The sequence below is a fragment of the Malaclemys terrapin genome, chromosome 11 (assembly GCF_027887155.1).
Source record: "Malaclemys terrapin pileata isolate rMalTer1 chromosome 11, rMalTer1.hap1, whole genome shotgun sequence".
NCBI lineage: Eukaryota > Metazoa > Chordata > Testudines > Emydidae > Malaclemys > Malaclemys terrapin.
This window is the reverse complement of record NC_071515.1, coordinates 78,167,119-78,236,471: the sequence shown is the minus strand read 5'-3', so window position 1 is coordinate 78,236,471 and position 69,353 is coordinate 78,167,119. Positions and strand designations below refer to the sequence as shown.

The 69,353-nt window shown below is 60.0% G+C and overlaps 1 protein-coding gene and 1 long non-coding RNA gene across 2 annotated transcripts; one reads left to right on the top strand and one right to left on the bottom strand.

The window, feature by feature from the left end:
* The first annotated feature begins 11,682 nt into the window (after positions 1-11,682).
* On the top strand, positions 11,683-16,013 carry LOC128845095 (uncharacterized). Its single transcript, XR_008446618.1, has 3 exons — positions 11,683-11,972; positions 12,706-12,872; positions 15,889-16,013. It is a non-coding gene; the product is annotated as an uncharacterized LOC128845095 (long non-coding RNA).
* A 7,908-nt stretch (positions 16,014-23,921) lies between these two features.
* On the bottom strand, positions 23,922-49,333 carry WNT6 (Wnt family member 6). The gene is made up of 4 exons (XM_054044218.1): positions 49,116-49,333; positions 30,899-31,119; positions 25,687-25,988; positions 23,922-24,715 (listed from the first exon to the last, which is right to left on the bottom strand). Exons 1-4 carry the CDS (start codon positions 49,331-49,333, stop codon positions 24,254-24,256), a joined length of 1,203 nt encoding a protein of 400 aa, XP_053900193.1. The 3' UTR covers positions 23,922-24,253.
* Positions 49,334-69,353: the final 20,020 nt, after the last annotated feature.

The following is a 69,353-nucleotide window of genomic DNA, read 5'->3' as shown; positions in this document are numbered from 1 at the left end:
CCGTCAAGGACCCGCTCTCTCTGTGGGGATGGTGATGGGTAAGGCTGGATGCATCCCCCATGTGGGCAAGCTCTGGGAGAGGGGGCACGGCTTTCTTGACAGCAGCTCCGCTGTCACGGCACTCCCTGGACATGTATCACTACCTGCTGCCGGGCATAATGCAAAGCTAATGGGAGTGGGGCATTGTTATCCTCATTAAACAGATGGGGGAATTAGGCACCAGGAGGGGAAGGGACTTGACTAAGGCCACACAGGGAATCAGTAGCAGAGGCAAAGATAGAACCCCAGTACCCTGACTCCCCAAACCCCCCCCCCCGCTCTAAACACTAGACCCCACTCCCTTCTCAAAGCTGGTGTTGACCTGAATTTATGGGCTCATTTATTTTGGCTCGCCACTGATCTGATCAGAAGATATTTTAGGTTCTTGTCCCAATTCAGGCTACAGGGATAGAGAACACAGAGTTTAGTATCATGGGAGGACTCTCAGGGTGTGTCGCAAGGACACTTATACTGAGGACAATACCAACTCGTTAAGATCTTTATTAAAATAAAAGAAAGAAGCATGAACACTATAAAACACAGTCACAACGAAGTGATACAGTTCTATGACCCCTGGTGGTAACATCTCTATTCTAAAAGACTACTTAAGATAGCACACGCACACCCTTCCCTGGAGAGCTGGTAGTGAGAGACCGAGGACCAGCCTCATCTCTGGCCTGTCTGAGGAACTGACGGTCCAGGCTGCCCGGTTGGTAGGGATTCGGTGCAAGCGTTGAGAAGCTAGGCTGTATAGAAAAACTGAGCTGGTAGCTTGATAGAAGATAGGAAAATGCAACCATCTTGCATGTTTTTTTGCCCTCTTACAGGGTCCCGGTACTGCCCACTGCTAGAATCTAGGACCAACCTACCATGCCTGTGACGAAGTGTGTGTGTGTGGGGTTCTTGTGGGTTTTTTCCAATGGTTTGCATGCAGAGGGGGTGGCACTCAGTTTCCCTGGGTGTTACTGGTTTAACGAGGTGATGGGTGAGGGAGGCTGTTGTTACAGAGGACCTGTGACCCCCCCCCCCAGCCAATGGCCTGGAGGATGGAGACCCCAGCGACTGGTGACCTGGTTACCTGGAGACCCAGCTTGGGAGTCACAGCCGGTTCTGGCCAGTGGGAGGACAATGGGCTGGGGAGAAAGGACCCCAGTTACCTAACCAGCCAGTTCCAGCCAGAGGGGGATAGAGGATGGCTGAGAGGAGAGGTGGCCCAGGCGACCCTGTTTACCTGGAGAGAAGACAGTTGACAGAGGTGGGACTTTAAACCCTCCTGTTTTACACTGGCTGAGAGTCGCTCCAGTCTAGAGAACAGGGTTGCGTTATTCCCTCTGGGGGTGGAGGCCCCGGGGGTCCAGAGCGAGTGGATTCCCTGAGGAGGCCCACGGCAGAGACAGGCGTGCTAAGGCTCCGAGAGGTGGCGAGCCTGACCCTGGGGGAGAGTGGACACCCAAGAAGGGCTGTTTCACTGAAGGGGGTTCCCCCCAGGGACTGTACGTGCCAAGAGTGGACACAACCTGTGAGTCTGTGACAATGCTCAGTTCTTATTTCCTCACCCATATAAATCTTTGGGTGCACTTACTCTATAGGTTAACATATTCTGACATATACTCATACGTACTAGTATTGATTATCTCATTCCCCAAACTGTTACCCTTGGCCTAACTCATGACTTCCATGTTCTGCGGTGTGCCCTGCGGTTACCTGTCTGCTCCAGACTCAAGGTAAACCGATTCAGTTCTTTGTTCGGTTCCCCGTTCAGTTCCGCAAAGTTAAGGGGGTCGATCAGGAGGCCGTTTCTCTATGCCAAAGGTTACACACGCTCATACTAACGTGCTCTAGCTAATCATACAGGATACAGCCTGTGGGTTACTTGCATTACAGCCAACGATTATGAATAACCATGAATAACTCTTACGAATACCATAAACTGGAATTGCACATCAACAAAACCCAGAAAATATTATGATTCATTAATATGATAGGATAACAAAATAATATGAATCAAACCAAAAGAAAACATATTATGCAATATAGCAAGCTGACCTTATGGGCTACAAATTCCCCCCCCCCCCTTTGATGCAGTGATTGCATAGAAGAGGGGGTGGATAGTGGATGCGTGGAAACAGGTTCCATATTACTTCCCACCTCGCGGGGTGGAAGCAGGATCTCCTAATGATCTACCGCCTGATAGAGCTCTGCCATAGGCATCATGGATACGTGTTCACCATTTATATCTATCGGCTGTATGGGCAAGTGCTCTTTTTCCTTTAACTCGTGTGACGGTGCTGCCCGTGGGAGCCCGCTGAGGTCACTCAATCAGGGTGAACTGCAAACAGAACAGGGCAGACAAACCCCAACCGCTGGTGGTTATTCCAATACTTAGATTTACCAACCAGCACAAAACAGCTCCTGTATCACCTCACTGGTTACTCAGACGTCCAAACAACGCAGTTCCCTTAGCGTGCCCAGCCTCAGGCCTCCGTCCAGACACACGTCAGATATGATGGTGATTACTGAAAATTGTATCTCATCATATAAAAGAAAAGGTTCTCCCAGTCCCAAAGGGTCAGCCACACACCCAGGTCCAATTATAACTTATCTTACCCAAAATACACACTATAGCCAATTCTTATTAACTAAGCTAAAATTTATTAGAAAAGAAAAGAGAGAGAGTGTTGGTTAAAAGATCAATTTAGAGACAGACTTGAATTCAATTCTTGAGGTTCAGGTACATAGCAGAGGTGAGCCTGTAGTTGCCAAAAGTCCTTTTAGAAATAATCCAGAGGTTATAGTCCAATGTCCATATTCAGGGCGGCTCCAGTCAGTGACTGGGGATCTCAATCCTTATGGTTTAAGGTTTCCCCCTCTTGAAACCCAAAGCAGATCTGAGATGAAGCAGGATCGTGTCCCAGGGTTTTTATACATTTCCAGCAGCCTTTTGGCCTGAGAAAGCAATAGGCTTAATTCTCCTTCCAAACATCCTGGCAATTAGCACAGGGTAATTTATCCATTAAACGGTTCAGATACAGGTTACCACAACCTTCAAAGAGACACTAATACTATTTCCCTCAAGTATCATCACAAATGTTAATATTCCTTTTTTGATCTTTGAATTTAAAGCTATAGCAATAGACAAGACTTGTTTGCTGACATTACAAGCCCCTGAGCACACAGCTCCCCTTCTACCTGTAACAGCGCAGACTTGCATTTCAAAGCTCTGTTCATTTACAGATCTTCCTAACCAGTCCTTAAGGTTCACCCATGGCTCAGGTCAGTCTGAGAATTAATCAACTCTTTCTGGCCCTGTCACCTTCCAAATGAAATATTATATTATACTCATAATGTCACAACTCGTTGATCTTACACTGCATGTATCCTAAAGTGATGAAAAGAATCCCTGCTGCAAAGCCTTGGACAATAATCCATCCCTTTAACCCAATTTCTTCCCAGGGAACATCTATTGCCTGATCTCCCCCATCTAATAATTGGACAATAGCTTGTTTAGCCTTATCCGTGTCATTCGTAATTTGAATGAGGTGGGTTTCCTTTCAAATTAACAATTGTTTTACTTGTAGTCCCAGAGGGGGAATATAAACCGAAAACGCTGGAGTGTTTTGGATAGTCAAGTCCCGATAAAAGGGATCGGATAAAATCAGGTAGTGTTTTCAAAGGCAGGAATAGGGGAAATCACTTGGTTTCCAATTGTAGGAAACTGCTTTGGAGTAAAACAGAAATTCAGATCGGTGACCTGACACTCCAAGGAACCATATAGGAACCTTTCCTGGTTAGTCACTATTTCTCCAATCCCCATACGGGATTCCGTGTTTGAGGAATTGGTTGGCAAGGAGATATACGTTTTACATCCTCCTCCCTTTGAATCTTCATCCAAGGGCTTAATCCTCTTCCAGCCACTTGATGGCAGTGATATCACCCCTGCCAACTGGTATTTAAAGGTGACCTCTTCCCCTCTAATTCCCTTAACATATTGGATTGGATGGTGGATGAACTCAAGATTAGGACCTAAATTCACAATTTCTAAGAAATCATCTGTGTTTGAAGGTCGAACAATTAACCTAATATGTTTCCAGCAGACACGATTATCAGGGAATTGACGGGAGGCAGTACAGACCCCTGCTCTATACCTGCCAGTCATATGTGGGGGTACATCATGTATTCTCAATGCTGTTTCATTAGTCTAGGCAGATGGTTTGGTCTGCTGTTTTAATGTTACCAATTTTCCCTGTCTCGGTCTATATTGCCAACTCATAATTACCTCATACCCCTCTGACCTTGGATCAAGTGAAGGTGAAGGTTCGGCTTTTGCCTCTCCTTTGCACCCCCAAACAATATTCACCATCACAGTAACTCCTACAGTATTTGCAAGATACGGAAATGAGTCAACAGAGCCATTTGCCAATGAATTGGCATATAGTTCTAAAGTAAGTTCATGGCCTAGATTGATGGCGATGGTTCGCTCGGCTCCTTTGGGAGGTGCGTTGCGTTTTAAATGTTCAAACACCCGCGTGTTTAAGCGCAGCCGAGCATCATGGTCCTGTGCAACTTGGTGTATCCTCTGCAAAATTCGAGTCCCAAATTCTTGATTTTTGGCTCAGTCCTACCCTCAGGGCAAAAACGAGGGACTAGATCAGCAATCTCAATGGCCATTTCATGGTTGTGATTTGCCGGACTCCACCGGTGGCGATTCCCCGGAGGGCGGTTCCCCTAGTGCCTGGGAAGCAAGCGACTCCTGGGGCCTGGGTGATCAGGGCTGGCTCTGGCTTTTTTGCCGCCCCAGGCAAAAAAGCCTCCCCCCCCACGGCAGGGTAGGGTGCCGAGCCTGGCCGCAGGCCGCTCTCCCCAACCGGCCAGAGCACCGGGGGGAGGGCGGCGAGCCCGCCGTGGCTCCACTGGCGGCTGGAGCCCTGGGAGGAGGGCGGAGCCGGAGCACCGCGCCACGCCGCCGGAGCACCGCGCCACACCGCCCCCCTCCAGGTGCAGCCCCAAGCACAAGCTTGGTGGTCTGGTGCCTGGAGCCGGCCCTGTGGGTGATCGCTACAGCTTTAACTGACCAGCGGGGCAGATTTTCTCTCTCTTACACTTCCCTCCTGTTTCTCTAAGCTTGTACACTGCCAAACTGAGTTTATCGAGGATTTGGAAGGGTCCGATCCATCGATTACATAACCCAGGCTCTGGCACTTTGTAAGATAACAACGGCACTTGATCGCCAACCTGCCAATTATTCTCTCTTTGGGTTTTGTCAAAGTAGGCCTTAGTGTAAGCGGGGGAATGGTCCCGCTATTGTGGGGAACTTTCCTGGCTTCTGCACTACCCCGGTGAAGTGGGCTAGCGAAAGGATCCGAGTCCTCGCTCCCATTTCCTTTACCCAGAGGCCTCTCTGCCCTTGAGGGCTCCCCTTCCACTCTCCTGTCTGGCAGAGTCCTCATAAACCCCGACAAGGCTGGGCCCAGGATTCCTGGGGGGCTCGACCCCCAACCCTGCTGTGGTCACCTAGGACAGGGGCTAGGGTGTCCCCACTCCGGGGTACTCTCTCTGCACTGGGCACCTCCCTGACCCACTGATCATTTCATACAATTTAAAGCAAATACAAGTTGTTTAATTAACAATTAATTTTAAAAAAGAATAAGGAAAAATGGGAAAGGTTAAAGGAAAACACATCACCCTGCTCTGTGGCAGGGAACATCACAACCAGTGTCTCTGGTACGTCAGGGCAGTTCAGTCTGTTCCTTGTAGGTCCCAGGCTCCTTCTCAGGCCCTGGCCGTGCTGCAGGGACGCTGTGGGTTGGACACTTGCTCTGGTGGTGGCCACACGCTCTCAGGCTCTAGGGGGCAGGACCCTTCTTCCCAGCGTCGGCCCCGCCCGGTCGGGGTTACGATCCCCCTCCAAGTCTGGCCTGCAGAGCCTCTTGGCTGAGGCGTCTCCCTGTGCTGGGCCCACTGCCCAGGGTCCCCCTCACTCTCCCCAGCTGCTCCCCGCACTCGGACTGCACACGGCTCCGGACTGCTCCAGCCTCGGCTCCAGCTCCACTCGGCCTCAGCCCGGCTGCTGCTGCTGCTCTGCCTCCAGCTCCCTGGGCTGCTTGTCTGGCCTCTCTGGCTCTGGTTGCTGCAGCTCTGCTCTCTCTGGCTGTGCTCTGGCTTTGGGGCTGCAGCTCTGCCCCCAGCTCAGCTCGGGCCCCTGCTCTCTCCTTAGCTCGGCCCCACTCTGTCTGACCCAGGCCATTCCAGTTCACACAGAGGACGGGACCCCCCTGGCCTCCTGACTCCCTGATTAGCTGCCCGCCCTGTCAATCAGGCTGATCTGGAGCATTGGCCTCTCCCCATTGCCCCTGGGGACAGTCAGTCTCAGGCTCCTGATTTGCCATCGACCCCGCCCCTTTCAGTGCTGGGAGCTAGCAACCAAAACACCCCACTGAGTGTTAGTAAGGGGGCAACAGTCCCCTTACATTAGCCTTACGCCGGGATTCCCCCAATTTAGCAGCTACCTGCAGATGGACCTGATTTAAATGTTCTTGCAGGTTTTGTCCATTTTGATTCCCTCCAATTGCATGCCACTGGTGTGCCAGGTCGTGCTTCTGCCTGTCATAACCTCAAAGGGTGTTTTATCACTGGACACAGCAGGAGTTGCCCTTAATGCCAGAAAGATCAGAGGCATGAGGGAATCCCAATTGCATCCATCAGCATCAGCCAGTTTCCTCAACTTCACCTTTATGGTCCAATTGGATCGTTCCACCAGCCCAGATGATTGTGGTCTATATGGGAGCTGTAGTCTTTCCCATCAATTTAAGACAGTCTTTGAAGAACCGTCCTGTAAAATGTGATCCCTGGTCTGATTCCACTTTCACAGGGATCCCCCAATGAGAGAAGACTTGTTCTACCAGGACCTTGGCTGTAGCTTTTGCAGTATTGGCTTTCCAGGGAAAGGCCTCCACGCATTTTGAGAAAGGAGCGACAACCACCAAGAGGTATTGGTTGCCTCTTTGGGTCCTTGGTAGAGGGCCTATGAAATCAATCTGCAAAGCCATCCATGGTCCTTCATACACCTGAGATTAAATAAATAATATAGGGAGATATACTTATCTCATAGAGCTGGAAGGGACCCTGAAAGGTCATTGACTCCAGCCCCCTGCCTTCACTTAGGGTGACCAGATCACCCAAGACAAATATCGGGACGCGGGGGGAGGGGGGGAGTGACGCGGGGGGGGGGGGGGGCGTGGCGGGGGGGGGCAAAAAAAAAAAACCAAAAAAACCCTTCCTCCACAAGCGCTGGAGGGAGGCCCGGGAGACTCAGGGGAAGCGCGGGGCCGGGGTGAGTAACAGTCCGGCCTGGTCCCCAGCAGGCAGGACTCAGTCGGGTGGTAGGGAGAGGAGGGGGGCGGCCCGCGGGGCCAGGCGGCGGCTGTTGTTCTCCCCCCCCGGGCAGCGGGACTCGGGAGCAGCCGCTGCTACAGCTCCCACTGCCGCGGGGGAGGAAGCGGCCATGGCGCTCTGCGGCTGCAGCTGCGGCACCCCCGAACCCCCCGAGCCGGGGCCTGCTGCGGGGACCCAGCAGCGCGTACGCTGGGCCCAGCCCCTGGCCAGTCGCGTCTGGGCTGCTGCCCAGCTGGTGCTATCCCGCGGCGGCCCCGGGGCGGAGGCATCGGCAGCCCAGCCCCGTTCGTTCCCCTGCGGGACCCGAGCGAGACGGGGGGGCTGGGGCCTGCTGCCCCCACTCCGGGGCCGCCGCGGGATAGCACCAGCTGGGCAGCAGCCCAGACGCGACTGGCCAGGGGCTGGGCGCAGCGTGCGCGCTGCTGGGTCCCCGCAGCAGGCCCCGGCTCGGGAGGTTCGGAGGCGCCAGAGCCGCAGCCGCAGAGCGCCATGGCCGCTTCCTCCCCCGCGGCAGTGGGAGCTGTAGCAGCGGCTGCTCCCGAGTCCCGCTGCCCGGGGGGGAGAACAGCCGCCGCCTGGCCCCGCGGGCCGCCCCCCTCCTCGCCCTACCACCCAACTGAGTCCTGCCTGCTCGGGGCCAGGCCGGACTCTCCCTCACCCCGGCCCCGCGCTTCCCCTGCGTCTCCCGGGCCTCCCTCCAGCGCTTGTGGAGGGAGGGGGAATGGTGAGCCCGGGGAAGAGGTGGGGATTCGGGGAGGGAGCCAATCGGGGGAGGAGGGGGTGGAGTCGGGGCGGGGGGGGGTGCGAGCACTTCCGGGCTCCAGGCTCCGGCGCATTTCCTTGTTTGTCCAGTGTCCCGACCGCACATCAGTCGGGACGCGGGACAAACAAGGAAATATCGGGACAGTCCCGATAAAATCGGGACGTCTGGTCACCCTACCTTCACTAGCAGGACCAAGTACTGATTTTGCCCCAGATTCCTAAGTGGCCCCCTCAAGGACTGAACTCTCAACCCTGGGTTTAACGGGCCAGTGCTCAAATCACTGATCTATCCCCCCCATGCATTAATTTTGGATGGAGTTGGTGTTACCCACACAAAATTCTCTATCACTCATACACTCTAGGGGCACCCACCTGTTACCCTGTTCCTAGGGCTCAGACGTAACCCGTTGTCACGGACTCACAGATCAGGGCCACTCTTGGCCCCATGCAGTCCGTGGGGGGTGCCCCTTTCAGTGAGACAGCCCTTCTCTCCCAGGGTTAGGCCCCTCCACCTCCTGGAGCCGCACCTCCCTGAGCCATAGCATGTCTGTCTCTCGCCATGGACCCCCTCAGGGAGTCCCCTCACTCTGGGGCCCCGCGGCCTCCACCCCCCAAAGGGATTGATGCAACCCTGTTCTCTAGACCAGAGCGACTCTCAGCCAGCGTAAAACAGGAGGTTTATTGAGCGTTGAACCCAGCACAGGAAACTCTCCGGGCCTCAGGCCTGGCCTCCCTCAGCCCAGCACATCCCAGTCTCCCCTGCATCCAGGTGGGCTCTGCCTGCTCCCCCTCTCCAGCCCAGAGCCCCCCTGCTCCCAGCTGGGCATCGGAGATCACCGGCCCCAGGCCCCGCCTCTGTCCATTGTCTTCTCTCCAGGTAAACAGAGTCATAAACAGGGTCCCTGGGCCTCCTCTCCCCTCTTCTGTCCTCTGGCCCCTCGGGCTGGACCTGGCTGGTCAAGTCACCGGGGTCCTCTCCCCGCAGCCCATTGTCCTCCCACTGGCCAGAACCAGCTGCGACTCCTGATCTGGGTCTCCGGGTCGTCAGGTCACCAGTCGCTGGGGTATCCGTTCTCCAGGCCATTGGCTGGGGTCCCAAGTTCCCTCTCCGTCCTCTGTAACCACAAACTCCCTCTCCCCTCACCTCGTTAAACCAGTAACACCCAGGGACACTGAGTCCCACCCCCTCTGCATGCAAACCATTGGAAAAACAAGAAAATCCCCCACTTCGTCACATCCTGTCAATTTAAATACCCCCCCCACACACACACACACCATTCCTAGGGCTCAGGGTGTAATTTTCTGCGGGTTTGCAGGACCTTTTACCAGTGAAAAAGCCTTACACAGTAATATCCTGATCCTCTCTTTATTAACAATCACCAAGCAGAACACACACGCTAAGCACACAATGCCGTGCTCACCACTCCCGTTGGCCAGGCAAGGTCGGTCTCGTCTGGAGTCTGGTTGCTTCAGAGGGTTCTTAGTAGCTCTGATCTTAGGCTGAGTCTTGGGGGTGAGTTCTTCTTCTTCCAGATCTTTCCTTCTTCTTCTTCTTCTTCTTCTTCTGCTGCTGTTCCTTCGCCGCTGGTCTCCTTCTTGGACCCCAGTTTATCTAGTGAAATTTGAGTCCAGCTTAGCTGCACCTTAACCAATTATTTTAGTAAAATTTTACTAACCAATCCTAACAAAATTCTCTAACCAATCCTACCCCACCACCTTAGTTAACTGACACCTAGCAAAATTAATTAGGTAACAGACACAAACAATCCAAGAACCAGACAGAGACCGGACAGATAAACAGTAGGGAAGTGGGGACCATAAAGATAAAACAAAAAAGAAATGAGGATTTCACAACCACAACTGTTGATAAGTGGTTTCTTGCCAGACAGGCTGCTGTCAAACTAAGTTTTCTGTAACCAGCTTAAGATCAGTTTCTGTATCTGGGGATCGTGGGGCTGTTAGGACGGGGTCTCCTTCTTCCCAGCCGGATCGTACATCGTTTAATGTCATTAGATGGAATGTGAGGAGGTGACTTCCTGCTTCTCCGCTAATGTTTGCTGCTCGCTGCTCTTTTAACCTGGCTGCAGACGAAGGCCTGATCCTTACGTGGGGTTGGCTTGGGCACAAGCCAAACAATTGTGACCGTACTGTTGTACATCCAGTCTAAGGAGCAGCCCCCACCCCACAGTTAAGAGACGTTGGACCGTTTTGTCCACCCCCTAATGTCCTCCAGTTGGAGTGTCATGGACCATGTTTATCATTTCCCTTCTCCAGAGAGTTGGGACCCACACACAGGAGAAGGACCTTCCTGTGTCCATGAGGATTCCATCCACCACCTGTAGAGACTGCCTTTATCTCCCCTATAAAGGGTTTAACACGGGTGGCCGTTCTCCTTCTGCTTTAGAAAGTTCTCGGGTTACTTCCACTGTGTCCTTGTCTAATGTTTGCATCTCCTTTACGTCAGGAATGTCAGTTCCTACCGCTCTGGTGGCAGCAATGGGGCACTTAGGACCAAGGTTATGATGGAATGTTCTAGGACCTTCTCCCTCTAGAACTGCCCCGATTGGGCTCCCTCTCGGGCTAATCTATCAGCCTTTCCCTTCTCAACAGCACTGGGGTCTGATTTCGAGTGGGCCTTGACCTTTTTCACTGTAACTGGCCCTCCTGGGACAGTGATTTTTAACACCAGGTCACAGATGTCTCTCAACAGTGATGCACAGGTGATCAGCGACCCATCAGAGGACGTAAGGCCATTGGTTTCCCAACAGGGTAGGAACTCTGGGCACACCCATGCTGAGTCTGAAAACAGACCAGTGTTTTGGTACGAGGTCTTGATGGAGGCCTGGACACAGTGCTCCAATGCACAAGCCACCGCTGCTCATTCAGCATATTGGGCTGAATGTGGGGTGCATGAATATGCTTTCTCCCAAGGTTTTCCTCCTTCCTTCGGGAGGAATGACAGCGATTCCGACTCCTCTGCATGGTTTCCCTTGATCAGAATAACTCAACCCAGCCACACAGAAGTGGTATCCTTTGAAGGAATCTTTCTCCTGGATCAAAAGGAGAAAACGCTTTCTCTCTACCATCCCCCTTAGCCCCTGTTCGTCTGTGTTTGGACAAACATGGGGCTCCCCTTGATACAATAGGGCAGTTGGTAGCAGAGATGGTGTCCTAACAGGTTTCACTGCAATATCCTTCCCTTGTAGAAACAAAGCGCAATGGGCCAGGCGGGCACTGGAGACCTGCCCGTCTTTGACCCGATTGGATGGTAAGAACTGAAGGGGCCTGTGCGATGAGTGAGATATGATTGGGCTGAGGCCAATTAGAAAAGCAAAATGTTGTACGGCCCAACTTGTGGCCAATAAGAACTTCTCACGGTTGTGGTATTTGAGCTCCACTGGAGACATTAAACGTGAGGCATAGGCCATGGGTCTGGTCTTCCCGTGCCTCTCTTGGGAGGCGACAGCCGCTAACGCGTTGACGCTCACTGCCACCTCCAGGTGATCTCAGGATTTGGACTGATCAACACCGGAGCCTTGACAGTGGCCTGTTTCAGCTGGGACGCTGCGTCCGTGTGCTGCTCAGTCCCTTCCCACTGAACACCCTTCTTGAGCAGCTGATACAAGGGACCTGCAGTGGAAGCAAAATTGGGAATGAAATCCCGGTGGAACCCAGTAAAACCCCAAAAGGATCTTCACGCAGCTGGGTCCTCCGGTAACGGCAACTTTGGGATTGCCTCCACCTTTTGCTGCGCTGCGGTTCGACCCAATTTTGTCAAGGTGAGACCCGAGACAGAGACCGGGGGGCGCATGAGCTGCGCCTTGACAGGATTATACTTGAACCCTGCTTCTTTCAGAATGTGCAGGAGCTCGTCCAGCTTCTCCCAATGCTCTTCCTTGGGGCCAGTTGCTAGACAAAAGTCACCGACATCCTGGAACAAAACAGCTGGTTTAGAAAATCGTGCCAGTACCCGCCGCATCTGGGCGTGGACCAATGCGGGACTGGTTTTGTAGCCCTGGGGCAATCGAGTCCAGGAGTATTGGGCCCCCTGGAAGTGAAATGCAAATCCGTACTGTGAATCCCGGGCCACTGGTAGGGTCCAAAAGCTGTTCCTGATGTCTAGAACTGTGAACCACGCAGACTTAATGAGGTCTGGCGTCCTGGCCACCGTAGGGGCACAAGTAGGTGTGACCTGATTTAGACGTCTGTAATCAATTGTGAGACACCAAGAGCCATCTGGCTTCTTAACAGGCCAAATCGGGGAATTGGCTGGGGAAGTACATTAATGTAGGACTCCCTGTGCCAGTAAAGACTTAATAGTCTTGGCTATGTGTGGTGTAGCTGATCTGGATAAGAGCACTGTTTCTGGGCTGGCACATCTCCTCCTTCCACAACAACAGTGACCACCATACACCCACAGTCCTCTTTCTGTTTGGCAAAGGCACCAGCATGTTTGCGGCTTAGGATTTGTAACTCTGAACGATGTGTATGTTCTGCTTGCAATTTGTCCAGGTTGTATTCATCTGGTTCTGGCCCCTCCACTGCGGAGACCATCCTGCACTCAGGCATGATCACCAGCGGGGAATCCATTTCCTGTCCTGTAGTAAACCACAACAACTGATTAGCCCTATCAATAACACAGCCCTGCCTGCCTGCACTGGAAATCAGATCGCAACGAGGTATTCTTTGGGTCTGACAATTTCAGTAATGCGAAAGTAGGGGTCTTTTGCAGGTGACTGATTTGTACTTTAACGGGTTTAGAAAGCATGGCCATAACTCCTAGATAGAGCCTGGCTCCCAGCCCCCCGCTCTAATCATTGGACCCCACTCCCTCCCAGAGCCAGGGAGAGAACCCAGAAGTCCTGGCTCCCAGCCCCCCCCTGCTCTGACCATTGGACCCCACTTCCTCCCAGAGCCAGGGATAGAACCCAGGAGTCCTGGCTCCCAGGCCCCCTGCTCTAACCACTAGACCTCAGCTGGTGTGATGGACAAAGCGGTGCGAACCGCATCAGTCTGACCTACAGTGGACGTTCCAACGGAGTGTAACATAGATGCTGAGGGGAGAAAGGGGCCATATAGCAGGTGCTAACAGAGGGTCTGGGATAGAATGGGGGGGGCTGATTCCCCTTACCCCTGGTTTTCCTGCTGTACCCCTTTCTCCAGGTGTGTAAGTTACATTCACTTTGCACCCCCTGTTCAGTGCCAGATCGGTGCAAGGTACCCGACCGCCCCTGCCCCTCCACCACTGTTCAGGCCCCCCCTGATCTCAGGTACCCCAGGTAAATCTGGAGCAATCCCAGAGACTCCAAAGCAGCTGCTCTGGATTAACGCCTGGGGAGCCAAATCATACATCTCCTCTTTCCCCAGGGACGCTCCGCTAAGACCCAGCATCTGTGTTTCGGGCGCTCCTGCTTTGGGCTGTGGGGATCAGAGCTGGGAGCGACGTAGCACTTGTATGCTCGACGGGGTCAGGCCTGGTCACTGGGTAGCTAGGGGAACGCTCAGAATACTCTGGATGCTGCGTCAGGTGGTCTCCTAGGCAGCCATGAACCGCCCTGAGGGGCTGCCCCGTGGCCCCCACTGGGCCGTTTGCACAGGGGTTTTAAATCTCGGCGGAACCTTGCCCTTGAGGTTTCTGTTCCTGCCCCGAACGGTTAGAAGCGTTGCCGTGTGGCTGTCAAACGGCTGCTGCCCTCCCCCAGAGACGGCTGCATCTCAGCCATCCGGCGCGAACACCTTCTGAGGTCCTTAGGAAAAACGTCATAGACCCAGCACATGACTATTCCCATACGGGGCCTGAAAGCTTCACCCTGGGGCTTCTCCGGCAAACTCCCAACCCCGAGGGAGCAGCCAGATTTATTGGGGGGGGGGGTTGGGAGGGGCTTTTGCAGTGACTCAGTCTCTCTGCTCTGACCCTGGCCATAGTGACTAAGTGGGGACTGGTGCCAGGCCAGTCCCACAGTCCCGCACTCTGACGCATTCCAAGGAGACGCTTTCCCAGCTAGCAGGAGCTCTCCCCTGCGGCCGAGCTGGAAGACAACGAGAATCTGGGCCGGGCTTGGCTTCTGGGAGCTTAGTTGCGGTCGTGATGTCCAGCTGCAACGCTGCTGGGGGCTGGGCTGCCGGGAGACGTCTCCCTGTTCTCAGGAAAGAGCTTTGCTTTTAATCGAAGCCATGCAGAGGAAGCCAGACACGACGCTGCTGGCTGCCTTGCCGCGGGAACCAGTCGCCGCACCAGCGTCGGCAGGAGCTGAGGTTTATCCCAGGGACCTTTCACCCCTCGGGCCGCAGCGGGACCGAACGTGGGTTCCGAGCAGAGACTGGCGGCTGTAGAATCCCAGGGGTTAGAGATGGAAACCACCCCCGTCTCTCCCCAGATTGAAAATCTGGCCCCCCAGGGCAGGACCAGCCCGTCTCTAGCGCCTCGCCCAGTCTAGTATCAGGTGTCCCGTGGGATGGGACGCAGGGCGCAGCCTCGCGCATGTCGCTCTCCAGCCTTTGCCCTGAGGCTCAGCGTCAAGCTTCCCTCTGCCAATCTCCTGCCACGCATTGCTCCTCGCTAGGCCTCTGCACAGCGTCCGGCTCGCTGGTAACACTCCCCAGATATCTGCTCTCTAGGCCCGCTCCCTCCCGCGCCAGCGCTCAGCCAGATTTTGCTCTTTTAGGCCCCGATTCGGCAAGGTACTTGAGCACGTGCCTAATCCTTTGCTGACTCAGGGTTAAACCTCCCCTCCTAATGCCGTCTCCAGCCTCCTGGTCATTTCCAAGGCTCTTCTCCAGTTTGTTCATTTCTTCATTTGAGCCGGAAAGGCAGCGTTTCCCCTTTAAGCTAATCGTCTATTGTACCCTTTCCGAGGGGGCTCTGCCAGCAGTTTCAGCTCCTGTCTCCTCGGAGTACAGATTATGATCTCGATTTTTCAGACGCCTTTCCCGTCAGCGGCCCCCGTTTTCATTTACTCCAAACTTTCTTAAAATGTCTCCTTTGTCTTCTTCTCAAATGTCCCATCTCTGGTCTCAGGCCAAAGGGGAATTTTTCCCCTGAAAGTTTGATTAAAATAATCTGTCCAGCGGTTTTGGAGGCTGGGCGATTGAAAGGCAAGGGAAGATGCTCACGTTATAGATTTAAAAAAAAATCAGAATACGAGCAGCTCCTCTGTTGTCCCCGGGGCTGATGCTGGAGGTTTTACATGACCTGAGCCATGGAGCGTTCCACCAAAGAGCAACAACGACATGAGCACACTCACACACACACACACACACACACGGACGCACACACACTGACCGGGGGGGATCTATTTCACGGCCTGCAGGAGGGCATGTACAAATTAACCGCAGGAAATGATGGTCATTCAGAAGTGAGGGTTTCGAAGCGTTGCTAACCTGTCCACGTAGCATCCGCTGTGTCAGATTCGTGGGGCCAGATTCTGATCTCAGTTACGATGGTGTAAACCTGAAGTAAGGCCAGCTTTGAGCTAGCGTGAGAGCTGTGAAGAAGTGGGAATGTTCATAATGTTTTCTCTGAATACTGTGTGGGTGCCTCAGTTTCCCCTATGCAGTTCTTAAGTATCTAGGTGGTGGGAGAAGGGGGTGTGATTGTTGCAGAGCCCTACAGGGCAGATGTGATGCTGTCTGGACAGAAAATGGCCGACACTCTGTCTCCTGGCAACTAATGGCCTGGGCCCCTCCTCTTCAAAGGTGCCAGCTGAAGGTGTGGGAGAACAAAGGAATCAAGTGACCTCCTGGCCCGGGAAAGGGACAAAGCCCAGAGGAGGAGGGGCTGGAGAGTTTCAGTTTGGGGCTGGCTGGGGACGTGGAGTGAAGTGCAGATGTGGTTGTCTGGCTCACTGCCCCCCAAAATGGACCTGGCCAAGGGGTCCCGTTCTCTGTACCTACAAGCTCTGTTTTAGACCATGTTCCTGTCATCTAATAAACCTCTGTGTTACTGGCTGGCTGAGAGTCACGTCTGACTGCGAAGTGGGGGTGCAGAACCCTCTGGCTTCCCCAGGACCCCGCCTGGGCGGACTCGCTGTGGGAAGCGCACGGAGGGGCATATGCTGAATGCTCCAAGGTCAGACCCAGGAGGTGAAGCCGTGTTCGCTTCTTGCCCTGAAGACAGTCTGCTCCGAGGGAGAGGAGGCTCCCCAGAGTCCTGACTGGCTTTGTGGGGAGCAGTTCCAGAGCATCGCCCGGGGACTCCGGGAAACTCTAATAGCCAGCAGCAGTAGTAGGCTGCTGTCCTTCAACCGGTCCCCAAGTACAGCTCACATTCCACTGGGAAGCTCCTTTGTCACCCAAGCCCTCACCATTCCTACAAGCCGTCTGTGCAGTGAATATGTGTTGTGTTGCCCAGCATGTGCCCTGTGCCTCATGCCACCGCAGAGCCCGCTGCCAGCTGCACTGGGGATGGGCGCAGGGACAGGGGGCAGACCCCAGAGGGCCTCGTGGGATCCTGCAAAAGTATTTCAGCCGACCGGCTGTTTGCGAACTAGTGGCTTTTCCTCTTCGCGGCTCGTTACTGGGTTTGGCGTCTGATTGGTCATTTAAAACACGTAGGGTTAGTTCTGCTTCCTGACTGAGTGACTGAAACTAGGGTCTAGTGCAGGGGGCCAGCAGGAAGCCAAGGCCCCACTTAAGGTCCCAGCAGAGTGGCCCCCCCTTGTGCACTGTGGATCATGGGAGCCCAACATAATTAACTGGCTAGAGTCTATGTGCACCTCTGCTGGCTGGCATCAGAACTATCCCACTGTGTGTCATAGGCCCTGTACTGCATGCTCTAAGGGAGATTCTCCTTTCGCTCAGAGGATCAGGGCCAGAGTTTGAAACAGGAGATCCAGAGTGTATTCCCAGTGCCACATGGCCATGGTGAGGGGCCGAGTGACCGCGGGGAAGCCCTAAGTGGCTTTGGTTTGTTATGGTACACTCCTTACCCCGCTGCACAGAGCTGGGAGGGGGGTCAGGTGGCTGGAGAGGCTGCCCTGACTCAGGGCCCAGTAGCCGAAGCACAGGGGCAAACGGGCTGTGGCATCCCAGAGCTCAGTTATCTTTGTAACCCTGGGGGGATCCTCGGGGATGCTCCAAAGGTAAGTCGCTCTCAGGACCTAGCTCGCTGGGTTGTTATTTAGGGCTGGGTACTGCAGAGTCCAGCAGATGCACCATCTGCCCTGCTGGGGCGTTTTAACCTTCAGCCACGTGTGACTTTCAGAGCGATGGGTCTGTGACTCCGAGACCCCTGAGCTGGTGGCCTTTGCCCCCCCGTGCCAGCCCGGAGCCTGGACAGCGTGCTCCCCCTGCCTGCCAGTGGCCACTGGCGCCGCCTGACAACTCAGACCTGGGTTAGTTACTGCTGCAGCCCTGGGTGGCCACAAGTGCTAATCTGTGCACGGAGCTGGCCCCGGGGCCCCGGCTCCAGGACGACCGGGTCATTCCCAGTTTGTCTGTCCTAACTGGAGGAGGCCGCCTGCTCCGCCCTGCTCAGAGCCAGTGGGTGGCACCTCCCCGACCCGATTGGCCTCGACAGTGGAGGATCTCAGGGCCGGGTATGGAGCAGGGCACCGGGGGCGGCTACCCCAGCGTGCGGCAGCAAGGCTGGGCCAGGGGCAATGCGGCTCCAGGAGACGAAGCCCCTGTGTATCAGGCTCTGGGGAGGAGGGGCATGCTCTGCTATGGGACGCAGTGGTTACAGGCCAGAAGCAGCCCGGGTGCGGGAGGACTCATGCAGGCGAGAGGGAGCCGGGCAGAAGGGCCGGCTGTCACCTATGGGGACAGGAAGGAATTTCTCCCCGGATGTGTAATGGGTCTGGCGTATCCCTGGGGCAGCGCCAGGCTGGGGCGGGGGGTGTTCTCTGCAGCATCAGAGATTGGCTTCCCCTGGAGACGGGGCACCGGGTGCTCAGAGGCAGGTCAGAGAATCCCTTTCCTGTGGCTGGCTGCTGGGGCTTGCTCACAGGCTAACTCGTCCCCAGATCTGAGGTCGGGAAAGAATTTGACCCCGGTCAGATCAGCAGGGACCTGATGGCTGGGTGAAGAGTCACCTTCCTCTGCAGCGCGGGTCACCCACTGGGCGTCTCCCACCTAATCAATTCCCCGCCCTTGCAGGGGCATTGCTGGCACCTGGGTCTCTCCTGTTCTCTGTGCCTGGCAGCAGCCGCCCGAGAACTGACCCGCTGTAGCCTGTGTGGGCTCAGGATTGGGCTCTCTGCCTGAAACCTTCCGGCCCGTGCCGTGCAGGGGGTCAGACGAGAGGAGCACAGGGGTCACGCCTGGCCCTAACCTTCGATGGCGCTGCCCGTCAGTTTCCTCTACATCCTCCCGCCCACCCTTTCTCCCTTTCGCTGCCACACAGATCCCCGGAGCTCTGGCTCTCCTGTGCGCCGGGACGGCTCCACCTCCGTCACTGCTGGGAAACTCCAGATCCCCAAGAGCTTTGTCTCGGTAGCCACTGGCCAGTGAATCCGGGCTCCTGCTGCCTCCTCCATCATAATGGCCCCACCCTCGGTTACAGCGGGGCTGCCCGGAGGGCCAGGTCTCGCCCGCCGTCACGCAGCTACACCCACAGCTGCACCAGCTTAGGGGAAGTTTGGCTTTGAAACCAGTTTAGTGAAATCAGTGCTACTCTGGGTGTGGATCCAGGGAGATGGGTAGAAACAGGGCTCCGAGGGGCCCAGCCAGGTTTCTAGCCATGTCAGAGCATTCACACCCAGAGCTGCTCCAGTCGGCCGGTCCACGGCGCAGCTGGGCGCAGGCCAGGCCATAGCGACAGGATTCCCCTGCCCTGGAATCAGAGCGTCCACATGGGGGCTCCTGCTGCTTTAACTGAACTGGTTTAATGAAATCAGTTCAAATAAACATGTGGAAAATTGAATGCAGCTGAACCGCCAGTTCCTGCCGATTCGGAGCTTGAATTTACCTTGTCAGAGGGTCTCCGGTCTGTCCTGGGAGGAGCAAAGAGAGCAGAAGGACATGTGAGTGAGGGACATCGGCGGGCTGGGGGGAGCCCAGGGCAGGTGGGGCTGCGGGTCGGGACTGAGGGGGCACCAGCACATCTGGAGGGGGTCACAGGGCTGGCATCGCAGGGGCTGCGGGTCAGGACTGAGGGGCACCAGCACATCTGGAGGGGGTCACAGGGCTGGCATCGCAGGGGCTGCAGGTTGGGACTGAGGGGCACCAGCACATCTGGAGGGGGTCGCAGGGCTGGCATCGCAGGGGCTGCGGGTCGGGACTGAGGGGGCACCAGCACATCTGGAGGGGGTCGCAGGGCTGGCATCGCAGGGGCTGCGGGTCGGGACTGAGGGGCACCAGCACATCTGGAGGGGGTCGCAGGGCTGGCATCGGAGGGGCTGCGGGTCAGGACTGAGGGGCACCAGCACATCTGGAGGGGGTCGCAGGGCTGGCATCGCAGGGGCTGCGGGTCAGGACTGAGGGGCACCAGCACATCTGGAGGGGGTCGCAGGGCTGGCATCGCAGGGGCTGCGGGTCAGGACTGAGGGGCACCGGCAGAGCTGTGTGTGCAGAGAGCTCTGGGCGGGAGTAGCAGGAGTCGGGATTGAGGGAAGTCGGCAGGGCTGTGAAGCCCTTGGGAGCTGGGAAAGGCAGATTCTCCCCAGCCCGTTTTCTCCTCCTCCCTGGACCCTGGAAACAACCCCCCGCTTTGCCCCTCGGCTTCCCCAGACCCCTGTGGGTGGGCAGCTGAGCTCGGGGCAGCAGGGGGAGCAGCCCGGTGCTGTGGGTCCTACAGAAACGCCAGCTGCCTTGCTTGGGGGTGGTTGTTTTCATGGGTTCTGTGATTCCCAGCGGCCAGCCAAGCTGCGGGCCGGGCCCCACAGCGACCCAGGATGGAGCTGGCCAGGCAGACATGATGGTCCCATCTCCCTGGCACGGAGCAGGCCCCTCCCTGCACCCGGCCCTACGTGGGAGGGAGAGGGGGGCAAAAGGCCTGCAGTGGGTGGGGAGCTGAGAAAGGGAGGGGGAGCGTGTATATGTACATACATCTGTGCACCCACCCAGCTGTTTGCATCTCGGGGCTTGTGCACGCGTGTGTGCACAGGGGTGCCTCTGTGCATATGCAGGAGTGTGCGCTTGTGTCTGTGCACACCTGTCTTTGTGTACGTGTGAGCGTGTACGGCCCCCACGCGGCTGGACAGCAGCTCCCTTGTCCCCGTTAGCAGCAGGGGGCTGCAGTGGCCGGAGCCCCAGCTTCCAGATGCCCAGAGCCCCGCCTGGCTCCGGGATGAAAGAACCAGCCCCGGGGAACAGCCCGACTCGCTTTCTGCGCCTGGGAATTGACTCCAGGGAAGCTCCTGCCAGGAGGCGACTCAGCTGGAGGCCCGAGCGAGCCCCCGGGTGTTTGCTCTGGGCACCCGTCCCTCTGCCAGGCAGCAGCATGGCACCGTGCAGACAGCTGGAGCGGGCCAGGCGGGTTCCCGGAGGGGCTGAGGGTGGAGGGGCCTCCCCTGGACAGGGAGCTCGGGCAGGCCGGGGCACCCAGAGCCTGAGGGGCTGCAGCCGGTGGACACACCACGCTGGGGTGAATTCACCCCATTTGGGGGGAGAAGGAGGGAAAGTCCCTAGTGTGCCCCCTCCCCCGCCTGCCAGCCTATTACATCGGCCCAGGGCTCCCTCTGCTGGCCAGAAAGGGACGTGCATCCCCCACTCCCACCTCCACCCCAGAGCAGCTGGCTCTGGGGCCTTTCCGTGGTGATGCTGGGTTACGGGGGGTTCCTATGGAGACCCCCAGGATGCTGCAGTGAGGACAAAGGAACGTGCAGCTGCCCGGGGACCCTCTGGCAGGTCGAGGGGACCCCGGCTCTGCTCTGGTGCCACGCTGGGCTCCAGCTCCCCCCCGCCCCACCCCGAAGCTGGGCTCTGTCGGCCTCCCGAAAGCAGCTGGTGCTAGCCAGCCAGAGAGCGGACGGGCCATGGAGACTGAGCCCCCAGGAGTAGCTGCCGCACCCCCAGAGGTGGCTGCATTTTAGCAGGGCCGTGGCACAAGCCAAATACAGGGACAGGGCCCAGCCCCCAGGGCCGGCTTCAGGGTTTTGGCCGCCCCAAGCAGCCACACACACACACACACACAAAAAAAGCCGCGATCGCGATCTGCGGCGGCAATTCGGCGGAAGGTCCTTCGCTCCGAGCGGGAGTGAGGGACCGACCGCCGAATAGCTGGACCTGCCACCCCTGTCCGGACGCGTCTTGGAGCCCCAAGCACTAGCTTGCCAAGCTGGTGCCTGGAGCCGGCCCTGCCAGCCCCCTCACTCCCTCCATCAGCTCCCGCCGGTGCCCCTCAATCCTGACCCGCAGGCCCCATGCTAGCCCAGCCCTGGGCTCCCCTTGAACACGACGGGCCCGCTGGCTGAAGGACTCGGGGGTTAGTGCGTCAGCCAAACAGCCACTAGCACCAGGACCCTGAGACCTGCCAAACCCATTCCACCCGTCCTCTGCAGGGGGGACAGGTCAGCGCCCACCAAAGTGTGCAAATACCCACACAGGCACTCACAGCAATACACACATGCATGATTGCACACACACACAAGCATGCACATGCAGGAATACACAGGTGTGCACACACACACATACAGACACACACGTGCACACACATGCAGGAATACACATGTGTGCACACACATGCAGAGGCACTCACACACACTTGTGCACACGCATGCAGGAATACACATGCGTGTGCACACACAATACCAGGTGTTCACTCCAAGCGTCCGTGGCTCTTCCTTTCCCACCTCGTTCCAAGCAGCGGCGCTGGGCAGACACAGAGGCAGGCGCTGTCCGTTCCTCCCTGACAAGCTGTAGAGCCAGTGCTGGCGCAGCTAGTGGCTCCCCCGCCAGCCCTCTCGGGGCAGCGTTAACCATTCACCAGGGCGCTTCCCTCACTGGCAGGGGGCGGGTGTGACGCGAAGAGCCTAGCGGAGCCATGCGTTGCCAGCGGGGGGCAGCTCCGGTGCCCCTGCAGTGCCCCCCTAAGAGACTACACCCTGACTAGCAGGTGTGGTGTAAGAAAGAAACCCCTTTCTGCAGGGGTTTAATTAGCCTGCGGAACTCACTGCTACAGGATACATTGTTGAAGCAAAGAACTCAGCGAAGGGTCGGGTGTTTCTACGGCCAAGAGCAGCCTCTGTGGTGAAACCCTGGCCCCCACCGTCCCTCCTCCTCAAGAGCGCCCCCCAGGGCAGAAAACTTTCCCATGGGGGCCCCCGGAGCGGCCAAGCCAACCGCTTGTCCAGCAAAACAGCCAGCCAATCAGCAGAGCTAAACCAGCTGCCAATCAGACCATGTGGGGGGGCACTCCCAGAAGTTGGCCACCAAGGTGGGGGCCTCAAACCCAGCCCCGCTCCTCTTGCTTCAGGGCACCCGTGGGGATCAGGCCAGCCCCCGGGCGAGCAGTGCATGGGTAGGTGCTGGGGGCTTCTCCCTTCCCTCGAAGCAGGCGCATCCCCAACAGGCCATTGACCGTCGCCAGCACAGAACGGCCCATTGACCGGCCTTGCTGCCATCCAGGAGGGGCTGGCCAGGCTCCTCACCCTGGCATCTCCCCCGCCTCAGCCACCTGGCCCATCTCTGCCCCACTGCCCAGTCCCTGCTGCCCCCCGAGCCCAGATCACTCCCCATCAGGCGGGGCAGGAGCGTGACCCTCCCACATGCGAGCCCGGAGCACATGGGACAGTACCAGCCACTGCCAGCTGGGGCCCGACACCCGGGCAGGGCCGGGCGAACGACTGAGTGGGACAGGTCGGGGCAGGGCCAGCAAAAATCGTGACAAACCAGCGTTGGTTCATGTCGAACCGAATCTGAAATTGGTCAGAATTTGGGGAAGGGTCAGAAAATCCCCCGCGAGGGGGGGAGGGTCCTGGAGCCTGGACATCTGCGCTGCAGCTTTACTGCCCCGCGGCCGAGCCCTGTCAGCCTGGCACCGTCCAGCCGCGGGCATCTTAGTGTAACGTAAATGGACCCCGAGCGCCCCAGCGGCTGGGCTGGCGTTATAAAGGGGGCAGGGGGGAGGGCGTGCCACTTCTGCTGGCCACTTTCAGTCTCGCATGGCCAGAAAGTGCATTTCCCCCTCCAACGAACAATGGGTCTGAAAAATCTCACCCGGGTCCAGGCCTGGTTCCTCTCCTGGCTCTGCCGCTAACTCTCCGGGCTCCCTTCAAGCAGGTCGCTTTGCCTGGATTCCCACCTCTGTGCCGCGGAGATCGGGGGAGCTCCTTGGCTGGAGGGGTGCTAGCTGGCAGCGGTACCGGCGATCACCCCCCCTTGGAAATTAGCCAGGCCCTGGAGTGAACAGCTTGGCACACGGAACCCGTGGCGTGGGCTCGTTAAAGGGGAAGGATCTGAATTGTTTGCTGCGAGCGACAGATGCACTTCGAGCGGCAGGTCGGGTTCATGGCGCTCAGAGCAGAGAGCGCCCCCTACTGAGTGACCAGAGCTATTCCCTGCAGCGTGAAGCCCCCCGTGTGGCCCCTTGTGGCTTGGGGCTCAGCTCAAGTGAGATGCAGGGGGGCAGCCGTGCCCAGGAGCCTGGGCAGACGTGGGCTGGACCGAGCGTATGTGCTGGGCCCCGAACGAATCTCCCTGTGGAGTGTGGCGATGTCTGGGTGCCCCCGGACAAGGTCCCCGCGTGGGCACGGCCGTGGCTGGCTGCCCCCCAGCCAGCATCCCCTTCTGGGGTGTGGCAAAAGCCCTGCTCCAGGAAAGGGGGCAGGACTCTGTTTAAATAGCTTTATTAGTGTCACCCCCCTGCCCACAGAGCCCCTGGCCCGGTGGCCGCGGGGGCCCGAGGAGGCAGGGGGGAGGGGGCAGCCCGGGTGCCATCCTGGCCTGATACGGGTTCACTAGTGAGGGAGTCTGGCCTCATCCCCACTGAGTCTGTGTGCGTCGCCCCCCGGCCCAGCCTGGCCCCCAGGCCTCGGTGCCCCTGGCCGGCAGGGCGGGGCACAGCCAAGCCCCTCCCCGGGGGCTGGACGGAGACCCTCCCCCAGCGCCCGCGTCCGGGAGAGAGGGAGCTGCCGGGCAGCCCGGGGCTGGGGCTGGCCCGGCGGGTGTGGCCAGGGCCGGCTCAGAGGCAGAGGCTGAGCTCCTGGTGCACGCGGCACTTGCGGCACTGCACCACGCAGCACCAGTGGAAGCGGCACAGGCAGTTCTCCTCCAGCACCACGGTCTCAGCCCGGTGCCCACGCCCGCAGCACAGCAGGTCGCAGCCGCTCACGTCCGGGGCAGTGCTGTTGCACACCCGGCCCCGCGTGCCCGGCGAGCCCGTCTTGCGGTTGGCCGCGCAGAAGTCGGGCGAGTCGGCCGAGTAGACGAGATCCTGACGGTCGGGGGGCTTGATGCTGCGGCCCACGGGGAGCAGCGTCTTCCCGTCGTTGGCCCCCATCACCTTGAAGGCCCCGTTGAAGCGCTCCAGCAGGCGGTCGCCCACCTCGCGGAAGTGGGGCATCTTCTTCCAGCAGGTGTGCAGGGTGCAGGAGCCCGACAGGCCGTGGCACTTGCACTCCGTCCGCATGTAGCTCCGCACCGCCTGGGGGAGACAGGGCCGCTCAGTGGGGCCTGGCCGCAGCTCCCTGCCCCACACTGGGGTCCCCTGCCCGGCCCCCTGGCATCGCCCCTCCCACCCCTGCTCCTGCCTCTGCCCAAAGCCTCTCCTCAAACCCCTCCGGATCCCAGCCCCCCGGAAGAAGAGGGGTATAGCGGGTGCTGGACAGTTGGGGTGTGTCAGTGGGGGGGTTCAGGAGTGTCTGCGGCGGGCAGCCCCGTAAGGGGACTCAACCTCACCAACCACGGCCTAGCAGAGACTGGACCAGTGCCCACCAGAGCTGGCCCGGGGCACGGCTGGGGATAGGTAGCCAGCCAGGGAGAGCTCGGGAGGGGGCAGTGCCCAGGCAGGAGCGTGGGGCTTGGTGAACTGGGCCGGAGCAGATCTGGGGAGGTTAGAATTGGGGCAGGTGTCAGGTTTTCCAGGGCGGGGCAGGCACCCTGCTGGGGGCAGGGTGATGGGGGAGGGAATTGTCGGGGGAGAGGGGGAAGGTGGGTATGTGCTGGTGGGTGTCAAGCAAAGGAGCACCTAGGTGCGGTACCTGGTGCAGGCTTGGCGGGCAGCATGCGGCTCTGCCTGGGCGGTGCAGTATTGGAGGACAGGGTGGGGAGGACGGGGTAGGGGGGCCGGGATGGCCCGGCGGTGGCAGGGCAGGGGGGAGTGTGGTTGGCAGGTGCCCTGCTCATCAGGTGGGGCGGAGTGGGGAGGACAGGGTGGGGAGGACGGGGTAGGGGGGCCAGCCCGGCCCGGCAGTGGCAAGGCAGAGGGGGAGTGTGGTTGACAGGTGCCCTGCTCATCGGGTGGGGCGAGGTGGGGAGGACGGGGTAGGGGGGCCGGGCCGGCCCGGCAGTGGCAAGGCAGAGGGGGAGTGTGGTTGACAGGTGCCCTGCTCATCGGGTGGGGCGGGGTGGGGAGGACGGGGTAGGGGGGCCGGGCCGGCCCGGCGGTGGCATTACCAGGCGCCCGGCCTCGTTGTTGTGCAGGTCGATGAGGGTGCGGATGTCACTCTTGCCCTTCTTCCGCTTGGCGTCCATGAACTGCCGGGACTTCTCGTAGCCGAAGTCCACGTCATCCCCGCAGCCGCCCCACTCCCAGGCGGAGCCCTCGGCGCCCGGGCCGGCCGTGGGCAGTGGGGGCGCCCGGCTCCGTGTCACCGCACAGGTGCACTGCAGCAGCTCGCCCATGCTGCAGGCCTGGGTGACGGCGTGGCTCACGCCGGCCGCGGTGATGGCGTAGACGAAGGCCGTCTCCCGGATATCTGCGGGGGGAGGAAGCAGCATCAGCCGGTGGCCCCCAGGGCGGTGGAGGCAACCTGCCAGCCAGCAATGGTAGGGGGTGCTGTGCTGCAGGGGGCACTGGCTGGGGGGTGCCCCTGTGGGGGGATTTTCCCAGGGGCTGGGGCATGACCACACCTCCCGGCTTGGGCAATGCCACTCTAACCCTCCCACCTCTGCCCTGGCATCTCCCCTTCCTGCCCCAGGCTCTGCGGGCTGTTCATCGGATACCCTGTGCCGCCCCAGCGGTGGCTGTTTGTCTCCTGTCCCCTGGGGGGTCCCTGGGTCTGGTTTGCAAAAGGCTCTGCTGGGAGAAAGGGGCTTGGAAAATGTAACACCCCCGCCATGTTGTGCACGGGGGCTCACTGGTCACACTCAGACCTCGGGGGACGTGGGTTCTGTGGGGCAGGCGGGGGCAGGGGCTTGGGTCTGGGGCCGCGAGGCGGGTTGCACTAATGCTCGGAGACAGGCTGGCAGCAGCTTGTCCAGCCTGGCCAGGTTCCCTTCACTCTCCTAGGACCGCCCCCCCCAGTCCCTCCGAGGAGGGTTAACCCCATCCCCCACCCCAGGGGCACCTTCTGGAACCAACGGGGGGGCAGAGATCAGAGTCGCCAGAGACTGTCCCCTTGTGCAGCACCTCAACCACAGGAATCGACGCATCTCTTGTCCTCCCGCCCCAACTCCCTGAGCCCCCAAAAGCATGGGTCCCCACCTGGAGCTAAAGGCGACTCCCCATGAGTTACAAGCAGTAAAGGGCCTTTGACCCACAGCTGAGCCGTTCTGACTGCAGCCAGTAGAGGGCAGAGGCAAGTAGCTCAGCGCCATGTCAGTGACGGCTCTGAGCCCTCAGGGGGCGCCAGGAGATCCCCCCTGCCCCAGAGCTGCAAAGTCTGAGAGTCCAAGTGGGGGCTGGGGAGGCCCCACTCGGGCCCATCTCCCCATCCTGGGGCACGTGCCAGGCTGCCCTGCCTGGTGCCTCCCCGTGGGGCGACGCTGGGGCGCTCACGCCCCCCACTCTCCCAGCACCAGCCTCCGCCCTGCGGGATTATTTATTATGAGCGTGTTCTCCCCGTCTCTGCTCCGGGACATGAATTCCAAGCATCCTTCCCCTGCCTGGACCTGCTCCGGCAGCGTCACCCCGTCGGCCGCGGCTCCGGCACTGCAGCACTTACCGCAAGGGTCTGAGGCCCATCCAGCGCTTGGCAGGGCCCCCAGCCCCCCCCTGCCCTGGGGCTCCCTTGCAGCCCATGTTGGACCCCAACTCCTGGCCCCAGCGGCACCGTGGGGCCTGGCAGCAGGGGGCATTGCAGTAGCCCCCTGGGTCCTCGCTCAGGATAGCTGCTCCTGTCGGGCTGGGTGATGCCCAGATGCCCAGGAGAGACCAGCCCTGGGCTAAAGACGACGTGCTCAGAGACAAGAGAGTGGGCAAAGAGGGGCACCGCTGTGGCGGGCGCAGGCTGGCGGCGTGGGGTGGTGGGAGCCAGGGGAGAGGATGTGGCGACGGAGTTGACCTGCCTAGCGGATGCATTTGCAGTGGGCCTGTCACCGTGGCATCTGGGCACAGAGCACCCAGCAGCGCCCCCCAGACTCTGCTCTTCTCAAAGCAGGGGCTCCCCCCGCACTGGTGTCCCAACACCAAGCCGCCTACGCTTGCTACTCCATCTCTGCTGGGCCGTCTTATTGGCCAAAGGGCCGGTCCTGCGCCTGCTAACGCAGAACCTAGCTCCGGCGTGGGGCGGACCCCTCAATGCAGCGACTCTGCACCGGACCCAGGCGTCCTGGCGAGCTCCCCGCAGCGCACTCTGCATCCGGAAGGGTGAGCGGGAGCTTCAGCCCTGCACGTAGGGAGCCGGCGTCACCTCGCCGTGCGACAGCAGCCAGACCAGGACCCGCCTCTAGGCCCCGTGTCCAGGATGGCACCGCATGGGAAAGGGCTCGGAAAAGAGCGCCTAGGAGGCCCCACAGCGAGAGCCACACCGGCTCCACCTGGCGAGGTATCCAGGAGAAGGCTGAGCGGTGACTGAGCCGCGTTCAGAAGGACCTGCCCGCGGAGGCGATCTCTGACAGCTGATGGTGCTTTGATCTAGCAGATGACGGGCTAAGGAGACCCAGCAGCTGATGCTAGAGCGACTCAGAGTAGACGTAAGGTGCAAATGTTTAACGGGAACAGGAGTTACCCATTGGACCCCCTGGCCCCAGCCTGGGCAGGGTTCTCCATCGCTTGACGGCGGTCCATCAACACTGGCTGTGTCTCTAACGCTCGGCACTAGCTCCACTGGCCGCCCGGGGCTGGATGCAGGAGTCGCGGGGGGACTCAGCCAAGCTGGTCCCACGGGACCCCATCCAGGAGGACTGGTTGGCATTTCTCATCCTTCTGAGCTGGGACGTTCCCCGTCCTCTGGGGTAGGGCCCCGGCGTCACCACAGCCCCCAGAGCTGCAGGTCCATGGTCCTACCACCAGGAGAACCCCGAGTCATTCCAGGTGGGAAAGCTGGTGTGTGGGATGAGGCTCCCACCTCTCCCCTTGGGAGATCATGGCGGGGCAGGAGAGCAGGGCGGGTTCCTCCTCCTGTTCCCTGTCCTAAGGCAGATCCACGGCCCCCGCAGGGCTGGCATGGGGGTCACAGCACAAGCCGCTGCCCCTCACTGCTTCCTAAAAGAGCCCATGGGAGGGGAGGCTGCTGGCTTGGGGCTGTGGCCAGGTGAGGCCGTGCCCATGTGGTGGAGACAGCGGCCGTCCAAGCCAAGCGTGGGCGCTGCATTCATCACGGGGGGAGCCCTCAAGTCAGAACCAGGCCTTACAAAGTTTAGCGCCCTGACGCCCGTGGGGCCGGGTCTTTCCTGTACCCGGGGACAGCGCATGCCCCCCTCTGAGAACTTACTAGCCTCAAGGCGGGTGGAAATGGGCATCACCTGAGAACTCTGGGCGCTGGCCCCGCTGGGATAAACGTCTCCCGGGCAGGGAGCCGCTCCAAACACCTGCAGGATGCCCCTGCCCCTTTGCAGCAGCTGGAGTCCAAAGGGAAGGTGGGCGTCTCATTGGGCGCACCAAGCAGTGGCATACCCAGGCCCGGGTGCTCCCGTGGGGACGGGCTGGCTGTTTGCTAGGTGGGGTAGCCCAGAGGTGCTGCTGACGGCTCCCAGCATGCAATGCTCCATGTTGATCCAGCCAGCCCTGCTGCACTGCATGTGGGGACATGGCATCTCCATTGCTGCCCATGGTGTCACTGTGGTGCCTCCAGAGCCCTCAGGGGTTTTCTCAGAGACAGCAGGGAACACCACTCTGCCTGGCCCAGCACCCGGTCCAAGAGTCTGTCCATAAAACCCAGGTGACCCAAACTACTGCAGCTAAAGGAGAATCCCCATGAGCTCATAGCACTACAGGGCTTATGACACACAATGGAAGCCCTGAGTCCCACCAGTAGAGGGCAGTGGCTGGACATGCACCTGCACATCTGCTAGTTCCTGGCAGTATGGCCAGTGTGGGCAACTGCTGAGCTGCAGCCAGGGGGCACTAAATCCCCTTGTGGCCCCCCCAGCTGGGCACAGGTTGGGAGTTCTGATGTCACCTAGGATGGCCTGGGTGGGGGGTCCCACACGTGCTCGGACAAGCCTGACACACACCGGAAGGACAACCAGACCCCACAGGGCCAGGTCAGCACAGCGTGGCAGGGGGCGAGCGCCCCCCAGGTCCTGCTATCCGGGCCTTCTGCGGAACGCCGCCCGTGCTGCGGCCTACCTGACACCTGGACTGTGGGGGCGAAGGGCGGGGGCGGGACAGACCTGGCTACAGCTGAGCCAGGCACCAGCCAATGGCAGGAGTGAAACTATGTCCCTAACCCCCACTGCCCATCCCAGTGCCCCCTACCCGGGCCAGAGCAGATCCCTGCTGGCCCCCTGCCAGCCCCCTCAACCCCCGTGCCCCTCTCCCGTAGGCTGCATGCCAGCCTCCCCCGCCCGCGGTGCCCTCGGCGCAGGCGCATGCAGGGAGTGGCGTCGGGGTGGGGGGGGAACGTCTCCTCGGGGCGCCGTAAATCACTGCCAGACGCGGAGGCATTCTTGAGCTTTATTAAGCCCCCCGGTGGCTGGGAGCACAGGTAATTGGTTCATTACAACACGGGAAGACATGTCCCAGCAGTAAACCTTCGGCCCTGCTGCGCCCCCGGGGGCCTGCGCCGCGGCCTGGCTCTCACCCAGGGGAGTGGGCGCAGGGAGGTCGGTTAATCCCCCCTCGGCCGGTGCTGCGGGGATGGGCTTCGGCAGCTTCTTCCCGGCTCTGGCAGGCCTTCGAGCAGGAGGCAGGGGCCTCGCTGTCCTCCTGGGGGGCAGCAGCTTTAGCGCCCGCCCACTGGAGGGGTAGAAACACCGCAGCAACTGCTTGCACTCACCTCACCCACCAAGGAAAGGCAACCACCTCTGGGGTGGATTCCGGCAGCTGATCAGCTGTGCAGAGACACTGCCTGGCTGAGCAGGGGCTGCCCTGACCCGGGGAGAGGAGGTGGAGGGGAGCAGCCTGGGAGGCCAGACTAGGGTCCGTATTGCTCCAAACCAGCCTGCCTCCCCCGCCTCGGGGAGCCCTCCTCAGGTGAGGAGCCGGGATCGGCCCCGGCCTGAGGGCAGGAGCCCCCCCGACACCGCTGTGCAGGCTGATCCGTGCCCCTCGCACACAGCCCCCTTGATAGCCTCTGGACAGGTGGGGCCCCACTCCCCACTCCGCCGTGGGGCTCGGCCCTCCCCCTTTCCCCTGGGCTGGAGCCCCCCGATTCCCCAGCCCCCGTCTCTAGGAGCCGGGCAGCCCCTCCCCCAATAGCACGGGGCGGGGGAGTTTCCGGCTGTACTCAGGGGTCCGGGGGGAGCCTGGCCCCAGGGATCGCCTTGGGCCCGCCGGCCTTACCCTGCTGCAGGATCTTGCCGAAGTACTTGGTGTGGCTGGAGCAGTTCCAGCGGCGGAAGCGGAACTGGTACTGGCACTCCCGCACGCCCAGCTTGGCGCCCTTGGCCACCTCCTGCACGATGTCGGGCTCCGTCTGGCACAGCTCCGCCTGCTTCCCCGCCAGGCGCTTGGTCTTCCGGCAGATGCTGTTGGGGTCCATGACCAGGGGGCTGCCCACTGCCCTGGAGAAAGGAGAGAGCCGGGGAAGCCAGCGCTGTAGCAGCTGGGGCACCGTGGACCGCAGGTGGGGCAATGGGCTGCCTCCTAACTGGCTGGCACGGGCCCTGTGCCACAGCCCTCCTCAGCTGAAGCCTGATGCCCTTGTGTGGGGCACCCCACCCCCAGCCTGCCCTCCCCTCCGAGGCCCTTCCCAGGGTGTCCGCTCTTGGCTCGTACCATGTCACCCGCCGGCCCCGCCGCCTGCCTACATCGTCTCTGTGTCCCTCGCCATGGGTCTCTGTGCCGGGAGCCCCCTCCCCGAGCCCACCCACAGCGCACGGCCAGGGCCTCATGGGACCGCGAGGAGAGCCGCCTCCTCTCCCCAGCGACGGTGGGCGCTACTGGTGCTATTTGGGTACCCGCGGGCAGCCAGGAGCCTGACAGACCCTGAGCCTCTGAGCCCCCTTGACTGAGGCGGGGGTGGTGATGGCTAGGGAGGGCACATCAGCTCCTGTCTCTCCAGGGGCCCTGCCACCCACGTGCCGAGCAAGGTGGCGGGATGGGATGGAGCCTCCAGGGCCCCACCGGGCCAACTCTCAAAGCCTGGGAGCAGCTGGGGCAGCTGCTGGACAAGGGGCGGGAGCCCGGCCCTGCCAGGTCCCTCGGCAGCCCCTCCCAGCCTGCTGTGCCAAAGGCTGCTGGCAGGACTGGCAAGACTTTGGCCAAGCGAGCAGCCCCTGGCCCCCGAGCCCAGCTCAGCTCCGGAACGGGCCCCGAGAGACGCAGGAGGCAAAGGAGGACCCTGCCTCCGTGCAGCTCACACCAGTGCCAGAATTAGGGGCGGGAGGCGGCTCCAGAGAGTCAGTAGGGGGCACTCTCCTCTCTGGCTCATGCTGACGCCAGGGCCCCAGCATGGCGCCAGGGGGCACTGGGCTGACGGCGGAGCCCTGTGGTAAGCGAGATAAAATCACTCGCTGATTTCTAATCTGCCCCTGTCCTGCAGGGTCAGCCGGCCGCTGAATTCCTCTGCCCCTCCTGCCCTATGCTCCTGTGTAGTGTCTCTGCACAGCTGATCAGCTGCCGGAATCCACCCCAGAGGTGGTTGCCTTTCCTTGGTGGGTGAGGTGAGTGGAGGCAGATGCTGCGGTGTTTCTCCCTGTTAGTGGGTCGAGTAGATGCGGGCAGGAGTGACAGATACGCTAGAAATATCAGTGACTGTTGCATGGCCATTGTAACCCCGGGAGCTACTGCTCAGTTCGAGGGGAAGAGGGACGGGGGGCTGAGGAGGGGCGAGGGACCATTGTGTGGCTTCTGTATTTTGTACACGCGAAAATACTGCCCAGCTCCGCCTTATCAGGACACCCTGGTGGTTTCGGGCTCTCCTGGCCCACCAGACACGGGGCCAAAGCCAGACCTGGTGTCAATCCTCCCAGGTCACACTGCGTTACACCAGGAATGACTCTGCCTGGGCTTCCCCCACGATCCCAAGAGGAAAGCAGCCTGCGAGGGCCTGATCCTGTTCTCACTGACCGGGGTGTGACTCCGGAGTCACCGCAGCGCAGTTCTCCTTGTTCTGGGTCCCAACAGCGCCTGGCACGCTGCGGGCCTGGTCTGTGACTGGCTCACGAATCAAGATTCGTTCATCGCAGTGCCCTGGATTTACACCAGCCTTGCCAAGCTCCGCATCTGGCCCCGCCTCCCTTGGCCGAGCTGTGCCAGGCCTGCCAGGGCCTTCGCCAGGGCAAAGCAGCAAGTAGGGCACCCTACATGGCAGCCTGGCTCAGCGGCTACTGTACCAGGCTGAGTATCAGGAAAAGTGGGTTCTAGTCCCTGCTCCGTGCCTCAGTTTCCCCTCCCACTCTCTGCCTGCCCGGTTTATTTCGCTCTTCGGGGCAGGGGCTGTCTCTCACCGGGTGTCTGCACAGCACGGGCACCAAGGTGCTATTACGAGAACGTGCCAGGGGCAGGCACTTCTACCTCCCGGCAGAGCAGGCCAGGCCCTTGATTCTCCGGCGTCTCAGCCCCGGCCCGGGGTGGGCAGTGCCCGGGGCAGGCTGCAGCGTGCCGCACATTCTTGGAATGTCTCCTCCCCGGGGGAGGGAGGCGCTTTTGCAGCAGGGGCTGTTCTCTGTTTACCTTGTGGGAGAAGAGCCCAGCGACCTTGCCCACGATAAAGCCCTGGGAAGCCCCCTGGCTGCTCTCCAAGTTCCTCCCTAGCTCCCAGGCTAGCCTCCCGCTGCCCCAGCATGGCCTCCAGCGACAAGGTCAAGGGATGCTGCAGCCCGGGGGGGTGTGAGCGGGAGGGATCCTGGTACGACGGCTGCCCAAGGCGGGGGGCTCAGGGACCATTTATTATCGATTCTCCTCCTCTGAGGGTCAGGACAAGAGGGGCTTCGGGGTGGGGGTGGTGGAATAAGCCAGGTGTGGCAGCGTGGAATCATGGTGCCCGTTCCACACCAAGCAGCAGCAGGGGGTCCAACATGGAGACGGGCGCGGGGGGACCCCCGACTGCCTGCCCCCGCCCCCAGCTCTGGTTTGCTGCCCAGCCCTCCGCTCTCAGCTCCTCCCCACAAACCAGTCCAGGCCTTCCCGCTCTGTGCCCAGAGGGCAGAGTGGGAGAATCGGCCAACGGGATAACCGGGTGGGGAAGGATTCGATTTTCAGGGGTGAATGTCGATAAACGTCTATTTCACACAACCCGCCGGTAGCGCTTGAAATTCACCAGAACAAGGCTTCACCATCTCCTGCCATTAACTAATTCTGGGCTGCCCCCCTCCCCGCCCCCGCCCCCGGCAGTTCTGACCCTCCGTAACGTCCTGCAGCTGTGCCAGTTTGAATCGATTACAAATAAATACCGATATCACCCATCGAAATTACAGAAATAAAACCCAAGCTGTGCCCAGCCTGTATCTATCCCAGGAGGGGCCGGGGGTCAGTGGGGTGGGGAGGGGTAACCCTCATTCATACAATAGGGGGCTTCCCCCACCCCATGGTTGGTCTATGTTCCTGCTCTCGCTATCCTTTCAGCGCAGGCACTAGTAGGGTGACCAGACAGCAAGTGTGAAAAATTGGGACGGGGGATAATAGGAGCCTATATAAGAAAAAAACCCAAATATCAGGACTGTCCCTATAAAATCGGGACATCTGGTCACCCTAGGCACTAGAAACTCCTGCTCTTAGCTGGAGAGGTCCCAGGTCGATCCTCACAGATGACCCCCCAGGCGGGAGGCCGCAGGGCGGAGAAGACTAGGACGCCCGGCTATAGACGACCCAGGCTTCCACCTCCAATCTCTGGCTCCCCCATGGACCCTGTGGCCAAACCAATGCCCCATAAGCATCACCACTGTGGCCCGGTGGGCTCTGGCTTCGCAGCCCCCGCAGTCACCCCCTTCTCTGCCCTCGGCAGGCTGGGCCCGGCTCAGCCCCCGCCCCCTGGCAGGCAGCGGTGCACGGAACCAACCCTCGGCCTGGGAGAGAGAAAAGGCCAATGGGGGCCCCCAGAGCCAGGGCAGGGCTGACAGCTCCTGCCCCATCCCTGGGGGAGACAGTGGCACAGGCTGGGGCTCTCACATGCTCAGGCTGCGTTTGTCCTTGCGTCCGCTCCTGCCCCCTTAGCCCTCCCGCCCCTGCCCCGCTCCTGTCAGTTGGAGGGGTCTACAGGGGCTCTTTAAGAGAGCCCAGAGGCCAGGTCCCGGCACGGCCCGGAACAAGGGCATTCTGGGGGATGTAGTCCGCAGGGACTGATGGGCGGCAGGGGCCAGGGGAGCAGGTGACTGCAGAGCTACCTAATGCAACTTCCTTGGTCTGCCTGGGCAAGACCAGTCACAAGCCAAGACTGGGAGTACGCCCTGATCCAGGGCCAGCTGCAGCGAAAGGCCTGGGGGTGGCCCGGAGGCGGGTGGGTCCCTGGGGCACCCCTGGGACAGGAGGCAGGTTTTGACCTGCACAAGTGGGTAGCAGCAGCTGTGGGGCAGCTGTGGCCATGGCATGGTGGGTGAGGGCTGGAGCAGAGGGAGGCCCTGGGCTCTTATACAAGTGGTGGGGCCGGGGGCCGGGAGGGGATGTCTGCTGGATGCCTGCCTCAGTGGGGTGACCGCTGTGGGTGGGGACAGTCAAAGAGGGCTGGGGGCTGGGGGCTGAGGCACGAACTTACCCAACTACGAGACTGCAGACCATGGACCCAGCAGGGAAACTGAGGCATGGCCCCACCCAGTGCCAGAGAGGTAAGAACCTGCTGAGTCCCCCGGGGTGGGGTCTGGCCAATGTATATACATCTCTAGCTCCTTTAACTCCCAAAGGCAGTGCTGCTCTCCCTTCACTAGGGATCCAAAGACCCCCAACGTGCTCCATAAACTAACCGGTAATACACAAAGTACAGCCGTCACTCCTGAGCTCAGTAAAATGCAGCCACCTCTGGGGTGGGGTGTGGCCGCTGCCTCTCACCAGTGCGGTACAGGCCTGCGCTAAGGCCAAAGGGCAGGAAGGGAGATGTGGTTAACCCCGACTCCTCCACAGTGTGCCTGGGCAGGAAGAGGGCTAGAGGTTAGTTCTTGGGTTATAGAACCCGGGCAGCTGCCGTTGAGGACTAGCATCTTGTAAGAGCGTCTCTCCTGCATTAGCGACTCCCCGTGCGCAGGGCCCATGACCCACGGTGGCGCTGTTCTGATTCATCCAGCAGAGCGCAGCGGTGTGCGGACAGACCCGCTTGCAGTACCCTGCCCTCTCCAAGGATCACAACATGCTCCCAGCCTCTCTCGCAGTGACCCATCTCCCCAACACGGGGCAAGGGGATCACACCCCAGGGCTTCCAGATGGGGAAACTGAGGCACACAGAGGTGGAGTGAGGCCCTCGGGTCTGCCCTATCATGTACCACCCTCAGGCCTGTGGCCTGAGCCTGGACTAGGACCCCTGTCCCCTGACTCTGCACCAGAACCACAAGCTGCTCCTTCCCGTTCCTCTCTGGGCCGCGGTCTCTCTGGGCTTCACGTCCCCAGAGCTGCACGGCTCCAGAGAGTGCTGGGGGGCGCGGGGGTCAGGTACTCTGGGGATTGGCAGGGTCTCTCTGGAGGTGTGGCTGGCGGAGCCGGTGGGGCCCGGACTTTCATTAAGAGAGGACTCTTTGTACTCAGCTAAAAATGATGAACAAGCCCGAGGGCCGTCGGATCAAATGCCGAACTGCAGCTCACCCCGGCCTGCTGGGCTGGAGGGGCCGGGAAACGCACAGCCCAGCAAGCGCTGGGGGCTTCGGTGCCTCTGGCCTGCCTACCCCCCAGCCCTTAGTGCCTAGCCCAGGACTAGCCCCCCTTCTGCTCAGCTGCCCCACTGCCTGCCTCCCCCCCTCATCAGGCCGTGCCCTCCTTCCCGCTGCCCAGACGGCCCCGGCCTAAGCCGTGCTGCAGTATTAATTTCCGCTGGGCTCCTGCCTCTCGCAAGGGGACGTTGCTGGGATCCAGCGAGTTGTTTTCCTTTTAGGGGGCGGGGGGAGCGCGTGCGGGAGGGCGAGAAAAATGCTGCCAAACTGCTACTGCTTTGGCGAGGGCTCCTCCATCACCGCCTGGTTTGCCTGAGCTTGTTCCCCTCCGAACCCGGGGGGGTCTGTAATTACCGCGGCCCGCCCCCACCTCTCAGCCACTCCTCCCCCTGCCCCGGTGAGGGAACCCCTTCAGGAATGAGCAGGGCTGGGATGATGCCCTGGGAGCAGGGGAACGGCCCTGCCAGGCCATGCCGAGCACCCGCTCTGCTCCTGTTCGTGGCTTGGGCCCTGCCCGGCTGCTTCACTCACCAGAACCCCCAGCGTTAGCTCGTGTCGCTCTGCACAAGCTGCCGAGCGATCTCGGTGTCCTGGGCCTTTACAGAGCATTGGGCACCACAGGAGCGGAGATGCAGCTATCTCTGGGGCGGAAGGCGGCAGCTGTGTCACGGTTCACAGCAACGCGAACGCTTAGGCTGGGAAGTGAAAGTGGATCTCGCCCTGCAGGGGCATTTAGGGGATGAGGGGCTGCCGGAGGTTAGGGGGCTAGCCCTGCGGCTCGGGAACTAGCCCTGCAGCTTGGGGGCAAGCCCTGCAGCTCGGGTGTAGGCTTCCCTCCGTGACTTTGGTCACAAGTGACCCTGGTGGGTCCCAGCCTCGCCCCCAGCAGAAATCGCCCACCACCCGGCAGCTGGGCGCTATTTCCCCATATCTCAGGGACTCCCAAGTGTTGGATGCCATCGCTACTGCAGGTCAGGAAGTTGGTACATTGTCAGGTGGGGGGGGGAGGGGCTAGGCTAGCAGGGGGCTGCGGGTCAGGAGTGAGGGGCGCCGGCAGAGCTGTGTGTGGAGCGGTACATCTCTCGTGAGTGCTAAATCCCCCCTAATCCAGCCAGATCTCTGTTGTATCCGCCAAGCAAAGTATTAAGTATTAACAACTTGCTGGTTCAGTGGCTTTTCATTAGTTTTCCTCCTGCAATTGTTTGTCTGCAGCGGCAGTGAACTTTTCTGCAAAGGAGTCACTGCCTAGACTGGGCCTCCTGTACCCTGGCTCAGGAGTTTGGCTTCGGCTGTAGCTGACTCAGTCTGAGTAGCGCCGGTTATTGCTTTTTCTAGTGCAAGTTGTGGTTCTAGCAGTAAGCGTTCTCTGACACGAAGCACGGTTGTTTTCTCAATGAGCTGGTCCCTAATCATCTCATCTGCCGTCTTCCCAAAGTCACAAGTTACAATCAGACTTCTCAGGGAAGCCATATAGTGCATTGTAGTCTCCCCTGGTTTCTGTAGCCATTAGCTACTACAATCTCTTGGGGGAGGGGGGGGCACACTCCCGCCGAGCATACCCAGCCTGGGAAGACACAGTCCCTGCCCCAGCCAGCTCACAGACAAGCATAGATAGGGGAGGGGCTGCAATCTACGGCAAAACACAACCCACAGGACAAGAACCGTGCTGGGGCTGCTAGGAAGTGCCAGACCAAAGGCTCGCTCAGCTTGGCCCCCCGGTGCGTCTGCATGACAAGACAGGCGGTGAGCTGGGAATTAGAGACGACCCGTCCCCAGGAGCCTGCCCCAGGCAATGTCCCCCACGGCTCAGCCCCATCATGCCCAGGTTCTCCCCAGCCCGGGCTGCCTGGCCCAATCAACCCTATACCCCAGCCCCTGCTGCGTTTGCATGGGGCTGCCTCCTTCTCCAGCATAGAATCATAGAAGGGGCCTCAGGAGGTCATCTAGTCCAACCCCCTGCTCGAAGCAGGGCCGATCCCCAGACAGATTTTTGCCCCAGATCCCTAAGTGGCCCCCTCAAGGATTGAACTTACAACCCTGGGTTTAGCAGGCCAATGCTCAAACCACTGAGCTATCCCTCCCCCATACCCCTGGGCCCCACCCAGCACCACACTGCAGCCTGTCTCTGCCCCTCACCGCTCTGCACAGACGGCACCATCTCTGAGTCCCAGCACCACAGCGGCCGAGAGGAGCAATTGCAGGGAAAGTCTTGGTCAGCCCTGGGCTGGAGCGTGCTCAGGCGCTCTGTGGGGACGGTGCTGGGCTCTCTGGTCTAGTGTCGGAGCCACGGGGCTGGAGCATGCTCACTGCAGACGGAATCTTCGGAGAATTTAGCTGTCAAATGCTAACAAGTCTCTACCGAGCGCGTGCAAACGGGTTTCTTTTCAAAGTCTGGACCAAATTTTGGTGGATTTTCACCACGACGGCAAAAGGCAGATCTCTGACACCAGGGCACATTCCCCCCCCCCCCCCGCCGCCAGATTGCAAGCCCCTGCTCCAAAGCATGGAGGCGTTAGTGCATCTCAACCAAACAGCTCCAAGAATTGTCTGTGAAATGGGGCAATCTTAGTCTAACCCTCTGAGCTTGTTCTTGGCACCAGCTGAGTCATTTCTTGCTAAAACGTCCCCCAAATGTTCAGCCGGAAGTAGACGCCCAGCGTGGAGAACTTCCAGCCGGACTTGGTAAAATCTGGCAGAGTGATAAGCAACTGATGGCAGGGTCTGAAAATGCAAGTGGCCGGCAACCGGCGCTCTCGGTGCTGCTGCCAGGTCTGCGGACAATCTACCGTGGCAAGAGCAGCTGGCTAACGGCTTGTGGACACATGGCAGACGTGAGTCTAGGCGAGGGGAGAGGTGCCACGTTCAGGCAGGGAGGGGTCACCAGGGACAAGGCCTGGGGTGGTGGTGGAGAAGCGGATGAATAGCTGAGCGAGGCTGGAGGGGGCGGGGGGCGGGAAGACATCACTGTGAGATGGGGGAGCCAGTGAAGGGGTTTGAAGGGGGAGACCATGTGGCTGCAGTGCTGGGGGAGGGAGGCGATCCTGGCCTTGAATCAGCAAAGGACTCGTGCTGAAGGGCTTCTGCCCAGCCCGGGCCCCTACCAGGTGCAGCTCCTAGGGACTGGACGGGGGGGTGGAGTCAAGGGGGGACCCAAAGACGTCTGGGGGCGGATTGCACAGCCTCATCTTGTGGAGAAGCAGCAGCGAGGCTTGCAGCGCCGAGACTCCGGCCAGCTCCCGGCGTCAGATCCCTGCTGGGTGTCCTAGCCCAGCCTAGCCCCCTCTGCTCATAGCGCCGGACGAGGGAGGAGAGAGGTGCGTGGCCGACGTCTCTAATTGCATTGAGATGTGGGAGGAGCCTGGGGAGCCCAACGCAGCCTCGACGCTGTTGCCCGAACTGGCATCACAGCAGGCTGGGTTGGCTCCATCGTCCCCTGGGTTGCGTCCGGCGGTTCAGAAACCCCACAGGCCTGCAAGGAGCCCTCTGGAATTACTGCGACTCGCTCCCACGTGCTGGGACCGCCCTGTCAGCTGCATTTCTTTACACGCAAGGCAGCTGGGGGGAAGCAGCTAACTGGAACATGGCTCACTGCAGGTCACGTGCGCGCGCTTACACAACTGGCTGAAAAGTCACGTGGCTGGGTGACTCATCCCACTGGCAGATCATCACTTGGACTAAACTCCAGCAGCTCCTGCCAATAGCGCCTTCCAGCGGAGACGCTTGAAGCTCTTTACCAATAGTCATCACTTCACCCCTGTGGCTTGAGTATTATTGCCCCCATTTTATGGAGGGGGAAACTGAGGCACGGGGCAATTTTAGTGATTTGAATAAAATCACACAGCAAGTCTAAAGTACAGTCAGGGCTCCTAATCCTATGGATTAAGCGCCCTGGGAAGAATACCTTCACCCTAAGCAAGGGCTAGAACTCGGAGTCCTGGCTCACAGGCTCCCCCGCTCAAACTCACTAGAGCATGCATCTTCTAGATGCTAGAAAAGGTAGATCAGGGGCTGCTATTCACGCTCTCTCCTGAGAGAACAAGGGAACATGCAATGAACGCAAGAGGCACCAAATTCAAAGTGGATAAAAGGGTTGATATTCTCACACTGGTGCTTACCTAGTGGCAGTGAGTTCCACAGCTTATCACGGAAGCCAAGGGCTTAGCAGGATTCAAGAGCAGATCCAAACGCGGATGGTTACGTCAGATGAGATGAGACCGATGACCAGTGGGACAGTCCCTCCAGCGTCAGTCGTGAGTCCCCCATTTTATGGGCTTAGGAGGAACCTGCCCCCACAGGCACTTTGTTCCAGAAGGGGGCAGTAGAGGGCCTGTTGCTGTGACCCAGCTGGGGCTGGCCACGTCTGAGACAGGGCACTGGGCTTCTCTGATCCCATCTGTTTTCCTGCTCTCCGCCAGGTTCTGGGTGCCGAGTCACGCTCACAAAACACCACCACGAGAGCATGGTGCACGTGGACCCTGGCTGCTCGTGCAAACCAGGAGGACACGTGCAAGCGAGTAATGGGACATAGAGACACCTGCCTCGCGCCCGGCTGGCTGACGGGGATACAGAAGCCCATGGTGACGGTGACAGTCCATCCTCCCAAGCCTCGTCCCCAACCATATGCCAATGATCACAATCTTCCCCTCCTAGATGAACGGGGTTGCGGGGCCCCACTTTCCCCAAGAGTTGGGGTCCTTAGCTGGCCCCAGCTTGGCCAGGTTCACGTCGGCCCCTGGACTTTCAGATGGCTACAGGAGATGCACAGCCGCTCCGTACAGTGCTCTGCGGAGTCTCTGGCTGGCGTCCGATCCTCCCCACTCGGCACGCCGTCACCTCAGAGCTCCTGCCAAGCTGGGCTTGGAGAGGCTGCCTCCGGAGGAGAGGCAAAAGGAGCTGTGTCCGGGGAGCTCGGCTGCGCGATGGCCGGGGGGCAATTCCACTGGGTATTTATTCAGCACCCGCCCGTGCGCTGGGCACGTACAGCCCAGGTACCAGGCCAGCAGCCCCGCCCTGACAAGCGTGTGTGGCAACGGGAGAGACGATGCCACGTGGAGGGTAAGAGACTAATAAGGAGCAGGGGGTGAGGAAGCAGAAGCCAGGAGTCGCCCGGTGACTCAGGTTGGGCAACACACATCTTGCGCCTCCGATGGGCCGTGCCCAGAGAAGAGGGCGAAGGTGATGGCCGTGCTCTGTGTGCGGAAGCTTGGCATAAGCCGGGAGCAGCATTAGTCCAGGGGGCACAGGGCACGGGGTTTGTCACGGCTGGACCCAAGAAAAGGGACAACATGCCCTCCTGCCCCCTGGGCATCACGCTGCGTCCGTCCCCGTTCGAATCCCCCTCCTTGCGGCGCTGATCTGCCCTCGCCCGCTCTGCCGCCCGGCGCGCTAACCTGCAAGATCATCAGCCCGCAGCGGGATGGACACTCGGGGCCGGGCCGGGTGCCTCTAGGGACTGTGTGTGGAGTACGGCTGTACGCCAGGACCCACCCGGCGGCAACCATCCCAACCCTTAGCTAGTACGGCTACGGTGGAATTCACCCCCGGGGGCCGCCCGCCTGGGATCACCTCCTCCGCTGTGCCCTGCCTCGGGAAAGGGTTTCCCTGCCGGTTTGTAGCGAGGTCTCCGAGGTGGCCTGTCTCCGGCTAGGGGGTTTATTAAGCTGCCCGTCACTGTGGTATCGGGTCTGTGGGTTTGATGATGGCGGTGTTCTTAACTGGACCTGCTGGAGCAAGTGAGAGTCCGTATATACCACCCCCCCCACTCCCCACGACACTAGGACCCCTCCAGTGGGGATGGGGGGTGTCTGTGCAGGAGGGCAGGCGAGCAGCTCCACACGGTCCCTTCTGGCCTTGACCTCCCGCGCCATGTGACAGGTGCCCGGCCATGCCACTCACAGAGAGGCCCATGCACAATGGCGCCAACATTTGCCAAGGTTAGCGGGGCTCTTTTGTCTGTGTCGCTCTGCTGCACGGGCAGGGGAGAGGAAGGCATGGCTCACGGCTCAGGCAGCAGACTGGCACGCCAGGCCTCAGTCTGCCCATGACCCGACCTGTGAAATGGGGAGAAGTCCTTCTTTCTCCCCACGCCCTTTGCCTGTCTCGCCTGGACGCTCTCGGGGCCTTACTAGATGTACGTGCAGCGCCCAGTACAGCGGCAGCTTGGCCTTGGTTGGGGGCTCCAGGCGCTACTGGAATATAAATAATCAATACGGCGCCTTAGCTGCCTTGAGCCCAGCTGTGCAGGGCCTTGAAGAGCCATCAGTGCCTCTAGAAGGGGCCAACGGTAGCTTTTCTAGACTGCCGGGCCCAGGCCTTCTTGCTTGGGACTTGCAGGGCTAGAAGCAAGCCCATGCATCCCACTGTGAAGCCAGGAACGTCCCTCTCCCAGTGGTCTCAAGCTCCCTTTCCAGCCCAGTAGAATCACCAAGTCGCGAGGGCGAGATCCGCCGCTGCACAGAGCTCCGGCGTGTTGAAAGTGGTCCTAGCTGAGGCAGATTAGTGGGCGAAGTGTCGGTGAGTCCCAGGGGCATGACACGCTGGGAAAGGATGTAGTAAACCCTGTCACGTGGCCCTGTTGGTTCTCACAGCTATGTCATGGCCACAGGTAGGTGACACACACCGACGCTATGCTGGGACGACATCCATTAGCACGGAAGATAGGAAATGCTGACATTGCTGAGTATAACCTTAACTCTGCCCTCTTTTGGAGCGGCAAAAGCACGGTTTGCCTAGTTCTCAACACACGCTTGTACATCACGACCAGAGTGAACCACAAAACTACAAAGCTTTTCCCAGGACTAATTTCAGCCCCAGCCAACTTGCTGCAAGCCCCGGCAGTTATTCTGGGGCTGTGCAGCGCCCAGCACAGTGAAGGCCCGAACACAATCCTTCTAATAGCAGAGCTGTTTAAAAGCAGATCACCAGGATTTTCTGATCCAATGGGAAGCGTGTTTCTTTCACAGAATCAACATTTCCCCAAAACTTCACCCCCAGGCTAAGAGCAGGCCTGGAAAATCTCAGCCCGAGGTTGAAAGTGCTGTAAAGTTACGAGTGACTACACTGGGTGCAGATGGTGCTGCATTGCTCTAGAGCCAGATCAGAATTCACTCCAGTGGACCTGCTCCTGATTTATCCTCATGTAAACGAGAGACGAATTTGGACCAAGCACACTTGGGGCAGCTTTAACTAGAGGGTTGCAGCTGTTATGTGTACACCTGTGTTTGTCTGTCTGCAGAGGGAGCGTAAGTGGATCTGAGTGAGAATCTGCGTGTATGAGAGACAAGAAATATGGGAGCTGGGGGAACGTGTGCAGGTGAAACAAATGTATCGGTGCTTATCTGAGACAGGTGACTGTGTTAGCATGTAGAAGGCGTGTACATGAACACAGGTATTTGACATGTACATTACGGGCCAGGCAAAGGGGCTTGGATAAAATAAGAACTGATCTGAATCTTGCCCTAAGCCCAAACTGAACCTTTCCGAGTTTGCTTTTCCTGTGAGTTTCCCTGTGACCCCGCCCTTCCTAGTGATCTCCAGAACCCAATACACCCTCGCACGCAGGTGAACCCGGCCGTGCAAAAAGCAGGGACAGGACAGAGCATGTGTCCAAATGACCCAGCGATGGTGTCGGGATGTTCCACGGGGGACCACTGATCCGCAGTGACCACGCTGATTGAAGTCGCGCCTTTGGCTTTACACTGGGGGGACGGCGCGGAATCCAGTCCAGTGTGCGGTGGAGCAAGGGGCCGTAGAGAACCAAGGGGGGAGAGCGAGAAATGAAGGGGCTGGTTTACAGGAGGAGAGGATTCAGCAAGGGTGAGAAAGGAGAGAGGGACACAAAAGCCAGGTAAAAAGGCAGAGGGGTTGAAATGTTCCGGACCGTGAAAGGTTTCCTGCTGTTCTCACTGTACAGGAGATTATTCGGAGCAGTCCGGCTCCTGCACCTGGGAGCACCTATAATTAACCCCCTCATGACTGACCTCTCTGTGACCTGCAGCGGTCAGGGAGCTGCTGCTCTCCCTCCCTGCCAGAGAGAGGGACCAGAAGAAATAGACATTAAAGGGAAGGAGGGGGAAGTAAGCCGGAGAACAAGGGGAACCTTTTCCCCACGCCGCCTGCCTTCTCGCCGGGGGACCTGGCCTAGTTATTCTGAGTAACCCAGAGTGATTTGCTTCATTTTGTCAGGAGAAACCTGCCTGACCGCTCGTCTCCAGCTTTCCCAAAGCCTTGCACATCCCTGGGACGTCCCTGCAGCCTCCCCGCAAACAAGAGCCCGGAGCAGGGGGGCTACTGAAGGTAAAACACCTCTTTCAAAGAAAGTGGGGTACGAGTCTCTGGCGAATTGGCTGTCGCTCAGCGTGCAATTCCACGCCTGCTCGCTGGCACACTTCGTATCGTAGGGGTGCTGAGAGCCACCGAACCAAACCGCGAACCCTGCATGTGATGGGAACCACTTCAAGCCGGGGGTAGCTGCACCTAGGGAAACGCTGTCCCGGACAGCACCTGTGTGACGACTGGCTCAGCCCATGGTGATTTCATTGGGTGGCCTCTCCCACTGTCGTGAAATCAAGCTGCGTCTTGCGGGGTGGGGGGACGGTCATGGTCCCCTTTCCCCCTGTGTTTCATCAGCCAATGGAATCAGCCAGGGGGAGTGGGGCAGGCCGCTTGGCAGTGGAAGAAAAGCCCCGGGGCCTTCATTTTCTGGCCTGGCTAAAGCCTGGTCCACGATTACAGTGGCCAGCCAAGATCAGTGCCCCTGTGCTAGGGGCTGGACAGACGGGCATCAGAGACAGTCCCCGCCCTGAAGGGATTCTATCTGAAATACCCCGGGCAGATAAAAGGTGGAAGGAGAAACAGAGACACAGAGTGGGGCGGGGGCTCGCGCAGGTCTGGCGCAGAAGCAGAAATAGGCCACAGGCTCTACCCACTGGACCACGCTGCCTTCCCGCAAAGTGCTATCAATCAGTCCAGAGTATAAAACTCAGCCCCGAGAGCACCACCATGGCCACACACCCGGCACATGCGCTGCCGGCTGGCGTCCTGCTCTGCCAAACCCTGAACCTCCCGCCCCCGCCCCCGGGGCACTAATCACCTGACCGCCACAGACTTCAGTGGTTCAAGCTGGAGTCCAGAGTTTGGGGGGGAAACATCCCAGCATAGACCTGGCCCTTGGAAACTCAACAGCCATTGGAGGAGGATAACCCAGGTGTTCCTCTGAGCATCCAGGCTGAGCTCCATGGCTGGAACCGCGACCTTCTCCCGGTCGGCGGGGGAGTAAGGATGTCGTAGCGTTCTGGGTCTCTGGGCCCCAGGGGCTGAGACTGGGTGATCATGGGGGGCGAGTCGCACGAAAAGCTCTTCTCAGTCTGAGCTTCGTCCAAGCGCGGGCAGAGTGTCGATGGGGGGGCAGGTTCTTCCCTGGGGGGCCAGATTGACGTCCGCTCGCTGAGGGTCTGGCCCGTGTTGTTTTATTCTAGCATCCGGTCTCACACCCAACGGCTGTTCGCTGCAGACGAATTCCCCCTTGCAGTGCTGAGTGAGTACCCAGGGCGGGCCGCGGACTGGGCTCTGTACGCTGAGGGGTTTCGTTGGGTCACGTTGTTTGCCATTGGATTAGTTTTTTATATTAATTTTTTTTTAAAGCAACGAAAAACAACATTGGCTGATCCTTCGCTTGATCTACAGTCTCCCCTGCTCTCCCCGCGCCGGCACTGCCAACACACACAGCACGACCCCTCGCAATGATACGAGCCATCTTTTAGATGAGACGCAAAACCCACACCCCACTACTGTCCAAGCCCCTGTGGCGCTCTCTCGGAGAGTGGGGGCTAAGGCTTATGTCCTGGCCAAATTCCAGCTGGAGTAATCGTCTTCTGGGTAAGCACCCATTGATTGAAAAGGGGCCTCCGTTCCACCCCCTGTCCACTTTATCCCTCATGCCGTTTCGATGGCATGCAGGATTTCTTATCTAAATACTCTGCCTGGCTGCTGTGCTCCTCCCCAGAGCTGGCTGCACCAGCATGTTTTGCGTTTGCCATTGCTAGCTCAAGGGGCTCTAAGTACATGGAGATATAGCTATCTCCTAGAGCTGGAATGGACCCTGAAAGGTCATCAAGTCCAGCCCCCTGCCTTCACTAGCAGGACCAAGTACTGATTTTTGGCCCAGATCCCTAAATGGCCCCCTCAAGGATTGAACTCACAACCCTGGGTTTAGCAGGCCAATGCTCAAACCACTGAGCTATCCCTCCCCCGCTCTCCTGAAGTCTAGCATTGCTAGGCTTAGGATGATAAGAGGAAGCCGAGATCAAGCGATAGAGCGATGCGTTAAGCAACAGACAGAGAACTAGCCAGGAGGAAAAAAGGTAAATCTGTCAGTCACCATGGGAGGCTGCCTCCAGGAAAATAAATGTTTGCGTTGCATACCTGGGATCTGTGTACACCCTGCCCTTATAAATGCTCACGGATACCTATATGCCCCGTACACCAGCCCCTGCAGCAAAATTCCAATGCAACTGCATCTCCCTGTCCCTTGAACGCCTCCTTCCCCAGTCGACAAATACAGTAGGTCCTACTGAAATGTTACAGAGGAAAGGCCCAGATCCTTCAGTGCTGCACTAAACCAGGATCTGTTTCTCCCAAACTGTCCTGCCACCGTCTGGGCTGCGACCTGCCCTTTCCTGGCGAAGGGGACCCAGCGGCGGGCTAAGGCATCCCTGGCCGGGCGGGCAGGGCGAGGGGGAGGCGAGGGTTATGTTCGGGGTCAGGACAGTGACAATGTGGAGATGAATCGCCTCCGAGCATGAATTATGGCCCGGGCTGCATGGCGGGGGCTGGAATCCAAGCACTTAAAAGCGGATAAAGACGGGCTCGGCAAAATTCTTCCGAGATTGAAATAGTTCATGTTTCGACAGATCCCTGGACTTTCCAAGGCTGGGTCCCGGCTGCAGCTCTGTCACGAATCCCCCACCCCCGCCAGGATCCTGTCTCGCAGCCTGCGCCTTTGATGCAGGCACCATTACAAACTGGGACGGGGGGGTGTCCCTGCTGCTCCGGCCCAGGGGCGGCCTTGGGGGGGTCGCCTCACGCTAGCCCCCGCCTTTTAATTAAAGTGGACTTATTGGGGGGAAGACAGGAGCAGGCAGGGAGGGGAGGGGACTCCGTGACGGCGCCGATCCAGGGGGGCAAACCCTGAAATCCTTGCACAGCTGTTCCTCATACCCTGCTCAGCCCACTGACTCCACCTGCCTGTGGACTGATCCCAGCTCCACTGGTATAAACCCTGAGCACCTCCCCCAACGCCCGAGTAACTCCCTCAATGCCCGAGTAACTCCCCCACCAGCTGAGTGAACCCTGAGCACCTCCCCCAATGCCCGAGTAACTCCCCCAACGCCCAAGTAACTCCCCCACCAGCTGAGTGAACCCTGAGCACCTCCCCCAATGCCCGAGTAACTCCCCCACCAGCTGAGTGAACCCTGAGCACCTCCCCCAATGCCCGAGTAACTCCCCCAATGCCTGAGTAACTCCCCTAACACCAGAGTAACTCCCCCACCAGCTGAGTGAACCCTGAGCACCTCCCCCAACGCCCGAGTAATTCCCCTAACATCAGGTAACTCCCCCACCAGCTGAGTGAACCCTGAGCACCTCCCCCAACGCCTGAGTAACTCCCCCAATGCCCAAGTAACTACCCCAACACCAGAGTAACTCCCCCACCAGCTGAGTGAACCCTGAGCACCTCCCTCAATGCCCGAGTAACTCCCCCACCAGCTGTGTGAACCCTGAGTAACTCCACCAACACCCGAGTAACTTCCCCACCATCTGTGTAAACCCTGAGTAACTGCCCCAACACAAGAGTAACTCCCCCAACACCCGAGTAACTCCCCCACTAGCTGTGTGAACCCTGAGTAACTCCGCCAACACCCGAATAACTCTGCCAACACCCGAGTAACTCCGCCAACATCCGAGTTACTCCACCAACATCCGAGTAACTCCCCCAAACCAGAGTAACTCCCTCAACACCCAAGTAACTCCCCACCAGCTGTGTGAACCCTGAGTAACTCCCCCAACATCAGAGTAACTCCCTCAACACACAAGTAACTCCCCACCAGCTGTGTGAACCCTGAGTAACTCCCTCAACGCCTGAGTAACTCCCCGACCAGCTGTGTGAACCCTGAGTAACTCCCCCAACACCCGAGTAACTCCCTCAACACCCAAGTAACTCCCCACCAGCTGTGTGAACCCTGAGTAACTCCCCCAACACCCGAGTAACTGCCCCGACACCCAGCAACTGGATAAACGCTGAGAAACTCCACCAACCCTCCTGTAGCACCCCAACGCCCGAGTAATGCCCCCAGCAGCTGTGCAAGCGGGGGCTATGGGGCAAGCGAGGCAATTACCCCCCCCCCGGACTTTTCACAGGTTTATATGCGCCGCTCCCCCCCCCCTTTCCGATTTTGCAGGATATGATTTAATCCGCTGTAAAACTGGATGTGCTCACACGACTTTCCCTCCTCCTCTCCCGAAGAATGTCCCTGAACCGATGCCCCTGTGTGTAAACTCCGCCGATTCGTCGCGGGGTAAGCCTCACCTAGCTCCCCGGATTCCAGCGGGTCTGACTCCGGATTGACACCGGCGCGGCTGAGGGCAGAAGCCGGCAGGTCTCCGCTCCCAGCGCTCCTTGGCCACGGGGCTCCGGGCGGATGGCAAGGGGCTGGGGCGGAGGGGACCCCGCGCTGCCGCCGTCCCGTCCCCCCCGGGTCCCGGCTACTCACCACCAGAGCCCGATGATGTTGGCGGGGCAGAGCAGGATGAAGAACAGCCCCATCTGGGTGCGGGACGGTGCCAGCATCCTGGGGCGGCGGGCGCAGGTAGGGCGCAGCGACCTGCCACCCGCGGTCCCCGGCTGCCGTGTCCGGGGCGGCGCGGAGCCAGGGGCTGGGGCAGGCTCGCAGGCGGCTCCGGAGGAGGAGGGACCGGGCTGCGAAAGCATCTGCCTCCGCCAAGGAAACCGGAGCCCGAGGGGACGGGGCGGGGGGGCGGGATGGCGAGCGCCAATTCCGGGAGCGCAGCGATTGGGATCGGCCGCCGGCAGCCAGAGCCCCGGGGCTCCCAGCCCGGCAGAGCGGTGCCCGGCCCCGGGGACCCAGCCCGGCAGAGCGGTGCCCGGCCCCGGGGACCCAGCCCGGCAGAGCGGTGCCGAGCCCTGGGGACCCAGCCCGGCAGAGCGGTGCCCGGCCCCCCAGACCCAGCCCGGCAGAGCAGTGCCCGGCCCCGGGGACCCAGCCCGGCAGAGCGGTGCCCGGCCCCGGGGACCCAGCCTGGCAGAGCGGTGCCCGGCCCCCCGGCCCCAGCCCGGCAGAGCGGTGCCCGGCTCCAGGGAACCAGCCCGGCAGAGCGGTGCCCAGCCCCGGGGACCCAGCCCGGCAGAGCAGTGCCCGGCCCCGGGGACCCAGCCCGGCAGAGCGGTGCCCGGCCCCGGGGACCCAGCCCGACAGAGCGGTGCCCAGCCCCGGGGACCCAGCCCGGCAGAGCGGTGCCCGGCTCCAGGGACCCAGCATGGCAGAGCGGTGCCCGGCCCCGGGGACCCAGCCCGGTAGAGCGGTGTCCGGCCCCCCAGCCCCAGCCCGGCAGAGCGGTGCCCGGCCCCCCAGACCCAGCCCAGCAGAGCAGTGCCCGGCCCCGGGGACCCAGCCCGGCAGAGCGGTGCCCGGCCCCGGGGACCCAGCCCGACAGAGCGGTGCCCAGCCCCGGGGACCCAGCCCGGCAGAGCGGTGCCCGGCTCCAGGGACCCAGCATGGCAGAGCGGTGCCCGGCCCCGGGGACCCAGCCCGGTAGAGCGGTGCCCGGCCCCCCGGCCCCAGCCCGGCAGAGCGGTGCCCGGCCCCCCGGCCCCAGCCCGGCAGAGCGGTGCCCGGCCCCCCGGCCCCAGCCTGGCAGAGCGGTGCCCGGCCCCCCGGCCCCAGCCCGGCAGAGCGGTGCCCAGCCCCGGCGACCCAGCCCGACAGAGCACTGCCCGGCCTCCCAGCCTGGCAGAGCGGTGCCCAGCCCCAGAGACCCAGTGTGGCAAAGAGGTGCCCGGCCCCCCAGCCCCAGCCTGGCAGAGCACTGCCCGGCCCCCCGGCCCCAGCCTGGCAGAGCAGTGCCCGGCCCCCCAGCCCCAGCCCGGCAGACCGATGCCCAGCCCCCCGGACCCAGCCCGGCAGAGCAGTGTCCAGCCTTGGGGCCCCAGCCTGGCAGAGCACTGCCCGGCCCCCCAGCCTGGCAGAGCACTGCCTGGCCCCAGGGACCCAGTGTGGCACAGCGGTGCCCAGCCCCCCAGCCCCAGCCCAGCAGAGCACTGCCCGGCCCCCCCAGCCCCAGCCTGGCAGAGCACTGCCCGGCCCCCCAGCCCCAGCCTGGCAGAGCAGTGCCCGGCCCCCCAGCCCCAGCCTGGCAGAGCAGTGCCCGGCCCCATGCCCCCTGCAGCGCCCAGCCCTGAGGAGTTACTCCCACTGAGTTCTGATAGGCCGGCCAGCCATTCGCAGCCCAGCTGAGCCAAGCCTGCCTGAACCATTGACAGCACGGCCAAGCCAAGGCCTTCGGGGCAGAACCAGCCCTGGTGTCCTGAGCTGCTGGCCGGCCCGCAGGATGCTTCAGAGGTGATACGCCCCCTAAGTCTCCCCATCCTCTAAGACACTGACCAGAGATTTTCCTGGCTCCCAGCGTCCCTGCTCCCCTCCCAGCGGGATATCCCTGGAGCTCCCCACACACACAGGTCTAGAACGGGAAAGGAGGGAGAAGGGCGGAAGGTGGGAAAAAGCGAGAGTGCGAGGAAGAAAGGGAAAGGGACTGGAGCAGAGGATGGGGCAGGGGGTGAATGGGGAGGGGGCAGGATCCTTGTCCGGAAAGCGCAGGGAGCTCCCAGGAATGAGCCGATCCCGTCTCAGGCGTGGAGGGGACCCAACAGGGAGGCAGCCCAGTCCAGGATGATGCCCCAGATCTCCCTCACAGAGTTGGGCCAATTTAATGGGGGTGTGATTTTAAATGGATACAATGCAGTGCCCCAGGCTGTGTGGACGCTCTGGCTTAAGTTTAGTTTCAGACCAGGTATAAATTCAACCAGGGGTTTCCACCTTTTTTCATTTGCAGACCCCTCAAAAATTTCGACTGGGGGTGCGGACCCATCGTCGGAGGGCCCCGGGGCTGAAGAGCACTGAGCTGAAGTGAAGTGAAGTGAAGCGAGCTGCTCATCCGTTGCTGGAGGAGTCCTCGCCGGAGTTCACCCTGGGAACCGCCGGGGGTGTGTGCAGAGCCAGCGCTGTATCTCTGCTCCAGGCAGTGTAGACTCTCTTGCTGCCAGATCAAGGTCAAGGTCTTGGTCCTTATCTTCAAGCACTCAGTGGCCAGGACTCCCGGGATCCAACCCAGCCCATTGTTGATAGCTCCACTCTTCCAGCACCATGGAGCACTCAGGCAGTCAGGGAGGTGGGCACCCCGGGGGCTGGGGAACCAGGGCACAGGCACCTAGCCATGGGGGGGGGGGCAGGGTGCACACTATGTGGGGGATGGAGAGGTTGAGCATTATACCTTGTGGGGCTGAGCACCTGGCATCAGATGGGGCCCATGGATGACAGCTTCACTCCTCTGGCCCCGGGGGACGTTCTGCCATCTGGGCAGAAGACAGAGGGTCCTTGGGGGCCAGTCCCAGACTGCGGAACGAGCTCCCCTAGGAACCAAAGTCCATCCCAGCCCCATTCTCCCCTCAGCCTCTTCGGCCAGAAACACCACGCGACATGAGCATTAAAACAACCAAATCCTGCCAGGACAAACCAGTCCCTTGCACGCCCGGCTCTCCCCGCGGGGACAGGATGAAGCACACCTTTCCAGCTGTCGGTCACGCCACGCAGTGCGCCATTGGAAGGTGCCCAGCTGGGTGGGGTGAGAATACGTCAGTACCAGCCCCTGCCTAGCTCTCTGCTTTCCCTGCCTTTTCCCAGGCAAATCCCACGTTGTTCTTTCCGGCCCGGCTTTCTAACCTCGCTGGGTCCCAGTACAGCTCTCTCCTCCACATTTAGTGCCCTCTGCACATTTGGGGACCATTCTGGTTCCCCATCCATGAGAAGCCCTGGCCTAGCAGGGTCCCTGCAGGCCCCTTTCTCATCCCAATACCTCCTCCTTCGCTGCTACCCTTTCCTCCCCCTCTGTTGGCCAGGTGTCGGCGCCCAGCCGCCCGATCGGAATCCGTCTGGAGAACAGGATCCCACGTGTCCCCCTAAACTCCACCGTGTCCCATCAGCAATTCCCTTTGGAGATCCTGTCCCCGGCCAAACAGGCGAGTTGGTCTGAGGGGGCCTGACTCTTCCCAGCCCCCCGTACCGGGTCTACAAAGGAGCCAATGGTGCCATGGGGCCGGGCCCATGCTCAGAAGAGGCCCCGGCCGCCCCGTACTCCTTATTTCTTCTCCTTTGCTTCCCCCCCCGGGGCCCAATCCAGCAATATAAAGACGCACATTGACTTCAGTGCACCTGGGGTCACTGCTCCCCTCCCCCCAGCACTCAGACTGAAATGGGTTGGACTGTGGGGCAGTGGTGTAGCTAGAAGTGGAAATTTGGGTGGGCCCCAACTTGCGGGTAGCCGGGCAATGACAGACGGGGCTAGCACAGCTTCTCCCCCCGACGCCACGCCCTCTCCCGAGCCCTGGTGCCCCCAGACACAGGGCACGTGCATAGGGCGGCTCCACCAATGGCCAGGCAGAGCTGCCGGAGTGTAGCTTTCTGAAGGGCGGGCGCAGAGCTCCATCCTGGATTTCAGGGTCCCCAGTGACGCTCTGGGCCGTTGGGGCAGCACTGCATCCCTGCTCAGAGCTGGGTGGGCCTGGATGCTTGGTGGGTGGTTTGGGGTCCGCGAGGCAGGCAGATGAGCCCATCGGCCTACAGCGTGTCACGGGAGCGCTGGCCCTTTAAGAGGAGTTGGGCTTAGCCTCACCTCCTGTGGCTAGTTAGCTGCCTGCCAGGTGATGGGTGAGAGGCCAGAGATCAGCTGCTTGCCTGGACTGACTTGACTTGAGAACTAAACCCAGCCCTGAAGCCAGGGCCTGCGGCTCCCCTGCGTTCGCTGCCTGGCTGCCCATCTGGCCCCACCAGCTCACGCGAGGTTTGCTCCCCTAATCCTTGCCCTGTTGTGTGACTGGGGTTAAAAGTTAGACTGCCACAGAAGCCATGGCTGGGGTCTCTTTCCTGTCCCTTGTTTGAACAGCAGCAGGACCTCTGCTTTTCTCCGGGCTCCCACGGCTGCCCCCAGTCCGGAGCGTTGGCTAGGGTGACCAGAGAGCAAGTGTGACAAATCGGGGGCTTTTCTTTTCAGGGAGGGGGTACAGTTGCATAAGGCAAAGCCCCTGATATACTGACGTCTAGTCCCCCGACCGTGTCGGGCTTTGCTAACTCCTCTCCGCCTGTAGGACTCCAACGTCCCCCTCCTCGCCAGAGGCTCTCGCCACGTTCCCGGCTTCCCCGCATGCCTTTACCTGCTCTTTGTCTGCAACTTCTTCCCCAGGGGCACGGGGCTGTCGCTGCGCTTTTAAAATGTGCACCCACCTCAGAGCCAAACCGCAAAGGCCCCAGACGCCCTGGGAGTCTTTGCTGGGACGTCTGGGCGGTTTTCTCTGTCGCCACGTTTCTGGGGCTCATTATCCAAACTCAGAGCAGCAGGAGAATGACCGGGGGGGGGGCTCAAGAGACAGGTAGATCTGCAACCTCACCCAGCATGGTTCGGTTAACCCCCACCAGAAGGCATCTAGCCCTCTGAGTTTCTGCATCCACCCCAGAGCTGAATCAGGCACTGGGCCAAGGCCAGGACGGAAGGGGCAGGGGCATGGGAGGGGGGTTCGCAGGGCTGTGGCATGGTAGCACTCATCACACGGGGGCTTTGCTTTCAGGTTCCCCGGACAGAGGGGGAGGCCCAGGAGGGCTGAAATATGAGCCACGTCTCATGCCAAAAAGCTCCCCCCAGCTCTTGGCATTCTAAGCCATTTTAGTATCTGCCATAAAGGAACCACGGGGCAGGTGAAAACCGTTTATCTGATGTACTAATGGCAGAAAAATCCCTTTGATTCCTTCCACGGGGGGGAGTTCAAAGGGGAAAAGAGCCAAAGCCTGTTCAGCAGAGCAGCAGGTGCGTCCGATTGCAAAAACGCAATCCATCATGTCTGCATTAATGGGGGGGATCAGCTCAGGCCCCCCTCCCTGCAGCACCCGTGCCTGGGCAGCCCCCAGATATCCCCGGGGAATGGTATCAAGTGACTGGAGCGTATCTTGGGATTCCAGTTTGGTGTGAAACAGCAGGGAACTATCAACCTCCGCTCTGGGATTAAAGGGGGGAGCAGGATTGCTACTGAAAGACAGAAATGCACTGGGGGACGCCGGCATGTCGCAGGAGCGCGGGGGAGAGGTGAATGGGATCACCAGGGGGTTATATTTATTTATTCATGAGTGTTTGTGTCTCTCCTCCACATCAGACCTGAGCCCCTCCTGGACATGAATGAACATAGCCTCATAGCCCTGTGAGGCAGGGTGGGGTCATTATCCCTATTCTGCAGATGGGGAAACTGAGGCATAGAGAATCAGGGACTCACCCACAGTCTGGAACAGAGCCCATATCTCCTGGGTCCCAGCCCTGTGCATTTAAGGCCAGCCTTTCTAAAACAGAACAAACTGATATCAAAAGAGCCAGATCCTTATCTGCCATGGGTCGCCACCCCTCCATCCCTGGAGCTCCGCTCACTGATGCCAGCGGAGGACCTGGCCATAGACTGGGGGGGGGGGGGCAAAGTGGTGTGGAGAGAGACCAGTCATTTGCCATCCACCCACAGCACCGACTGAGCAGATCCAGTCCTTTGTCTCTGGCTGGTTCCTGTCTCTCCCCTCCCAGCCCTCTTCCCCCCGTCTTTTGTGTTATTGCAAATTATAAAACAATTTTGTCCTGCCGTCCCGCATTCTTTTGCCTCCTGCAAGAATTTTAATGTATTTATTTTTGCTATCGGGGAGAGCGCCCTGTTCCTAAGTCGCCCCTGCAAAGTGAGGACCGGCCGCACCCGCTGAGGGAAATGAATGACCGAGCAGTTTTCTTCTGCTCGCAGGCCCCGATTACCTACAAGGCTTGACGACCCCTAGGGCAGGGGACTTCCAGATTTGTCTCTGTCTTGGTAAAGCGTTTCCCCAACGGAGACACTTAATCTGCATGATACGTTGGCCACAGAGCTAAGAGGCAGAGGAGCTGCTGGGCTCTTAGCGAGTTATCAGCTATTACGTGAGTTATGGTTTGCACAAAGCACAGTGAAGTGTTGGAAAAGTGTTTGGTGTTATTGTTATGCCGATGAGCAAAGTAAGCTGGGAGGGATCACAACCCTTAAATGCAGCCATTTCTTGGGTGGGACGTGGCAGCTGGTTAACACAGTTTGGGACAGGAAGTGAAGATGAATCCCCCGTTGAAAATTCAGGGAGCATTTAAGAATGTAAATATCCTCGTCTTGCAAAACAAGACCCCAAAAGGTTGGGGCCTTGGTTTTAAATCTTCTCAGAAGTACAGCCCTGCCCGCCCACCCGCCGTGGGACTGGTTTTCGTGCTCACTTTACGGAGACAGCTCCAGGGGTGCTGAGAGCCATTGAACCAAACTGTAACCCCTGGATATCGGTAGTTTTCAAACGGCGGGTTGTGACCCGGTACAGAGTCGCGGAGTGGAGTGCACTGTGGTCAGCACCACCGACCAGCCGTTAAAAGTCCCGTAGGCGGCTAAGGCAGGCTAGTCCCTACGTGTCCTGACACCACACTGCACCCCGGAAGTGGCCAGCAGCAGGTCCGGCTCCTAGGTAGGGGGGCCATGGGACTCCGCGCGCTGCCCCCGCCCCGAGCATTGGCTCCAAACTTCCATTGGCAGGGAACAGGCCAATGGGAGCTGGGGGGGCGGTGCCTGTGGGCGAGAGCCACGGGGAGCCACTTGCACGCCTCCACCTAGGAGCTGGACCTGCTGCTGGCTGCTTCTCGGGTGCAGCGTGGTCCGTGGTGCCAGGAAGCCTGCCTCTGCACCCCAGCTGCACTGCTGCCCGGGAGCTGCCCGAGGTAAGTCCACACCCCAGCCCCGAGCTCCCCTCAAACCCGGAGCCCCTTTCTGTACCTCAAACCCCTCATCCCTGACCCTACCCCAGAGCCTGCACCCCTGCCCAGAGCCCTGACCCCCTCCTGCACCCCAACCCCCTGCCACAGCCCTGGGCCCTCCCAAACCCAGATCCCCCTTCTGTACCCCAAACCCATCATCCTTGGCTCACCCCAGAGCCTGCACTCCCAGTCCAGAGCCCTGACCCCCTCCTGCACCCCAGCCCTGAGCTCCTCTCAAACCCAGAGCCCTCTCCTTCATTCCAAGCCCCTCATCCCCAGCCCCACCCCGCAGCCCTCACCCCCACACTCCAACCCTCTGCCCCAGCCCTGAGTCCCTCCCACACCCCAACCCCTTCATCCCCAGCTCCATTGGGTCGCAGGCATCCACAATTTTCTTCAGCTGGGTTGCCAGAAAAAACGTTTGAAAACCACTGCTGGATATGATGGAAACCACATCAAGCCAGGGGGCGTGGCAGCACCCCCAGGAACCCTTAGCTCCAGCACCTCCAGACAGCACCCTCCACAGAGTCACCAGCACCCCCGTGCAGTTAGCCCGGGGTCCCCCCCACTGCTCCCAGCAGCACAGAGCCCCCTAGCACCGCTCTGGGGTCTGCATGGACCCAGAGAGGACCGCGCCTCCTAAAGGATCCCCAGTGCACTGCCCCAGATGGCCAGCAGTGTCCCACGCACGTTTTCCCACCACCACCCAGCTTAGCTTGCGAGAGCCGCCCGGGCCGTAGCCCAAGGTGGTCTGGCTGTTTGCAGGGAATCGCCCGCCTTGCAACGGCTCGGCAGCCAGAGGGAGGAAGGGAAACGGGCCATCCCCGCTGGGGGAAAGCGCGGCGAGATCCAACCCAAACAGCGGCCGCTCCGCAGGCACATACTTTCCCATCATTCATCTCTCCTTTATTACCACGGCCGCTGGTGATTAAACCCAGGGTGGCCCCATCACTGCCCCGCTGCCTGCCCCTGCAGTGAGGTCATAGAGCCGTGTTTGTGACATCCCCGCCGTCTCCATGGCAGCGCGCTGTGATGTCATCAGCATGGGGTTGCGGCCCTCCCGGCAGGAGGAGAATGATCTTATTAAAACAACAGGAGCCCGAGGCAGGCAGCGCGGAGAAGTAGCAGCCGGGGCATTCCAAGGCAAAACACTGCCTCAGCCTAAGAGGGAGAGTCTGGGGGGCAGACACGCGCCCCAGTTCACCCAGTGGCTGCCCCCAGGATGCCAGGCCCTGCTGTCGCACTCCTAGGAAGAGGCAGTTTTTTCTCATCCCTTCTCACTGGAAAGCCTGGGCCACTTCCGGCCATTTGTGGCTGTACCTTTGTCTCTCTCTCCTGCATGCCTTGGACACCGGAGTAGGACGAATCTCTCCTCCCCTGCTGGCTGCCAGTCGGGCCGGTGGTTCGGAGTCCGGCGTGTGCTTCCTGCCACTTCCAGAGCTAGCTTACGGACCCGGACTGTTCTGGGGAAGAGCCTCCCAGCATGCTAGCTCTGGGGCCCGGGCCTGTCGCCGGATCTGGGCTGTTTCCTAAAGCCCCAGTTCCCAGCAGGGAGACGCTCCGCTCTCGTTTGAAAAGAAAACTCAACGTTTGCAGCCTTGTTGGCTGCAGAGCAAAGCTGGAAAATAAGCCCCCTACGAGCTCAAAAACCAGAGGGCAAAGACGATCCCACGTTTATTTTCTAAAAAATCTTATGATGTTTTAAAGCCAATTCCATGATTGGGGGGGGGGGGGGAGTGCTAGCTTGAGATTTTTGACCTCTTGGGTGGATTTTGCTCTGCACACACCAGCGATTTGCCATGGTGAGAGCCCGTTTCCCCCTCCTGCTGATCCAGCCCTTTCAAGCAGTGAATTCTGGTGAATTTGTACCTAAGACGGACTGATGGCTCTTGCTTTAACGTGGCTTTAAATAACACAGGCCCAGTCATAGACTCATGGACTTTAAGGTCAGAAGGGACCATTATGCTGGTCTAGTCTGACCTCCTGCACAACGCAGGCCACAGAATCTCACCCACCCACTCCTGTATCAACCCCCTGACCTATGTCTGAGCTATTGAAGTCCTCAAATCGTGGTTTAAAGACCTCAAGGTGCAGAGAATCCTCCAGCAAGTGACCTGTGCCCCACGCTGCAGAGGAAGGCGAAAAACCCCCAGGGCCTCTGCCAATCTGCCCTGGAGGAAAATTCCTTCCCAACCCCAAATATGGCGATCAGCTAAACTCTGAGCATGTGGGCAAGACTCACCAGCCAGCACCCAGGAAAGAATTCTCTGTAACTCAGATCCCACCCCATCTAACATCCCGTCACAGACCATTGGGCATGTTTACTGCTAATAATCAAAGATTAATTAATTGCCAAAATGAGGCTATCCCATCATACCATCCCCTCCATAAACTTATCAAGCTTCATCCTGAAGCCAGATATGTCTTTTGCCCCCACTACCCTCCCGCAGCTAGCCTCCGGCTTTTGCCCGAGACTCTTGGGGAAATCGCCACCTTCCCATGGAGGTGCAGCAATGGTATTGCCGGGGTGTACCGGGCTGCATTAAGGAAAGCAACATTGCAGAGACGAGAGGGGAGCTGTGGGGACGGGAAGGTTCCTCTCCAGGCAGGCTACAAAGAAGACCAATCTCGGGCCTGCTCTGACGCCGGCGTGACTCAAGACTCAGCGAGGCCAGTGGCACGAATATGGGATCAATAAATTCAGTGTCAGAGTGGAACTGGGCCCAACGGGTGCCTGCAGGACTGGATCCTAAGGGAGGGGATGGTCAGTGACCATCCTGGGAAGGGAAATCGCGATAGACAGGAAGAGGGAGGGTGGCAAAAGTATGAGCTGGAGAGTCAGGACTCCTGGGTTCCATTCCCAGCTCTCCTAGGGGTGACCTTGAGCAAGTTCCAGCCCCCTCTCTGTGCCTCAGTTCCCCCCTCGCTGCCATGGGGATGCTGACCCTGAGGAACTGAGAGTTGGTAATGCTAAGTCCACCCAGGGGCCAGGGTCTGGCTGCCAGATTGTCTGGGGCAGGGTGGGACTCAGCATTAGGCTTCTCCTACTAACCTGGACGCCAGGATCCCCCGGTGCAGCAGGGTCCAGGAGAAGCCAGCGGCACAGCATGGGGCAGCCCCATGGCAGTGGGCTGGGGGCACGTTCTAAAGGTGGCGCTGGCGGAGCTCAAGAACAAAGCAGGGCTGGCACCGTTGGCTGGGTCATTTGTTCCATGCGGGAGGGGGACGGGGCCAGCTGGGCTCCCCCCAGCCCAGGGATCGGCACAGAGCGGCGAGGGACAGACGGCGTCTCCTCTCTCCCCAGGGCAGGGCCGAGCCAGCCACTGCGGGTGTCTGCAGCTGGGCTTCTCAGGGGCCCCGAGCCCGGCCGTGTGGGGCCAGGCGGGCAGCGCTTTCAGCGGGAGGTGACTTGATCTGGGAGACAAGGGCCTGGCTCCAGATCACAGCGGCCGCCCAGCGCCGACGGGGAAGCTTCCGGAATTAGACAAGGCCGTGTCCCCAGACTGTGTCCCTAGGCCCCACCCTCGCCCCTCACCCCATGTCCTCTGCCCCGGGACACACACCATACCAGCACCCCATAACCACCACACGCAGCCCCACACAGACACCCCACACGCAGCCGCACACAGACACCCCACAACCACCACACGCAGCCCCACTGCCAGGCACAGATACCCCACAACCGCCACATGCAGCCCCACTCCTGCATGCAGACACCCCGCAACCACCACACAGCCCCTCTGCCAGGCACAGACACCCCACAACCGCCCCACGCACACCTCTATGCACCCACCCATTCACCTGTGCACACCTGGCCTGGCTCTCCGGACATACACCCCCCTCATTACACTCACGCACACACTGTCCATCACCCAGCCCCACACATTCCCCATCAAACTCTCCCCACCGGTCACACAGCCCTGCACAACCCCCAGCCCACCCCCCCTTCAGCCCTCCCAGAAGAGGGCCACGCAGCCATTCTCACGCTGGCAGCTGAACGAAGCTGCCATGTACCCAGCTGCTGGGGCTGGAGACAGGACCTCGGCTAGGACCCCCAGCACCGGGCGCTCCAGCTGAGCTCTGCCCGCGAAGGGTTTTGTGTCACCTCCACCCATAAGCCATGCCCCAGAAGGGAGGCTGGAGTGAGCGGCTGCCGGGGGCGCTGTGCTGAGAGTCTGACAGTGCAGGGGTGACTTAACCCCCCATTAAATACCTGTGTGCCCCCTGCCTTTCCCCAACGGGACCCGAGCCTGCTCCACCCCCAAATCCTGTCACTCACCCAGCCGCTGCCGGAGGGACCCTGTTGCCATTCTCCGCCCCAGCGCCCCGTGGTGGCTCCCTCTACCCCAGCCACAGCCCACGGGCCCCCCTTCGCCTGGAGCGGTGATCGATTGCAGCTCCCCAGCCACCCCCGGCTCTGCAGTGTGTCGCCTGCAGTAAAATACCGTGCAATTTAATGACTAGCCAATCTACCTTATTAACCAATCCGGATGCTCGTAGGGTGTTATTAACCAATTAAGTCATCACCTTGCACGAAGTTATTAACTTATAATTGCCGTGAGAATAATTAGAGAGAAATAAACTAAATGTTTCCCGTCCTGCTGTGTAAAAGCGACTCGTGCTGTCGTCAATGAAGCAATGAATTCACACCGCTGTGGCTCTCTGGGGTAACCCTGATGGCTCGTTTGGCTCCTAAACCACTGAGGTCGGAGTGGCACTGGCCTAGACAGCTCTGTCAATCGGTGCAGCTCCATCGACTGCAGTTTATACCAGCTGGGGAGCCAGCCCGCGGCTTGCCAACCTAGGGAGCTAGTTCCCACCACCCAGCGAGCCAGGCCATCTGCCCGAGAGAGGCCCAGGGAGGGACAGTGACTGGGGCTTCAGCCCCTTGCATCCTGCTGGACCCCCACTGAGCAGATGTGGCTCCCCGGGGAGGTCAAACTCATTTGGAATAAAGACAAAATAACTGATGGGGCAGATGCAAATCCCTAGCTCCAGATCTGACCTCGGGTCCCAGACTACAGGCTGGGCCCAGCTCCAGACCCCCGAGGGCTGGGGCAGGGGGGGCTCAGGTGCAGGCCTCAAAGCCCCACAGCAGGTGGGTTCCAATCTAGGATGTCAAAGGATTGTGGGGCGGGGGGTTGATCCGGATCCAGGGTTTTGGTTTGGCCCATTACAGAGATGGGGGGGTTGATCCGGATCCAGGGTTTTGGTTTGGCCCATTTCAGAGATGAGGGGGTGGATCTGGCACCACGGTTTTGGTTCGGTCCATTATAGAGATGGGGGTGTGGATGCAGAACCACGGTTTTGGTTCAGCCCATTATAGAAATAGGGTTGAGGATCTGGATACAGGGTTTTGGTTTGGCCCGTTGCGGGCGGGTGGGGAAGGGGGAGTGTGAATCCAGATCTGGGGGTTTGGTTCAGCCCATTACAGAGATGGGGGGGGGTGTGGATCTGGCTCTGGGGTTTTGGTTCGGCCCATGACAGAGATGGGGGTCGGGTTGGATTGGGATCCCAGGTTTGGGTTCTGCAGGCAGTTCTCCACTCCCCCTAATTCGTGTCATTCTTAAAGGGCCTGATCCTGCATGCTGGGGCCAGCATCGGGCCCATTTGCACCGAGGGCAGCTCTGGGTGCATAGGATTGGGCCCTCGGGGTTGGGGCTCGTTGCTGGAGTTTTCCCTAGGCAGAAACCCCCCACGCTGGGCAGGGCCAGCTAATCCCAGGATTGCTGCCCCTTGGCAGATCACGAGGCCCAATCCCAGTTGAGGATTACCAAGAGCCTGAGGGTACGTCCACACTGTGATAAGCCCCCCCCCCACACACACACACACTGAGTCTCAGAGCCCGGAGCAGCTGGCCAGGGCTCGCCAGGCTGGGGTACGGCGCTAAAACGGGCCGTGTGAACATAGCCAGAGAGCCCCAGCAATGCCCCGATCTGTCTCCTGCTGGCTGGGTGCTTGCAGCTGCCTCGGGGGGCTAGTTTGGGCAGCGTGTGGCTACTGCCAAAGCAATGCCCCTGGTTTGACCTGCTCGGTGGGGACTCGCCGCATGAAACCTGCCATCTATCAGCTGCCCGTCACCGTGGTGTCTGGGCGCCTGCCAGGTAACATCTATTAACAGACTCCGTGCCTCAGCTTCCCCGTGGCGGGTGCGCTAGCCCTGCAGAGACACATTCGCCCAGGCGGCGTCTGTGCAAACCACAGAGCTCACGCTGCTTTCCCGTCACTTTCTCCACCGAGCAGACCCGGTGTGACATGGGGAGAACAGAGCAGATTCTGCCCCGCTCCAGGGGAATTCGCGCGACTTCGTCCCGGGCTGGAAAATTGTCCTCTTGTCCCAAAATGCAAAACATCTCAGTGACTCCTGAAAACACGCCCCTTTGTGCCATCTCAGGGGGTTCTACCTACAGTGTGGCTCTGCCCACACCCCAAGTATCTGGGCACCTCACAATGTCGCTATCCCCAAAGTATCCCTGGGAGGCAGGACAGGGCTGTCACCCCCCCTTGTACAGAGGGGAAACTGAGGCACGGATAGGCTAATCCATGGTCACACAGGGAGTCTGGGGTAGACTTGAACCAGGTCTCCCAAATCCCAGGGCTGCTCAGATGAGTTTCCCCTGCGGCCCTTGTCGGTGCTGCTTGCAAAATGCTGGATCTCAGTAGCTTCCTGGGGGAAGCCAGCAGGGGCGAAGGGAAGCCGCATGGCCAGGCGTGCAGCACTGGGAGGCAGGTGATCTCAGATCTGTGCCTGGCTCCCTGTGTGCCCTTGGGCAAATCCTGTCCCGTCTCATGCCTCAGTTTCCCCAACTGTATCACCAGGCTAATGACACCCAGCACCCCGTAGGAAGCGCTTTGAGGGTGCCGGGAGAGAGGTACTGGGCATTCTTGGTCCCCAGCAGGCAGGGCGGGATGTCGGGGACAGGGCTGTTATCGCATAGAAAAGCCAGGAGCCGTTTGCCATGGCGAGGGGCGGCCGCGGCCCCCGGAAGGGCCGTGAACATGAGCTCATGCAGGCGGGCGTACAAACGGCTCACTCTGTCTCCCCGGGGCCGCGGCTGTGCATCACGCGCCCCGTCTGCGTAGGAGGCATCTGCAAGGGACGGCAGCCAACTCCGCCTGGAGTGGGGAGATAAAATCTGGTTTGCTTTGGGCTGACGGTAAACAGCCATGTGCAGCCGGGGCAGGGACGCCATGGGGCTGGCTACGGCTAGGGACTCCCTCTCCCCCTTCTTTCCCCCCTTGCATGTACGGAACCGAGAGAGGAACCCCAGGGGCCTGACCCAGGAGCTTTCCCTGCCGCCGGCCCACTCCGGCCCCCAGCTCCAGGGTAGCCTTCTGGGGAGCTGACTTGTGGCTTCCTGGCTAAGGGCTCATCTCTGGGGCAGGGGGGCAGGGAGGAAGGCCTGGCTGGGAGCAGAGCCGCCGAGATTAGGAGCTGGCAATCTCTCCTACTTGACTTAGAATAACTCCACAGCCCCTTGAAGTGCCGCTGGAGAGGAAGATGGCTCTGGGTTGGGATTCTGCCTGTGATGACGGGCGGGCTGAATCCCCTGGGGCCCCGTTGCACTCCTGCAAAGCGAGAGTGAACCAGAGCAGAACGGCAGCGTTTGCCATCCCGGGCTGGAGAGCAGGCCCGGGACTCACCACCCGACAGGGCCCACGCAGCGGGGAGGAGGAGGCTCCCAAGAGCCAGGCCGGGGGAGAGAAACGGGTAGACTGGGACAAGGAGTCTGCTGGGACGGGGGCTGGAAAGGGAAGGGAAACTGAGGCTGGCTGGGCAAGGACTCTGGGACTGTGAACCAGGTGGGAGGCTGGGACTGGCCAGGCAGCAAGACTGGGACTGGGAGGGGAGGGAGATGGGGAGCCAGGGAGGGAAACTGGGGGACTGGGAGCCAGTTGGCTCGGGATGGGGGACCACAGAGATCAGATCAGGAACTGGGGGAGCATGGAGGGGGGGGCCTGGACCAGTCAATTAATAGATTCCAGGACCAGAAGGGACCACTGTGAACATCTGGTCTGATCCCCTGCATGGCACAGGGCCGCCCTGACTTCATTCCTGTTTGAACTGGAGTGGATCCTGTTCCGGGGGTAGGCACAGGGGAGAGGACAGACCCATCGGAGAAGCTGGGCTGTGGGGGCAGAACAAGGACTGGGCGTGGGGAGTGGGGGAGAGACAAGGAGCTGGGGTGAAACTGGGTCTGGGGTAGTCAACCAAGAAGGAAGGACTAGGGCTGGCTGGGCAAGGCGCCAGGTGTGGGCCAGGGAAGGCTGGAGGGGATGGGGCAGAAGAGGTGAAGCTTGCGGGGATGGGCAGAAGGGTCTGTGCCCCATAGAGCACATTCCCTTCCAGAGCCTGGGCTGGAACTCACCATTCCTCTGCTGTCAGCAGACATCTGAGAAACCCACTGCCAAAGTGTGCGTCTCCTCCCCATCTAGGGCTGGTCCATACAGAGGATAACAACCTACTACTGCTGTCAGTTACTCCATTAGCTCAAGTGGCAGAGGCCTGTGCGGTGAATCGAAGGGTTCCTACCCTGCTGGGTGCCAGTACGATGCCACCTACTAGAATTTCCAGTTTTCTATAATGACACGGTCGTTAATTACAGAATCACATTCTGTTCTTTCCACGGGACCCTGCCTCACAGACCTGCTCTGGGATGAATCAGGGCCATGCAGTGAAGGTGACGGCTCCCTGTAGGGGCCCTGCCTCATTTGCCACAGAAGCTGGCAGGTGTGTGGTGAATGAGGCAGGGCTCTGCAGGAGGAGACGGTTGGCTGCTGCCCGGGGGAACTGGATTCCAGCCCTGCCTCTGCCACACAGTCCCTGGGCAAGGCTCCTACACCAGCTTTTCCTTGCGTGCCCCTTGTTTTCTGGCTGCCCAGCGGAAACGCTGAGCATTGCCAGTGACCGCCGAAGCCAGTGCGAGCTGGGGAAGGCTCAGGGCTCTGAAAAATCAGGGCCTGGGGTCTCCAACGGGGCCCCGAAAATGAGTGGGAGCTTTTTCCCTTCGTCTCTCTGCGTTTTGGCTCGCGACGTGTAAGCCGGAGGTGACTCCACCCCCTCCTTTCCCAGGGGTGTTGTGGAAGTAAATTAATCAGTGTGTGTGAAACTCACCGAGACGACAGTGATAAAGCGCCAGAGAAAAAATCATTCTGTCCTCAGAGTAGGGGTTGAATCGCGTGCCATGAACAGGTCATAGGGCCATGCACAGAGGGCTGCTCGTCTAGCGAGCATGTCCCTCCCTGCACTGAATGAGGCCGGGGTCCTGTGGAGAAAACACTGTGTGAACCTGTAATGACAGGCTGTCTCCTAATGCAGACGCCCGAGGGGGCCAGATCGACACAACCTTCATTCTGGCATTCCCTAGCTCACGAGTGCTCGACTTTGCAACCTTAATTATCTTCTTTTAACATGGTTTTTATAAATACTGTTAGAAGACAGTGGAGGCAACCGGTCTGGACCCTGCCTGGAATAGAAGGAGCAGCTGCAGTCACATTCACTAGTGAAAACGTGAGTTTGTCTCTCCCTCACACCGCTATAAATCAGGAGTGACACCTGAAGCCAAGGGAATTCCACCGGGGTAGACCCGCTGTAGGCGAGAGGAGAATCAGGTTTACCAACCTTCATGCTTCAGGGCATGGAGTGATCCGCAGCTGGGGTCAGGAAGAAATCCCAGCCCCATGGCATAAGGGTGCACTGTGCTGGCCAGTTACATGTGGTTGTTGAGCACTGTCCTCTGAAGCCTTTGGTGCTGGGAGGTGCCAGGAACGAGGAAGCAGAGGGCGTGGCCCATCGGTCTGTTCTGCCGTGGCACAGGGGCTGGCTGTATGGGGCCTGAGTACAGGATCTGGTCCATTTTGAAGTCCTTGTTAATTCCATTCTCTTCCTAATTTGCTAGGGGGGCTGCTTGTCCCTAGCACACCGTCCCCAGTGTCCTGTCACTGGCCCCTGCTCCTCTCTTTCCCCTGCAGCCTCAGAGAACTCTGACTAGCCCCGCCGCTGCTTCGTCCCTTTTCTGTTTCCAGTCTCGGGTGGGTTTTAATCTCGGATTCCAGCCTCTCCTGGGCTGTAGCCGGTGGCCCTCCTTACTCCTTGTGTTCCCTGTCTCCAGAGAAGCCGCCGGCCATGGTACCGTAGTCAGAGCACCTTGGGGATCCCCACCTTCCCCCTTCCCCCCCGGTAGATTTTAATTCTCCTGCTCAGTACAATTCACTCCCTCGATTTGTTACTTCACCAACAAGTGCTTTCCTAGCCCGGCCCTAGCTCTGCTAGCCATTCGGTTTGCTACACAATCCTGGGCGTGAGGTTGGGCCCAGAACGGAAGCCACACGCCCTCGTTGTTGTGACGATCACCGTGACTGGAGTGTAACTGGCACAGGGATCGCTGCTTGAGTCTGCACAGGGCTGGCACTATAGCGGAGACCGGTGTCAGCTGCCCCGTTCGTCTGCAAGGGACGGTAGCTCCGAAGCTTAAAGGTGACCCTGTCAGTGTCCCCAGTGGTAACTGTCCCTTTGCTGATCTTGAGAGCAGATAGATCCAACCCGCCCCCACCCCCAAGCTCCAAAGCCTCGACCGCCCCCTACCCAGCCGCCAGTCCCCCGGTTTCTCCCCCACCCGCCCCGACGAGGCCGCTGTGCGTTGCCAGCACAAACATCTGGGGCGCTGTGAAACGGAAACCGGGGTGTGTGTGTGTGTGTGTGTGAAATAAACGCCATGTGATCCATAACCCGGTCCCGTTGGGGCACCTCCCGTGTTAACCCCTTCCTTCCCGCGCTACCTGTGCTCTCAGGGTGACCCTCTGTCCCCCTCTAGTGGCCTGACCACTCTTGGCTTGTGAGTCTGTCGCAGCCATTGCGCTAACTCAGGCCTTAGTCTTGAGCTTGGACGGGCAGGTCGCAGGTTCGATCCCCACTGGCGAGCCCGGCGCGGGGGGGGGGGAGGGGGGTTACACCTAGCTGAGTTCCCACAGGACTCCGGCTCCCTGTGCTGGAGGCTGCCAAACGCAGGGACTGTCCCTGGGCCCGTGGTTGTCGTGACCCCGCGAGCTCCGGGACCCAGGAGGCTGCGTAGCTCCCTGGCTGGCAGACGCCTCAGCCCAGGTTCCTCGTGGGGGACGCTCCGTCGCCTCCTTTCCTCTCGGAGCCGCCCACTCCGGCCAGCTCAGCTACCCCGGCCGCTGGTACCTTTGCCTCTGACAGGAAACCAGCTGCAGCTTGGTACAAACGCGGCTGTCCTGGGTCCCGTACTGGAGCCAGAGCCAGTTCCCAGGAGACTCCTCTGGAGCCCGACGCCATGGGGATGGGCCTGTGAGCGAGACGGGCAAAGGAAGTGGGGAACGCTTGGGGTGGCTGTCGGCTACACTAACACCGTGTGGCTCCTTGTCACCCTCTAGTGGCTGGCCCGTGTCGGTGAGTCTGCTCCCGCTGCCAGGCCGGGGGGGGGCATCCGGAGCTAGGTCACTCAGCGTCCAGCCCTGGTGTCTCTGCGCTCACTGGAGATGTGTCATTGCCCAGGCATGTCAGCCACTTCCTCTGGGAACTCCCCAGCCCCTCCCCTGCGTGCTGAGTCACCGGCCCCCATCCCTTCCGCCCCCCGTTATCAGCACAGACCCCCCACGCAGCCTGAGCCGCTTCTCTTGTTCCCAGTCCCCGCCCCAGCTCCAGCCCTGGTGACTCATTCTGCAGCTGCCCCTCTCGGCTCTCGCCGCCCGTGCCGAACGGCGCAGCGTGCCCCTGCCCATCAGCGCCGGCAGGCCTTTCGGGGCAGAAATGAAGCCCCCACCCCCGAGATTGAGAAAGCGAGGCCTCCCACACCCAAAGCACACGTGATATACACAGAGCGGAAAGCTCTCCTGCGAATGTCCAGGGCCATGTGACGCCCAGGGGTCCCCAGACCAGCAGCTTGTACCCACAAGAATATCCCTGCTGTGGTCCCCCAGCTCTAAGCACTACCCCGCACTACCCAGCTCCAGCAGCGGTACACAGCAGGCTTGGCCGTTGCTGGGAGCAGCCCCCGGGGGAGCCGGAGGATTATATTCATCCAATAACGCATGTCTCACTGAGTCTCAGCTACAGGGCTGCTCAGAATCTGTCGCCCCTGGGACCTTTCCCAGCCTGGCTGAGTTCGGTATGGCAAAGGCATTTAGGGAGGCAGGGGGACACCTTGCAGGATCGGGCCCTGCATCTGCAATGTGCAGCCCTAGTGGCTGCAGAAGGGGAAGCTACGGCCGATCGGCCCCGTCCTCCTAGTGCTGCACCTTAGGGCCTGATCCTGAGCTCACTGGAATCCATGGGGGTAAGGGAGCAGGCTCCGGCTCCTATATGTCCCCTTCCCTCTCCCCCTTTGTCCTGTCTTGACGTTATTGTCTCAGCTCCATCTAGTGGTTAGAGCAGAGAGGAGTGAGAGGAAGGACTCCTGCACTCTCCTCTGTGCTCTGACAGGAGAATCGGCCATGGGGACTAGGAGTGAGAATGCCTGGGTTCTATTCCCAGCTGGAGGGTCAGGACTCCTGGGTTCTTTCCCTGGTGCTGGGAGGGCAGTGGGGTTTAATGGCTTGGGCTGGGGGGTCAGGACTCCTGGGTTCTTGCCTTGATTTGGGAGGGCAGTGAGTCAGGAGTTGTGGGGTCTACTCATGGCTCAGCTGTGTGACCTTGGGTGAGGCGCCGTGCCTCAGTTTCCCCAGCTGTTGAATGGGAGGCTGCCCTTGGCCCAGCTTTGAGCTCTGTGCAGAGCATGGCTTCTGGACTCGGACTCTGGCCTGACGTGATGATCTGCAGTCCTGGGGCTCATTCTGTGACTCCCACCTGCCATCACAAGAGGTGTTCAGCCTCAGACCCACCTGGCTGTGTGAGCCGCGGCAGGGCTGTTAGCTGGGCACCT

What these genes read in the sequence shown, in the direction of transcription:
- WNT6 (XM_054044218.1), bottom strand. Translation starts at nt 49,333, where the DNA reads ATGCTTTCGCAGCCCGGTCCCTCCTCCTCCGGAGCCGCCTGCGAGCCT. An exon ending in CGGCAAGATCCTGCAGCAGG is followed by an intron (nt 25,989 to 30,898) that starts GTAAGGCCGGCG and finishes CTCCCCCCGCAG; the next exon opens with ATATCCGGGAGACGGCCTTC. An exon ending in ACAACGAGGCCGGGCGCCTG is followed by an intron (nt 24,716 to 25,686) that starts GTAATGCCACCG and finishes TGTCTCCCCCAG; the next exon opens with GCGGTGCGGAGCTACATGCG.